The sequence below is a fragment of the Carassius auratus genome, linkage group LG44F (genome assembly GCF_003368295.1).
Source record: "Carassius auratus strain Wakin linkage group LG44F, ASM336829v1, whole genome shotgun sequence".
NCBI lineage: Eukaryota > Metazoa > Chordata > Actinopteri > Cypriniformes > Cyprinidae > Carassius > Carassius auratus.
Window position 1 is genome coordinate 1,309,068 of NC_039298.1, and position 72,089 is coordinate 1,381,156.

Here is a 72,089-nt window from a genome sequence, read left to right on the forward strand (position 1 = left end):
ACTTTCTTCCAAATAACCCACATTTCATTCATAATGTTATAATACAGGCCTATAGTTCCTGCAAATGAAACTAGGTAATACAAAACGATTATGCGGTCATCAAGGTGAATTGGTTTAGTCTTGACTTCTGGTCCTGAGTGACAGTTGGGGGGATGGGAAATCTGTTGATTGTCAAATAAACAGAGATGGAGAAGAAAAGGTCAAAGCCAGGTGCCCAATTTCGAAAAAAAAGAAAAGAAGAAGAGGAGAAACGAGCAAAAGATAAAGGTATGCAACTATTGTCTCTGTATCATTACAGTATCCATTTCATGAATGAAGGGCTAATGTTAATTGGTGGTGGGTATAACTCTTTGTTAACCTTTTTGCTATGATGCTATGCTTATACAAAAATAATTTGGTTTCAACTCAATCATGAGATCTAATTTATAATATTGTGCTTTGCAATAAAACTGTTAAAAGTTCAGTTATCATTTCCATCAGTTGGTTTAACATTAGGCCCTGTAAATAACCAATGGCATTTTATTTGCTACACAGTATGCTAAGTATAGTTTCCTAAGTATAGTTTTACAAGTCATAACTAAAAGTGTGTCATGCGTATAATTTGAGGCAGTAACCTAATGGCACCTCCATGAAAGTTAGATTGATATACAAATTTTGGTTGAAAAATATCCTGAAACCCAAAAAGTTTTTGTTTTTGCCTATACATATAATTTAAAGTCATTTTATTTTTTTAAACAACTGATGCAGTGACCATAGCATAACGTGAATAAAATATAATTTTTCAATGTATTTTTTTTACTATTTGTTTCTATGCTCTAAAAAATGTGATGACATGGGGAGGAAAATGAAATAAATGTTTTTATTTTCCGGGTCTAGGAGGATATAGCGTGTAATGACAGACATTTAGTGTGTAAGAGCATGTTTATGTAACCCTTCTATTATGTTTTGAGTCAGTTTGACCCCTAGGCTGTTTTAGCTTTATAAAACATTATCCTATGGTCTTTTGATTTCAAATGCAGTTAAATTGCAATTTCAGGGGCACTTCTAAAATATTTTGGAGCATCCTCTGCCACTGGTCAGGATGAGCCAACCACCTCCTCCGCTACACATATGTCTCCACAAATATCTGATATTGAGGATGAAGACCTCTTTGCCTCTACTTCTACCCAGCATGAGCTTTCAGGTGTGCATATTGTGTGTGTGTGTATGTGTGTGTGTGTGGGCTACAAGACAACTGCAATTTAATGTAATTTTAATATTTCTGATAATTTATGAGTAGGACTGTGTTTTTTCACTGCTATGTGTTTTGAGTAATATGCCAATATGCTGTCTGATATAAATGCCTGGAGCTGAACCCCCACTGAGCCCCACTGGCCCTCACATCTGACTGACAGGATTCGGACTGAGCTGGTTCACAGAGGACCAAGTAAAGTGCCACCTGGCTTTGTTTTCCGTAGGAATGAGAGTAATGGGAGAAGTTGCCACCACTAATATTTTAATAAGACATTAGTAAGTGGTGAAAAGATGGCAAGACGTTGGCTGATTTCTTCAATTAAGAACAACAGCCTCTTTTGCTTCTGCTGCAAATTGTTTTCCAAGAGGAACATCAATTTAACAAGTGCAGGAATGGCATATTGGAAACATGCATGCAATGATCTCACATCATATGAAAACAGTTGTTATAATAAAATATTGCTGTTTGTGCAGAACTTTGTTTGCTATTTTTTTGTGGGGGGGGGGGGGGGGGGGGGGGCGCTCGAAAGGGGTCTCGCCCAGGGTGTATTTCAATGTAGAACCGCCACTGCTCAAGTGAAACTACAAGTACTCAGTCAAAATTTTACTCAATTAAAAGTACAAGTATCTGGTCATAATCATAGTTGAGTAAAAGTAAAAAAAGTACAACTTTCAATTCTACTCAAGTATTCTGACAGACAATACAGAAGAATGGTCAAAGGGAGAGAATTTTAAAAAATGCAATGGCACAGGTCAAACATGTATATTTAGTTAAACAACAACAATTAAAATGAAACAGCGAAAAAATAAAAGGGATTTTAAAAACTCAATTTTCACCCTCATGCCATCCTATAGGACTTTCATTTATCAGATGAACACAAACTAAGAGTTTTAGAAAAAAAAAAATCATTTCTCTTTACATAATGCAAGTGTATGGGACATGCAAAAATGACACTTCAAAAACAATACACAAAGAGAATATGACAGTAACTCATGCCCTTAACCCCTCTTAATGAATCACAGTCTTCTTAAGTGAAATGAAAAATACAAATAACGATATTTTAAACTTGACCGTCATTTTATTTTGTGTGTTTTCTGAAGTGGTCCTGTCCCCTTGCATTATACAGACTAAAAATCTTTGCTTGTGTTCATGTGAAGAAAGAAATCATAAATCATAAACAGTCATAAACATCTGGGATGACAGAGGTTCTGTAAATGTCGGTCATCTTTATTTGACCCTATAACTTTAGCACTCAATATTCTAATTCAATTCTTAAAAAAAAAAAAAAAAAAATTTTTTTTTGTATTTTCTTTTCATTTATTATGCAATTGTGTGTGTGTGTGTATAAAGACCTCTATAACTAGCTTGCTCTATTCTTTTTTATTCTATGTTTTCTTTCTTTTTATTTATTATATTATTTAAAAGCCCATGCTACATTTTATAGAGACTTGTTATAGCACTTATATATCATTGCTCTTTTGTTGTTTTTGATATCTTCCACTGTCCTCATTTGTAAGTTGCATTGGATAAAAGTTTCTGCTAAATGACTAAATGTAAATACAAATGTAAATGGTGAGAGAATTTTCATTTTTGGGTGAACTATCCCTTTGAAGAGCAAGATGTGTTTGAGAGGCTAGAAATATTTTCCAGACAGAATACAAGAATGTGTTGAATTAATGACGAGAGTCATAGAATTAAAACATACAATGTTAAAGTTTTTAAAGGCCACTTTATTTGTGCTGTCTATTTAACGTCACTGTTTAAAAGGACAATTAATCTTTTAAATGTTTATTTGGGGCATTTAAGGGTTTTTTTCTTAGCAAATATTGATAAATAATTATTTGTAACTAATTAGATTCATTAATGAGAAAAGCAAGTAATTAAGATAAAAAAAATATTCACTGACAGTCCTAATTCCTACTTAATGATTCATATAATGACATATTGTAAATACAACTTATCCACCACCTGGTAAGAACATCACTAAACATGAATTACAATTAATTAAGCATATAATGTTTATTTAACCTGTTAAATGTCAACCCGTCCCGTATACGGGACACCTACGTTGACTATACTATATTACAATCAAATTTAATCTAATCTTGACAAACTATATATCGTTGGAAAGGTCTAAGACTCCCAGATATATATTTTACCAATATTTTTTGTAAAAAAATATGTAGGAAAAGTAATAGATGAATTTATGACAAGAGTGCACCCTCAGAAATCTACATTACAAAAGGAGCTTTGACCTTTGTTTAAAAAAAAGACTTCCTCGTTGCCTTTTTCTCTATCACATTTTAGAAATCATCAGAAGTTATATATCACTTGAAAGCATAAAATCTCAAAATTCATCCTTTAAAACCCATTTTAAAATCAGACATTGCATTACCATGTAAATGGCACATCAAAATCATGTTACAAAATGTTTTCAGTCATGAAATATAAAAATTTAGGTTTGTATCATGCACATTCAAGTCTATCTTCAAAAACGTGAGTGACAGTTATCAGGTTAAACACTTTTTTTTGGAGATTTGTAACATTTAATAAAAAACAATCCCACAAAAAAAAAAAATTGTATTTAAATCCTGATCACTGATTTTATTTGCACCCAATTTTGTGCATTCAGCTAATATGTTATATAGCTAATGGCTCTATGAAAACGCAACTTTGCTACCTCAATATGCTTCCTCAGATTTGGTGGTGAACTTTTGAAGCCAGACATTTACCTGATGAAAGTCATAACTGAAGTAGAAATGTGTGTGTTTGATGCATGAAAACAATGATCATTAGCTCTCACGTCAGGCACACACATTTGAGCTTCTGTTTACCATATTTAATGTGCATAAAGTAAAATAAAAATATAATGTACTTTTCAAGATGAAATAAAATTGTAATTGTAGAATTGCGGTTCATTTGCAATCTGTATTGTTAAAAGCACTATATAAATAAAGGTGACTTTATATGTATAAACACACACACACACAAACACACACACACACACACACACACTTTATTACGTGCACCTTGCTAGTACCAGGCTGGACCCACTTTTGCCTTCAGAACTGCATTACTTCTTCATGGCATACTGTAGATCTAACAAGGTGTTGGAAACATTCCTCAGAGATTTTGGTCCATACTGACATGAAAACGTCATGCAGTTACTGCAGATTTATCAGCTGCACATCCATGATGTAAATCTCTTGTTCCACCACATCCCAAAGCTGCTTTATTGGATTGAGATCTGGTGACTGTGGAGGTCATCTGAGTAAAGTGAACTCATTGTTATGTTCAACAAACCAGTCTGAGATGATTTGAGCTTTGTGACATGGTGCATTATCCTGCTGGAAGTAGCCATCAGAAGATCAGTACACTGTAGTCATAAAGGGATGGACATCGTCAGCAACAAACCACAGGTGGTTGTGGTGTTTAAACAATGCTCATTTGGTACTAAGGGCCCAAATATGCCAAAAAAACATCCCCCACACCATTACACCACCACCACAAGCCTGAACCATTGAGACAAGACAGGGTGGATCCATGCTTTCATGTTCTTTATGCCAAATTAGGTCCCTACCATCTAAACGTCTCAGCAGAAATTGAGATTCATCAGACCAGTCAACGTTTTTCCAATCTTCTAATGTCTGTCCAATTTTGGTGAGCCTGTGTGATTTGTAGCCTCTGTTTCCTGCTCTTATCTGACAGGAGCGGCACCTGATGTGGTCTTCTGCTGCTGTAGCCCATATGATTCAGGGTTTGATGTGTTGTGCATTCAGAGATGGCTTTCTGCATACCTTGTTGTAATGAGTCGTTATTTGTGTTACTGTTGCCTTTCTATTGCCCCGACAACCATTCCACATTCAAAGTCACTTAAATCCCCTTTCTTCCCATTCTGATGCTCGGTTTGAACTTCAGCAAGTCGTCTTCACCACATCTACAGTAGATGCCCAAATGCACCAAGTTGCTGCCATGTGATTGGCTGATTAGCTTTTTGTGTTACCAACCAATTGAACAGATGTACCTAATAAAGTGGCTTGTGAGTGTATGTATGTATGTATGTATGAATGAATGTATATATATATATATATATATATATATATATATATATATATATATATATATATATATATATATATATATATATATATAAACAATTATTATTTTATATAAGCAATAAATTATGGAATTCCAGACATGACAAAATGAGAAATAAATAGATACATACATATACAAATATTTTCTTTTTTTTCCACATTTATTTTTTCTTATATTTATTTGCACATGTATTTATTTACTTTTTTATCTAATTATTCCCGAATAATTTTTTTCTACATTGATATATTTCCACATATATGTATTTACGTATTTATTTCCACATTTATTTCTACACTTCCTTGTCAGTAATGGAGCCAGAGTAGAGTTGTGAGCTTTGAAGCCACAGTGACACCTTGCGTTGCCCAAACCAAATACAACTTTTTTTTTATTTGATAACATTGTTAATAATATACACTCAGCTAAAGGATTATTAGGAACACCTGTTAAATTTCTCATTAATGCAATTATCTAGTCAACCAATCACATGGCAGTGCATTCAGTGCATTTAGGAGTGTGGTCCTGGTCAAGACAATCTCCTGAACTCCAAACTGAATGTCAGAATGGGAAATAAAGGTGATTTAAAGCATTTTTGAGCGTGGCTTGGTTCTTGGTGCCAGACGGGCCGGTCTGAGTATTTCACAATCTGCTCAGTTACTGGGATTTTCACGCACAACCATTTCTAGGATTTACACAGAATGGTGTGAAAAGGGAAAAACATCCAGTATGCAGCAGTCCTGTGGGAGAAAATGCCTTGTTGTTGCTAGAGGTCAGAGGAGAATGGGCCGACTGATTCAAGCTGATAGAAGAGCAACTTTGACTGAAATAACCACTCGTTACAACCGAGGTATGCAGCAAAGCATTTGTGAAGCCACAACACGCACAACCTTGAGATGGATGGGCTAAAACAGCAGAAGACCCCACCGGGTACCACTCATCTCCACTACAAATAGGAAAAAGAGGCTACAATTTGCACAAGCTCCCCAAAATTGGACAGTTGAAGACTGGAAAAATGTTGCCTGGTCTAAGTCTCGATTTCTGTTGAGATGTTCATATGGTAGAATCAGAATTAGGCGTAAACAGAATGAGAACACGGATCCATCATGCCTTGTTACCACTGTTCAGGCTGCTGGTGGTGGTGTAATGGTGTGGGGGATGTTTTCTTGGCACACTTTAGGCCCCTTAGTGCCAATTGGGCATCGATTAAATGCCACGGCCTACCTGAGCATTGTTTCTGACCATGTCCATCCCTTTATGACCACCATGTACCCATCCTCTGATTGCTACTTCCAGCAGGATAATGCACCATGTCACAAAGCTCGAATCATTTCAAACTGGTTTCTTGAACATGAAAATGAGTTCACTGAACTAAAATGGTCTCCACAGTCACCAGATCTCAACACAATAGAGCATCTTTGGGATGTGGTGGAACGGGAGCTTCGTGCCCTGGATGTGCATCCCACAAATCTCCATCAACTGCAAGATGCTCTCCTATCAGTATGGGCCAACATTTCTAAAGAATGCTTTCAGCTCCTTGTTGAATCAATGCCACGTAGAATTAAGGCAGTTCTGAAGGTGAAAGGGGGCAAACAGCATTAGTATGGTGCTCCTAATAATCCTTTAGGTGACTATGTATGTATGTGTATGTGTGTGTATGTATGTATATATATATATATATATATATATTTATTTATTTATTTATTATTAACAATGTTATCAAATTAAAAAAAAGTTACAAACAGAATAAACAATTAGAACTAGTCAGTCACCGGTTCTCGATGCCCAATCCTAGTAACAATGTTGCTACCAAACATTTAAAAGCACTCTTTAGTTTCTACTATATTCCATTTCTTCTTGTCCAAGGAGCTGTTTTGTTTTATATGCTCCTAAGAGCTCCATCATTACTCAAATAAAAAAAAAAATATCGTACTTTATGATGTTGCTTTTAATAAATCGTATCAAACCATGAATTTTGTGAACCGTTGCACCCCTGGCTTTTCCATATTAATAATATTAAAGATATCAAACCTGTTAATATCAAGTGGCTCTACACTTCCACCTAATGTCAGATCTACCTGTTGCCTTCCCCCGTCTTTCCTGATCCACCGTCCTCACACCTGAATGAAATAAACCCACTGTTAAATATAGCAGCCTAAATTCAATTTTTAAATCAGCCTAATGATGGCATAATATAAGACAACTATTATGCAGTAAGGTTGTGCTGCTGTTGAAAAAAACATTAACATTTTGGATTATAAAAAGTACTGTGACGAGCACTCCCAGAGGAATCAGCGTCGCCCTGGAAACCAAAGCAAAACACCTGCACGTCCTCGTCACCGGCTGATCGGTCACAGCTGCTCCCCATCAGCCAGCACACTCAAAAGGAGCACATGCTGCACTCAGAAGATAGTCTCGAACTGAATGCAACGCTGGTTTAATCCCTCTCTTATTTCTTCGCAGAAAGCAGCGAGTGACCGGCAGCCCATACACTTTGGAGCATGTCAGGACACCCACTTTCACCTTGATTCGCACGGAGAGCACACGGGATGCACCAGCCACCAGAAAGCGGATCAGCACACTTGACCAGGCACCCTACACTTCTCAATAAATCCACCCTCCGGGGCCTTTAATTCACGCACCTCTTGTCAAGTGATTCTTCACCCCGTGACAGTACACACATGGCACACACACACATTCACATTCACACACAGACACACACACACGTATACAGGTGCTGGTCATATAATTAGAATATCATCAAAAAGTTGATTTATTTCAATAAATCCATTCAAAAAGCGAAACTTGTATATTATATTCATTCCTTACACACAGACTGATATATTTCAAATCTTTATTTCTTTTAATTGTGATGATTATAACTGACAACTAAGGAAAATCCCAAATTCAGTATCTCAGAAAATTTGTATATAATTTAAGACCAATACAAAGAAAGGATTTTTTGAAATCTTGACCAACTGAAAAGTATGAAAATGAAAAGTATGATCATGTACAGCATTCAATACTTAGTTGGGGCTCCTTTCGCCTGAATTACTGCAGCAATGCGGCGTGGCATGGAGTCGATCAGTCTGTGGCACTGCTCAGGTGTTATGAGAGTCTAGGTTGCTCTGATAGTGGCCTTCAGCTCTTCTGCATTCTTGGGTCTGGCATATCGCATCTTCCTCTTCACAAGAGGAAGAGCTGGTTAAGGTCAGGCAAGTTGACCTTGGACCTCAGTTAACACAGTGGACCAACACCAGCAGATGACATGGCACCCCAAACCATCACTGACTGTGGAAACTTTACTCTGGACCTCAAGCAACGTGGATTGTGTGCCTCTCCTCTCTTCCTCCAGACTCTGGGACCCTGATATCCAAAGGAAATGCTAAATTTACATTAATCAGAGAATATCACTTTGGACCATTCAGCAGCAGTCCAGTTCTTTTTGAGAGTGGCTTGACACAAGGAATGCGAAGCTGAAACCCATGTCTTGCATACGTCTGTGTGTAGTGGTTCTTGAAGCAATGACTCCAGCTGCAGTCCACTCTTTTATGAATATCCCCCACATTTTTGAACGGGGTTTGTTTCACAATCCTCTCCAGGGTGCAGTTATCACTATTGATTGGACACTTGTTTCTACCAGATCTTTTCCTTCCCTTCGCCTCTCTATTAATGTGCTTGGACACAGAGCTCTGTGAACAGAGCCTCTTTTGGAAAACCAACTAGCGTCAATTATAGACATTGGAAAACGAGAGAGAAACTGTAATGAATGCATACATAAAGGTTCGAAGTTATGTAACACCACCCACTGATACAAGGAGAAAAATGTATGCTTGCAATGCCGTGACAAAGGATATTGTAAAGATTGCTTATGAGAGGATCTCAGGTGTGATGGAGACTTTGACAGTGAGAGAGTAAGGGGGCGTCTTCATGAACTGCTTGATCGAGATTATTCTCGCTCCATCTATGGTTCTACGGTGTCACATATCAGCTCAAAGTCGAGTACGCCCATAAGTCAACCTTCAGTGAACTCCATCCTCATGGCTGGATGCTCAAAGGAGTGAGTTTGAAAGATTAAAATCAGTAAAAGAGGTAAGAGCTACTAAAGCAAGACTAGAAGTGTATGACAAGGAAGAAACCACTCACCCTAATAACAAAAAATGACAAGCTGCTACACCCTGTAAGCATTTTCAACACACAAATCTGTGTATTCATCCTCAGTTAAGCAAACACTCAATGAAAGGGTATCATCGCCAACCCCCAGTGTGGACATGTCTTACCTTACACAAGCTGTCCAAGACAGTATAATGTTAAACAGACTTCCTATGCCAGAGCCCACCATTTTTACTTGTGAGCCAATTTACTTCATAGAGTGGAAAACTTCATTCCAATCACTCATCGACAAAAGACATATTTCCTCAGCAGATAAGTTATACTATTTGAAGAAGTATGTTGCTGGGTCTTGTTGACTTATGTAATTGTATATGTTCTCTAATTGACTGTAATCATGAAGTGGGTGTAGTAATATACACAGGTGTGCAATCACTAATAAAATGGCCGCTGCCCTCTTGTGCGGGAGTGCAGGCTAAACACCAGATAATGTCTGAGTTGTAAGTCTTTTAATCCTTCGTCATGTATTACCGGTTACCTAGCTCTAATTGAGATGGCAGCGCCAACAGGTCTGCTCTGAAAACCCTAGAAAGCATCTTTTACAGAAACGATGACGAAATTTACAAGGATGCTGTAGCCGCACTGGGTTGTACATAAGTATTAACTCAAATGATATATAGGCAATTTGAATAATTAATCAGGAATATGATTAATACATATATCTCATATGACAGTTACATTAAAATTATTGAAGATGAAAAATAGCTCAATTGCATATATCAACTGTATAGGGCACTGTAATTTACTCATTAATATGTCAATATTCCATTCTTCATATCAATTATAGTGATATCTCTTCCTGTAAATTACTGCAAATCAAACAGTGGTTTGTCCAGCAAACAGCCGTAAGATTAACTTATCAATTTTCAATAAAGTTATCACTTCTTATAATTCAAGGAAAATATTCTCTGGCCATGAAAACATTATCCTATCATTGTGAAATTGTTTACTAAAAAAGAGCGTGTAGCTAAAGATCAGACATTTCATTGACTCGGAATGTGAGCGGATCGGAGGCAATCATGAATATATATTGGTCTTTAATAATTGAACTAATAATACATCAAACTAAAAATCACACAGAGTAAATACGCGTACGACAATACAGACAGTAAACTTTGTACAAGACATAATGGAATCCAAATAAGGGAGAGAGAGAGAATGAATGAGAGAAAGGACAAGAGAGAGGTGAGAGAGAGAGAGAGAGAGAGAGCGTGATCACAGACTAAGCTCAGTTATGCAAACTCACAGACAGTAAACCTTGAAAGACAACAGCGAATCAAATCATAGACAAACTTTAAGCAGCATTTAAATCTCCATAGAGAATGATACTTGCAGGTGTCTCTTGTGATGCTTTGTGCGCTGGTGCAGCATGGTCTTTGGGGACCAGCGTGCGTTTTGAACAGCATGAGGGTGGTTCTGTTCTGTCATGTCTTCCGGGGGTTGCTGCGGAATCGTGCGGTATTTGAAAGGTCCAACAAAGCAATGTTTCGGAATTCGTCTTCCTCGTGTGGAGAGGGGAATAAACTTAGTAAAGAAAAGAAACAAAAACAACGGAAATGAAAGCTCCCGAAGGAGCCATGAGAACGGCTGTCCTCTCAGCCGCCGTGCTGAGAGGGATGGAGATAGGAGAGCGGACCGAGGCCGCGAAGAAGGACGAGCAGGGTCAGAGCAAAACGGCAAGAGAGCGAGGAACTTCCTGGGTCACCTCTTATGGCTTGAAATGGTTCACGCCTCTGTTCCTGTGAACAACCAATGAACGTCCGCGATCTGAAGCAGGAAAAAGTTCCTTTGTCTCTGTGGAAACACCCACCCTAATAAATTAGGGCTTATCAGATTTCAGCCGTGATATTCTAGCAAGCTCGTAATTCCACATTAATACATTTTTCATTAATTTGCTTTATATAAGTGAGTCCGACAAAGCATGACGATTAAATAGATATGAAAAATAACATATAAATGATCAAAACATGAAGTTACATTCAAATGCAGGATTACACACATTTAAAGTTTGATTAACACACGATAAAACTGCAGATACTCCAATTTATATAAGAAACATCTAATGCACCAAAAAGCAATACTTAATACATTGAGACCACATTGAAAAAAGTAATAGTTTATGATACATGTCAGGGTTTGGTAAGGGAGGAACTCAAGTGCAGACAGGAATCAGGTTACACAGAGGGTTTATTTACACAAAGGGGAAAACAAAACCCACGAGGGGGAAAACACTGACTAAGGTAAAGACTAAATAACTAAACAGGACTGGGCTGACAAGATAAACAAGGACTCTAAATACTAACTATAAACAAACACTCACGGTAAGGTAAACACTCACATGTAGGAACAATCACAATCACAGTGTGGAACAATCTCAGTGGAACACATATGAGGTACAATGAACCGACGAAAGACAGAGCACACTAGGAGATCTAAATAGGGGAACTAATTAAGACACGATAGGTGGCACAGATAGGACAATCACGACAAGACTAGGATAACAAGGGGGGCGGGGCAAGGGAACGAGACAACACAAGCACATGGCCCAAAGACAAAGCCATGTGCTTGTACACAAAACACGGGTCTGTCATGATCCTGCCTCAAGACTAGGGAAAAATCAAGGACAAGAGGGCAGAATCATGACAGAACCCCTCCCTTAAGGAGTGGCTTCCAGACGCTCCTCAAGGGAACATCAAACACGGGACATGACTGACATGACAGACTGGGACACAGACACAAACCAACAAGACATGACAAATAATAACAAAGGCAAACATGAATACACAACGGCAGGCTTAGGGTGACAAATAAAAAAAAAAACAAACAAGGAAGGGGAGGAGGTGGGACCACAAAGTTCATGGGGGACAGACCAGGGTGGGTGGGTGGGTCAGGAGTCTTAGGAGGACGGGACAAAGGCTGACGACGAGGGGTCCGGGCAGGTCTGGGTGGTGAGAGGTCTCTGGACAACTGACAGAGGACATGACAGGAGCAGACACAGGACACGGGGCAACACTTACGGGACGCGGGGCGACTACATCAACTGGACTAGGGGCGACTACATCAACTGGACGAGGGGCGACTACATCAACTGGACGAGGGGCGACTACATCAACTGGACGAGGGGGGGGGTAGAGACAACAGCTGGACACGGGGAGACAACAGCTGGACACGGGGAGACATCAGGGGAGACAGGAACTGGCACAGGAACCGCGCTCACTGCGGCTGGTTCGGGATCTCTGGGGACAGGGTCCGGGGACAAGACAGGACTGGGGGGGGGGGACTTCTGAAATCTGAACAAGACGGGACAAATAATCAGACAAAGTCTTTGCAGCAATAATAACAGGCATCTCCTTACGAGATGAGACAGACTGTAGTAAAGTTTCTGCTGCAGAGTCGGCCGCGGCTCTCTCCTTCGCCCTCACGACTGCAGACTTGAAAACAGTTCTCTTATTCGCCGGTTCGGGTTCAAGAGTCACCGCTGCTGGCTCGGGGACGCCAGCGCTCACCGCCGCTGGCTCGGGCACGCCAGCGCTCTCCGCTGCTGGCTCGTGCACGCCAGCGCTCACCGCCGCTGGCTCGGGCACGCTCACCGCTGCAGGAGGAGACAAAGTCGCAGGACCGGAAGACCCCTTCTTCCTCCTCTTCCTCCTTGGCCGTGGTGCAGAGGCCACCGCTGGGTTAGAGACGGGTTGGGGGAGTTCGGTCTCTGGGAGGGCTGACTCCGACGCCGACGATTTCCGAGGCAGACTCCCACGAACACCGTCTCCCTCGCTTCCTGGGGAGACTGACGGGTGTGGGAGGCGCCTCAGGACTTGGTGAGGGATGTGCCTGATCCCCCAGAGTGGCCACGGCCGGGATATGACCCTCAGGGATCGCTGGCAGCTTGGCCGAAGGTGGGGACCTCGAGGGGGAAACCTGCGGCTCCTCCTGGGAGAACTTCTCCCACAGCCGGGCATAATTGCGGAGAATCCACTCACCCTCGGCCGAGTATGGGAGGGTGACCCCCTTCCTGTCGGTGGGGGATGACATCCAGCATTGCTGGCGGAACTCCAACAGGTGTTGTAGCTCGGCGGTCCTCCTGCCTGCTGAGTTCCTTTTGGGTCGGTTCATTTTGTCAGGGTTTGGTAAGGGAGGAACTCAAGTGCAGACAGGAATCAGGATACACAGAGGGTTTATTTACACAAAGGGGAAAACAAAACCCACGAGGGGGAAAACACTGACTAAGGTAAAGACTAAATAACTAAACAGGACTGGGCTGACAAGATAAACAAGGACTCTAAATACTAACTATAAACAAACACTCACGGTAAGGTAAACACTCACATGTAGGAACAATCACAATCACAATGTGGAACAATCTCAATGGAACACATATGAGGTACAATGAACCGACGAAAGACAGAGCACACTAGGAGATCTAAATAGGGGAGCTAATTAAGACACGATAGGTGGCACAGATAGGACAATCACAACAAGACTAGGATAACAAGGGGGGCGGGGCAAGGGAACGAGACAACACAAGCACATGGCCCAAAGACAAGGCCATGTGCTTGTACACAAAACACGCGTCTGTCATGATCCTGCCTCAAGACTAGGGAAAAATCAAGGACATGAGGGCAGAATCATGACAATACATTGATAAAAAGGTACCAGTGAACCGGCTTTTTCCTGTCCTGTTGCCCAGTGGGATCATAAAGTTTTATGAGCTGGTCAAGGGGTAGGGTTACAACCCATGGTTCTTTTTGAGAACATTCATGCCTAAAACATTTCCCATTTACAATTCAGAAACTTTAACCATTTACACAGGATTAACCATTTATATGCAATACACAAACCTATTCAAAATACATCTTATTAATAAAATGACGAAGGTAAAGAACGTTAAGAAAGGTTTGTTTGTGTGTGTGTGCTTATGCGTGTGTGTGTTGTGGAATGTGTTTCGTTTCTCCTTTAAGGCTCGCACGGGTATTGCAAATAATTTAAATACAGCCAGGCTGGCGCCAGGCCAGGCATTTAGTTTAGAAAGGTTTCTTTTTATATGCCTGAATTCAACCCACGAATCGATGACTTGCATATCTGTTACAATGCATTGGAAAATACTTCAAGATTGCTATGGACAGCCATTCACTATTCAAAGAGCATTCCGAGAGTAACTCACAAACTGGCCCAGAATCCAGCCAAAGGTCTTTGAAGGTCTCCAAAATGTATCAGATTTCCTGGCCAAATGTAATGACGCTATGCCTCATGTGAAGGGACTGGAAATACTGAATGACTGTGAAGAGAATAAGAAACTTGTGAGCAAACTTCCTGATTGGCCAGCTACCCGCTGGAACCAATAAGCCACACAAACACTGAGTGAGACACAAGATTTTCCATCTTTCCAAGATTTTGCACATTTCATGTACAATGCCTGCAACCCAGTCACTTCCTTTCATGTACTTCACGTTTCTAAAGCTAATTAGCAGAAACATAATCTCAAGGTTAGTAAGAACAAGGCCAGCGTCTTCCATACGAAGATAGTCACACAGCATGAGAATCCAAAGCTCACTAGCAGGGCTTGACACTAACACCCGCCAACCCGCCAAATGCGGGTGGATTTTGTTTGTGGCGGGTAAAACAGTGACTCCAACTAGCCACTTTGGCGGGTTGAATAATTGTAATGTTTTTAAAAGTCATCTGAAGTAAGACATATTGCAGTGTGACACTACAACACTACAACTCCCATGAGTATATGCACACAGTGTTGCCTTGCGCTATCCATTTCTTGTCAACCCAACCCTCTACATTGCGACTAAATCACTCACATATGCAACTAAATCTTCATTCTGGCGTCTAAATGATATCTAATATTAGCCAATGGCTAATAAATTCTCAGATTTTACTCGCCAGTGTGTGAGTTGGAGGCTAAATATAAGTTTAGCACAAATATATTTTCACTCTGACTGAGCGCTTCATAGTTTCACTCTCCGTCAAGCGATCTGTGATATTTCTCAGTTCATCTCAATGGATACGCAGCATACTAGTGTGAAGGCACACAAATCGGCATCACTTTTTCTCACACACATGCAGAGAGAAAGAGAGAGTGAGTGAGTGAGTGAGTGAGTGAGTGAATTGACTCGCTACATTTAAACAATATTCTTTGTTGTATTTTCTTGTCAAAATAATGGCATTCCTATTGAAGTCTTCAGCTTTTAAGAAAAGCTGGGTTTTCCGGTAGTGGGTGGAGTTAATGTGCAAACGGCAATCCCATTGGCTGGCGCTCACCTATTATCGCCCCTGTTTTGATTTCAGCTTTTGAGGTTTCCGAGACAAAATACTTTCCATTGCAACTTGTAACAGAGAAGTAATTCTGAGTCTGATTCTGATATTTAAACAGACAGTGTTTCTAATGCTAAAGGTTTTTTTAATCATCTACATCCATGCACAACATGTATTATGCAATGAGAAGCTACTTTTTTAAGTCTTTACTTCAAAACATGGTTTTATTTAAAAAATGAGCTTTACACACAAACTTATCAGAGCTAATGATAATGACCTGTGATGTTATGCTCCCTTACTGGCAAACATGGCTGGGATTTTGCAGCCACTTGCTCTGTCTGTGGCCAGGGCTTTTCTCATTTTTATAAGTTTCATCTCTGCTCCTCCTTTGCATTTACGCTCCATTTTTTGCGCGATTTTCTAAGATAAAGCCTGCCTATGGATATAGCCAATTAGGCAGAGCTTCGCTGATGTTTGGTCATGTGGTGGTGTCATTTTCACTCCGCGATCGCCTGATTCTTAGATTCATAAGACCGTCTATTAATTCGCAGTTGCATAACAGTCTATTGCACGTCAGCCTGATTGACTGCACAGCACTGGAAGACTGATCTTCTTAATTTGGAAAAGATTCAGTTGCCTCGTTGTATTGTGCCTGCTGGGTTTGGGACAATCATGATTCATCACTTCTCAGATGCCAGCATGAGAGGATCTGACCTTTGCTCATACCTTAGGCTCAAGAATGAGAAAGGTGACATCCATTGTTCTTTGCTCATGGCTAAATCTAGAGTAGCCCCGCTTAAGGTCATCACATCCCTCGGTTAGAGTTTACTGCTGTGGTTGTGTCAGTTGCAGTGAATGATATGTTAAAGGAAGAAATGAACCTTGGAGATGCATATTTCAGGACTGACTCTCAAGTAGTGTTAGGTCATCATTAAACAATGATGCTTGCCGCTTCGACACGTTTGTCGTGAATCGAGTTCAGAGAATTCATTGCACCACAACTCCTCAGCAGTGGTGATACATTCCATCGGATGAAAATCCAGCCGATTGTGCATCACAAGGTCTGAGTGTTAATGATCTGGTCACTTCCAGCAGGTTCAGAGGACTGGACATTTTGTGGGCACAGCAAATACCTTCCCCCGTGGATGTTAACAAATGACTTCCAATCGGCGACCCAGAGGTAAAAAAGGCTCATCAGGAATGTGAGACCTCCTGAGAAAACTAGGTTGCTGCTGGAAGAGGTGCTACAGAGGTCAGCAGGGAGTGCTCACCCTGAGGTCTGTGTGGGTCCTAGCGCCCCAGTGTAGTGATGGGGAAACTATACTGTCAACAAGCACCATCCTTCGGACGAGACATTAAACCGAGGTCCTGACTCTCTGTGGTCATTCATCGCTATTAGAGTAGCATCAAATAAGGTGTGACCAAGGCACTAATTTCATTAGAGCCAAGAATGGCCATGAAAGAGATTGACACCAACCGTCTAGTAACGTTCTTAGGAGAAAAACAATGTGACTTTGTCTTCAACGCACCCCATTCAAGTCACACTGGCAGAGTTTTGGAGAGACAGATTAGAACTGTGAGAAGTGTTCTTCATTCCACTCTGTCCCAGTCATCTGGAAGACTAGATTATTCTTCTCTGCAAACCTTTTTCTATGAGGCCATGGCCATTGTAAATAGCAGTTCACTAACTGTAGATAATTTAAGTGATCCCTGCAGTCCTGAGCCTCTAACCCCTAATCACCTCCTCACCCTGAAAACTACCCAAGCCTTACCACTCCCTGGCAGGTTTGTCAGTGTAGACATATATGCTTGCAAGAGATGGCGTCATGTCCAATACTTAGCGGAACAGTTTTGGGGACATTGGCACAAGGAGTATGTGTCTAACATTGCAACAAGACAATGCTGGCTTTCACCAAGAAGAAATATGCAAGCTGGAGATGTAGTCTTGGAGAAAGCAGACGATCTGCCCAGGAATGAGTGGCGCTTGGCAGAAGTTATTGAGACTGTCGTTGACTAAGATGGTTTGATGAGAAGAGTGAAGATAAGTTTTGGAGAAAGAAACCTGGGAAAGGATGGTAAACGTCTGAACAAACCATCATTTGTTGAACGCCCAGTGCAAAAGCTGGTCCTGGTGCTGGAGGCAAACTGAACTTCCTGACATATCCTTTGATTTAAGCAGTTAACAAGTTAACAAGTTTCAGTTTACTTTACATTTAGCCTTAAACATTGGTATTTTACTTCAGAAATCATTTGTGACTAAAATTTTAATTTATAGTCACTCATGATTGGCGGGAGTGTAAATAACCTTCAGTTATTTTAATTAGTTTCCGGGATTTATATATTATTCTTATATCACTTAATTATATCCTTTCTTAACATTAGTTACGTGTTTGTTATATTTGGTAATTTTATTTTACACTCTATAAGTTATTTAACCGATAGAGACCTTTATTTTGAAAGGTGGCTTGACCGAAGTGCTCAGAGCCTGCTCATGCACGGAGAGCCCGCAATATGGACAGAGAGAGTGCGCAACCTCGGTTTTGCATATTCCAAGCTAGCTATATATTCTGTCTGCTACATTCCCAGTGTTAGCAAATGATAGCTAGTCTGTAAAAGGGATAGTTCACCCAAAATGAAAATTATGTCATTAATGACTCACCCTCATGTCGTTCCAAACCCGTGAAACCTCCTTTTATTTTGGAACACAGTTTAAGATATTTTAGATTTAGTCCGAGAGCTTTCTGTCCCTCCATTGAAAGTGTGTGTACGGTCTACTCTCCATGTCCAGAAAGGTAATAAAACATCATCAAAGTAGTCTATGTGATATCAGAGGGTCAGTTAGAATCTGTTGAAGCATAGAAAATACATTTTGGTCCAAAAATAACAAAAACACGACTTTATTCTGCATTGTCTTCTCTTCCGTGTCTGTTGTTAGCGAGTTCACTGCAGAGTAGTGAGTAGTGAGTAGTGATCGGCTTGTAGGATCCCTCAGAACCCGGATGTTTGTGGCTGTTTCAGAAAATCATTTGGATAGGCTTCTGAGGCAGCGTAATGGTTTAATGATTTACAGCCAAATATAGAGAGCTTTGGTGATAACTAAGTGGATATTTTATTATTGCAATATTAATTTCTCGCTAGAAATGAAATAAAAAGTGGAAAACGTTGATCAGATCAACTTTCAGTTCAGCCATGTCACCATGGTTTCACGCATGCACAGTGAGGGAAATGTGGAAAGTCAGTTTGTAGCCCTCCTTCAATAGTGTGATACCTCACGAGAGGCGACCAAAATTTCTGACATGTCAGAAATCCATCCAATTGCGTTAAGCACTGGATCGTTAATAACATTCACGTTTACATTTAGCTGATGCTTTTATCCAAAGCGACTTACAATTGCTATATATGTCAGAGGTCGCATGCCTCTGGATCAACTAGGGGTTAAGTGTCTTGCTCAGGGACACATTGGTGTCTCACAGTGGATTCGAACCCGGGTCTCTCACACCAAAGGCATGTGTCTTATCCACTGCACTAACACCACCCATAATAATCTCCGATCCAGCGTTCTGGGCCACTATCTGAATGATTTCGATGTCATAGATCGGATCGGGACATCCCTGCTTAATAAGACTGCACTGGACTCAAGTTTTTCCTCTCACAAATGTATCCATGTGCTCTTCTGACAAGAAAAAACTATATTTTGAATTATGACCAAAAACCTTTATTTAGGTATGTAAAAAGACTTTATAAACCACACAAGCATCAAAAATCACCTCACTAAGGAAGCCTGCGTCACTTGCTTTGCATGCGCGCACTTTGAAATGTATCTAGTGTAACAAATTGCGCAGCAGAGAGACACAGGGAGAGAGCGAGGTCCAATAGCAGATGTTTATTAAAGGGGTAATCCAAATCGAAGGGTAAGGACTCCATACAAACAACAGGGAAAGACTGGTATTTATAAGGAGGCTAATAACAATAGATTGCCTGCACCTGGTGCAATTAACTGGAGTGCAATTACTGTGAAGACAGGACCAGACTAGAGGAATACTAGTGCCTATGGTGAAGTGCCTAAGGGGAAGTGAGCCCACTAGTGGACACCCAGGGAAACAGAGACTAGACAGCGTGACATTACCCCCTCCTCCACGGAGCAGCTGCCAGATGCTCCCCCCGAACCAAAGGGAAAACAAAACAGACAAAGAGACCAGGAGGGAGGTGGAGCGGCGGAGGACTAGGGGGAGGGATGGAGGGCCAGATAACATGGTGAAACAGAGACAAGAAGACCAGGTAGAATGGGGAAACAGAAACAAGGCAACCAGGTAAAATAGGGAAACAGAGACAAGACAACCAGGTAAAATGTAGAAACAGAGACGAGAGAAGTGCAACACAAAACAAGGAGTCCAGGAGGGTGGTGGACCAGTGGAGGATCAAGGGGAGGGATGGAGGGCCAGGTCCTAGAGGCAAACGGAACGTCTGACACAGACTAGAAACCCAGGAAGGAGGTGGACCAGCGGAGGATCAGGGAGAGGGATGGAGGGGCAGCTCCATAGGAGGAAACAGACAGAAAAAAAACAAAACAAGAAAAAAAACACAAAACATAAGTCCATGAAGGACATCACGTGTCGCCCACCAGGGCGGAGCAGAAGACCACCACAACCATGTGGTCAGGGCGGAAGCCCCCCAGGGCGGAGCAGAAAACCAACACAACCGTGTGGTCGGAACGGGTGCCCCCCAGGGCGGAGCAGAAGACCACCACGTCCGTGTGGTCAATGCAGAAAGCCCCCAGGGCAGAGCAGAAGACCACCACATCCGTGTGGCCGGGCCAACGGGAGGACGAGTCTGGTTGGGCAAGTCTGCAACATAAGACATGAACATGTTAAGGGTACCCTCCGTGGCCACAACAGGAACAGTCGGGTGTTCAAAGATTTTGACTGGGACACGATGAGTCTCTGGAAGTTCCACAGAGGCGAGAAGAGACTCTGGTAGTTCATCAGAACCATGGAGAGGCTCGAGTAGTTCCACCGAGAAGTGAGGAAACTCTGGTAATCCCATGGTGTTTATACTGGATTCCAGAAGATCGGTGCTGACTTGACTCTGCTCATGAAGATTTTTGGTGACTTGCATTTGTTCCTGAAGATCAATGGTGACTTGCCCTTGTTCATGAAGATCAGTGGTGACTTGCCTTTGTTCATGAAGATCACCAGTGACTTGACTCTGTCCTTGAAGATCACCAGTGACTTGAGTCTGTCCTTGAAGATCATCAGTGACTTGAGTCTGTCCTTGAAGATCACCAGTGACTTGAGTCTGTCCTTGAAGATCACCAGTGACTTGACTTGACTAAGGAAGGTCAAAAGTGACTAGCCTTGACTCTGGAAAGTCCATGGTAACTAGCCCTGACTCTGGAAGGTCAATGGTGACTAGTCCTGACTCTGGAAGGTCAACGGTGACTAGCCCTGACTCTGGAAGGTTGACAGTGACTAACCCTGACTCTGGAAGGTCAACGGTGACTAACCCTGACTCTGGTCCACGAGCACCTGACTCGCCTTTGGAGGGTCAACCGGAATCTGACTCAACTCTGGAAAGTCAATGGGCACCTGACTCGACTCTGGAAGGTCAACAGGAACTAGCCCTGACTCTGGAAGGTCAACGGTCACTAACCCTGACTCTGGAAGGTCTACAGTGACTAACCCTGACTCTGGTCCACGAGCACCTGACTCGCCTTTGGAGGGTCAACCGGAATCTGACTCAACTCTGGAAAGTCAATGGGCACCTGACTCGACTCTGGAAGGTCAACAGGAATCTGACTTGATTCAGGAGGATCAACTGGAATGTGACTCGACTCTGGATGGTCAACAGGAACCTGACTTGATTCAGGAGGATCAACTGGAACGTGACTCGACTCTGGATGGTCAACAGGAACCTGACTCAACTCTGGATAGTCAGCTGAAATTTGACTCAACTCTGGAAGGTCAACAGGAACTAGCCCTGACTCTGGAAGGTCAACAGTGACTAACCCTGACTCTGGAAGGTCAATAGTGACTGACCCTGACTCTGGAGGGTCCACGAGCACCTGACTCAACTCTGGAGGGTCAACCGGAATCTGACTCAACTCTGGAAAGTCAACAGGCACCTGACTCAACTCTGGAAGGTCAATCAGAACCTGACTCAACTCTGGAGGGTCAACGGGAACCTGACTCAACTCAGGAAAGCCCACTGTAGCTGCCATCCTCATCAGGAATCTGACTTGATTCTGAAGAATCAACTGGAACTTGACTCAACTTTGGAGGGTCAACTGGAACCTGACTCAACTCTGGAAGGTCAACGGGAACCTGACTCAACTCTGGAGGGTCAATGGGAACCTGACTCAACTCAGGAAAGCCCACTGTAACTGCCATCCTCTGCAGTGGTTCCGGGCTGGCGGCCATCTTGTGCAGTGGCGCTGGGTTGGTGGCCCTCTTGTACTGTGGTGCTGGCTCAGCAGACGTGACGTGAACATTCCTGGATCAACAGACGTGACGTGAACATTCCTGGGAATCTCTAGGATCTTTGACAGCATGGAGAAGTAATCCAAAAATGTCTCAGCGGCCATCTTGGGCGTTGTCGCTGAGCTGGCGGCCATCTTGCACCGTGGCACTGGGCTGATGACCACTTTGTGCTGGGGCGCTGTGATGGCGTACCCTCTTGCCTTGTGGCGCAGGGTTGATTGCCATCTTGTGCAGTGTCGCTGGACCTGTGGCCATCCTGGGCAGTGGTGCCGGGCCGGCGGCCATCTTGTGCTGTGACGCTGGGCTGGCGGCCATCTTGTGCTGTGGTGTGGGGCTGGCTTCCATCTTGCCTCGTGGTGCTGGGTTGGCAGCCATGCTGTGCAGCGACGCTGGGTTGGCGGTCATTTTGTGCAACGGCACTGGACAGTGGGCCATCTTGCGCAGCGGCACTGGCTCAGCCGATTTGTGCCTCCTCTCCCCTCTCTCTCCACAATGGGGAGACGGCAGCTCCCATCCGAACCCCGGGTCGACGGGAGGCCACAGTGGAGATCGTTGCCATACCTCCTCTCGACCACTCACTCCTGAGCGACCTCCCCTGGTCCCACGGAACACAAACAGGCAAGTACCCTCAAAGCCATTCCTCTCCCGCTTGGTGGCTGGGGTGGAAATTGGAATAGACATACCGCTGGATCTCTGTTGATGGAGTCCTCTGTAACGAACCACGCAGCAGAGAGACACAGGGAGAGAGCGAGGTCCAGTAGCAGATGTTTATTAAAGAGGTAATCCAAATCGTTGTCAAATATAAGCAGAGGTCAAAGCCAAACAGAAGTCCAAAAAATAAACAAAACAAATAAACAAAGGAGGGAACATAAACGGGAACTCGGAAGACGAGAGGTAAGGTCAATCTCGGGAGACGAGAAGATGAAGGGGAAACTCGGAATACGAGAAGGTTGCATACATGAAGGGTAAGGACTCCATACAAACAACAGGGAAAGACTGGTATTTATAAGGAGGCTAATGACAATAGATTATTGCACCTGGTGCAATTAACTGGAGTGCAATTACTGTGAAGACAGGACCAGACTACAGGAATTCCACTAGTGGACACCCAGGGAAACAGAGACTAGACAGCGTGACATCTAGGCCCTGAGACGTCGATTCTTTTCCGAGAATCGCTTTGTTTGAGAATTACTGAACCCGTTTATTTGAACCGGATCGTCGGTTCTTTTACACCTGTGGTCTATATTGTACATAATTTGTATGATTTACATGTCGATATGGACAACTGCAGGCGTCTACATTAGTGCAGAAAGTCATATTTACTTATTTGAACTAATTTGACTCTAAACTATTTGAACTAATTTGACTTAAATGTTAAATTCTTCAGAAACTACTCTTTGCTTTATTTTCACAGATATTCACATATTTCAGCCTTCCGTCACTGTCTAAAACTTAACAAAACTGTATTAATCTGTCGTCTCAGATATCTTAACACGATTATGCGAGTACATGTAGAATGGTCGTTTGAGGTAAACTGTTCATCATTTAACATAACTAATGTTTCACACTATTGTGGCCGCAAAAAAAGTTATAATTCTGCCATTTAAAATAATTATTAATGAAAAAATGTAATAAACTTACCTTAAAACAGTTGAAAGCCGTGGCCTTGGCCTGTCGTTCTTTCAAAATGACAGTTACCTTTTTTATGATATTTGTTTGTTTTTAGTATGTTTACGTTATAGATCAAAAAAGTTAAGATGGTGGTGGTGGTGGGGGGGGGGGTTCCTACATATCAAAATTGATTTGTATATCAGGGTTTCAATAAAGATGTTCAACCAGCTCTTAGTTAAAACTTGAACTGTCAGTTGACTTGCTCTGTAATGGTTTTCGGGTTCAGAACAGCTGAACTGGGTTAAGTTTAGTCAACTCTGAGTAGGTTGACTCTGAGTTCACCACGTGTAATACGACTAAAAAAAGCTGCGACCAATGGAGCTACGAAATTATGTTTCACCATCCATGGCAACAACGTCCGCCAAAAAAAACACCTGCATACTTCAGGGTAAATACTTCACTTTAATTCTTTATCACTGTTATAATATCAACATTGAAAACCCTAATAAGTTGACTGAACTAAATTTATTGAGTAAACTTGTTGCCTCAATTTAATTGAGTAATGGAGTCTCCCAAAACTTACATATTTAAGTTTATTTAACTTGACAGTTTTGTAGACTACCTAAATCCCTCAGAGGTTTAAATGTTGATACATGATTCATTTGAAGTCACCATTGTGGTGGAAAGTGTTTGGTTTAGTTGAGATCTTGGTCCAGTTGCTTCTTGTGTTAATTTGTCTCTTGCTGCTGTATTGGTGTATTTTAAAATGCTGTTTTTGTGGTGAAAAAAGGCAAATTTAAATTAGCTCAGGTGTTATTTGATGTTTTTTGTTGGTGAGAAAGTCATCACATAATACGTATTTGAGATCATAAAATAAGTTTTGTTTGATATTTTTAACAGGCACCAGGAGTAAAATACTTATTTTAAAGATGGATGAAATGAATGTGTTTGAAATAATTTGAGGTAAAAGAATCAATCAAGTACTCACACACACAGACTTCTAGATGTAGCATATGCATCACAATAATGGTGACAAACAAAAGAGCTCCATAGCACAAGCTCCTCCTTATTTTCCAGCCTTTTTTGTTCTGATTGTCACCATTGATGTGATGCATATCCAAAATCTTGATGTCTGTTTGTGACGACATGATCGGTTTTCTAAAAGTAAGTACATTGTTTTATCTACAAAGTTTATATCCATAAAAGTATATCCGTAGTTGCAGCAATACATTTTATTTTACTATAATTAATCACCATTACAAGCAAGATGTGTATATTAGATCTCAACTCTCTTTGCCACAGTAACAGTGTTTTACAACACACAAGTTACAGCAGCAAGAGACAAGTGAACACCAACAAAGAGCTGATAACACCTGAGCTCTTTTAAACTTCATCTTTCTTCGCCACAAAAACAGCATTTTTAAATATACTGTTATAGCAGCAAGAGACAAGCGAACATAAGAAGTATCTGGACCAAGATCCCAACTAAACCAAACATTTTCCACCACAATGGTGACTTCAAATGAATCAAGTATGCACATTTAAACCTCTGTTAAATCTCAATAAGAGCTTCTCTAGATTTCTGACAGAAATAAAGTCACAGAACCTTGTAAGGAGGATATGTGAACATCTATATCGGATGTACAGAAGACATAAAAAACATAAAAAAAAAAACGTCATCAAAACATTCTCTCCTCAGTGGATGTCTTTTCAATGTCTGCAAAGACATAAAAATAATTTTTTTTTTTCTTTTTTTTTTTTTTTTTACAGTGCAGTATAGGGTTTACTGTATTTTCATAAATATTGTGACAGTTTGTCAAAAGGTCAAAGTTTAAATATGCTGTTATTTGTTTTACTTCAGTGTGCAGTCAAAAATAAGAACATCATTTTCAGTTAAATTTACATGTTGAGTTAACTTAAATATATAAGTACACTTGAAATTAGTACCAAGTTAAGTGAACATAATTGTTTAAGTACATTAAATAAGCATCAAGTTTGGTGAACTGAGTGATTTAAGTACAATCTACAAAACCGTCAAGTTAAATAAACTTAAATATGTAAGTTTTGGGAGACTCCATTACTCAATTAAATTGAGGCAACGAGTTTACTCAATCAATTTAGTTCAGTCAACTTATTAGGGTTTTCAGTGTACAGTCTACAAAACCGTCAAGTTTAATAAACTTAAATATGTAAGTTTTGGGGGACTCCATTACTCAATTAAATTGAGGCAATGAGTTTACTCAATCAATTTAGTTCATTCAACTTATTAGGGTTTTCGATCTAACGAGTTAAGCAGTAACTTTAGCTGCCATGTTCTTTCTCTCAAAGGAAAACGATTGGGCCACTTCATCAAATACTTAAGATGTCGTTTCAATAATCATCTCAAAATCACATACCACAAGGATTTAAATTAACATATTTCACCAGTAGAAATCATGCAAAACAACCTTATATCTACATAATTTTAGTCACCGAACATAGTACACAAAGAAAAACTTCCTCTTGAATTGTAGTTCAGCAACCAAACGAATTTTGTAACCCACCAATCAGTGCTTTTGTTCTCTTGTTGCTAGGCAGAGTTTCTCCCATGGCCAATCACATTAAAGGAAGAACAGAGTGACGTTGAGTTTTTCGAAAGGATTACTCATGATTTTGAGCTCACAACACTTGAAATCTTAAGTTTATGCATTTTTAAGGTAAATTAGTTAAATTAAATCATATTTTAAGTGACAGGGCCAAAATGCAAAATTTTAAGTAATGTTTAGTCAACATTACTTGATTTTTTAAGTCAAGGCAACATTAGGGTTTACAGTGAAAGGTAAAAACTGGCAGAACGATAAAATTATTTAAGTAATTTAGTAATTTTGGTAACACTTTAGAATAAGGTTCCATTAGTTAATGTTAGTTAATGTATTAATTAACATGAACAAACAATGAATAATACATTTATTACTGTATTTATTCATATTCGTTAATGTTAGTTAATGAAAATACAGTTATTCATTGTTAGTTCATGGTAATTCACAGTGCATTAACTAATGTTAACAAGCACGACTTTTGATTTAAATAATGCATTAGTAAATGTTGAAATTAACATGAACTAAGACTTATAAATGCTGTAGAAGGATTGTTTTTGCTTAGTTCATGTTAACGAAAGAAGTTAACTAACATTAACTAATGGAACCTTATTCTAAAGTGTTACCTTAATTTTCATGGTATCCTACAGGCAAAAAAATAAATAATGAAAAGCAGCTAAATATTAGTAATGAAAATAACATTTGACATATTCTCAGCCAGCAGCAAGAAGGCTTGCAACGCATGAAGATGAAGATGAAGAGGAGATGGCATCAATACCAAGTATTGGAAGAATGTTAAAATCCAACAGGAGAAAGAATAGGCTAACTGTTGTTTTTATTTAACAAAGATGATAAATAAATTTAACAGCTGCGGTGTTGGTTACAGCATAGCCTCGAAATCTGGCATCCTTCCATTCCATACAATAATCAGCTTAATTCCCCATGGGTTTGTGATCAAGAAACTACACAAATATTATAAGAAAGAGCATGAGAGTGAGACACACTTACCTCGTCTCCACTGTACTCTGCATCCCTGATGTTATAGAAAACTACTATATTAAAAATACAGCTCAAATAAATATGCATGCGGATATGGAAAAAAATCTAAATATTCCTCGCCCAATGTAAATGTAAATCCCTATGAATTAATCCTCATCATCTACATGATTCAGTACATGCATTTTTTATATAAGAAAAATGGTAAGAAAGACAATATTGTTTCCTTGTTTTAAGTAAAATGCACTTAGTTTAGATTCCAAAATAGCCTTCTCACTATGAAAAGCATGTTTGCAGCCTGAATGAATGAATGAGACCAAAATAAACTCTGGGTTTAACGAAGAAAACTTGATCCTGACCAGGGGCTCATTTCAATAAGGAGGTTCAACCAATTCTGAGTTTAAACTTGAACTCTGAGTTGACTTACCCTGAGATGGGATACTCTGAGTTTTTGGTTACAGAACAGCTGAAATTAGTTGGTTTAACCAACTCTAAATTGACTAACTCTGAGTTAAGCGTGTGCACCACTTGTCACAGTGTCTGTGTTGTGTTCCCTGGGTTTCCACTAGATGTCCTCCTTTCCCACAGTGTCTGTCACTTCATTAACCACATTCCTCATGTCCCTGCCTAAGTCATTGCACCCAGCTGTCATTGGTTATCTATCATTACACTCTGTCAATTTCCCATTAACGTTTGTCTCTCCCTGAGTATTTAACCCGGTCTGTCTTAGTATGTGTCACGGAGTTTTTGTAAATTCATATCCGTCATTCAGTCATGCCCTTGCCTTGTGTTCGTGTTTTGTTTTTATGTTGGATTGTTATTCTGGTTTTGACCCATGCCTGGACTGTTTACTCTTTGGATTGCCCTTAAATAAAAACGTACTCGCATTTGGATCTCTCACGGTGTCTCCTTGTATCACCAGTCGTGACACCACTACTATAAAAAGCCATTATCAATTATCAATTAGGATTCGCCATGGCAACAGTTCCCAGCAAAAAGCCATCTGCATACTTCAGACTCAATACAAATGTAATTATTATCACTGTTATAATATCACATGTGACAACTGGCAGAACATTATATTAATGAACTAATAACTAATCATTTTATGGTATCTCATGGGCAAAAAATATATATAAAATAATAATATTAATAATAATATTTTAAGTGCATTTTTCTTATTTTACAAATGATCTGCCAATAGAGTAAGAAAAATACCACAGTTGCTATTTACACTAAGTGGAATTAACAAACTTTCTTAGCGATAGACCCTACAGTAGGCTAAGTGCAAGTAGCTCTAGATGCTATTTACAGGACAATATGATATAAAATGTGATATATTTTATTTACCATGTAAAAGTAGCAGTTCTTTGCAACAGGCTGAGTGTAAATAATAATTAGATGCTAGTTAAACTTTATACTTTCATATGGCAGATACATACTAGGTCCATTTGCACCTCAATATTGTTATTAACAGGATGCAATATTAACATATTGTAAATTATTATATATATTATAATTATAAATAGTGTATCATTATTAAACACTCGTTAGACACTTTACTTCCACTTTTAGAACATTTAGTTTATTTTTTATTGAAAATGAATTCTAATGTGATTTGTGAAGGGAAAGTGAGAAGAACGAGCTTGGCAAAAGCCGGACTCTAACCCAATCAAACGCGTAACAAGCTAGTTTTCCGTGCACAAAACATTACTGCCTACACCACTGAAGCAGATATTCACATGTGTCGTATTTAACCTTATGTGTCGATGGAGTGTGGAGCTACAGTAGATTTACACTTAGTAATAGACGCAGAATAATCTTGTTTTCCATTTGCATTAAGATAATTTGGTCCCACTTTATATTAGGTGGCCTTAACTACTATGTACTTACATAAAATAATAAGTACAATGTACTTACTGTGTTCATATTGTATTTTAAAACACTTTTGCTGCTATCGAGGTGGGATAGGGGTAAGGTTAGGGAGAGGGTTGGAGGTATGGGTAAGTTTAATGGTGGGTTAAGGTGTAAAGTATGGGTCAACAGTGTAATTATAAATGTACTTACAGAAATGAAATATTGATGTAATTACATGTTGTTGTTTTTCAAATATAAGTACAATGTAAAAACATGTATGTACACAATTAGTACATTGTACTAAATTATTAATTAAAATGTAAGTACATAGTAGTTAAGGCCACTTAATATAAAGTGGGTCCGATAATTTTTATTACCACACTGGCATATAATTTTACTTAAGTAAAATGCACTTAATTTAGATCCCCCCAGGAAACAAGACTAAGTGTCTTATATAATTTTCTTATATAGAAAATCAATCTTTATTTTATAATTTTTTTTATATTTGTACTTGGGGAAAAAAAAGAAGAAGAAAAAAACCACTTAGTAAGAAGAGCATTTTTCCAGCATCCATCAATGAAGTGTTTAAAAACTGGGAGGAGACTGAAAGAAACTCTGGGTTTATCGAACTTGGGAAAACTTTATTTCTAATGTTTGTCAAACCTCTCAAGTCCTAGTCGTGATATTTCTAAAAATAAAGGAGGTACTCACTTTGACTAGTTAAGCTTCTCTTAAACTGTTCCTAAACTGTACTTATTATAGTATCTTCGACTAGCAGTTGTGGGGTTGGTGGTGAAGTGGTTATGAAAAATCTTTTTCTCTTACTTGCTTGTAGATCAACCTTCTGCATTGAGGACACATTTATGTCTGTCTGCAGCTAAAAATCAGTAGATCAACATAAACTTAATGCTTAATTTTCACCCGATTACCTCACATACCTTAAAGAATAGCAACAAGTGACAGTAATCAGTTACAAAGTGTATTTTTCATTTTTTATTTTAAAAACTTCAAAGTAAATATACCAAGCTAAAAGCATATAAAAAAAAAAACGAAGAAGAAGAAGAAAAGAAACCTCAGCAAATGTGAGCAGCATGTTACTTAACACAGTGCACTGAATTGCAGGATGTGGTTTCTTACTTTCAGTGATGCCAAGACGTCTGAGAAACAAATGCAAACAAAAGCAAAACTTTGTGGTGCAGCTGGATGAGAATGTGCTACAAATATTGTTGTTTTCCCTTTTGGTACCATGTTAAACATGAGGTTTGTGAACATTCAGTGATGCTTTGCGAGACCTCTGTTCAAAGCTTCTGTATTTACAGCTGTTCAGAAGACGCACTGCGTTCCTCCTCCATTAATGCAGATCCTTCAGGAGGGGGAGCAGACCTTTGACCAGGATCCTCCATTTCCACTTGTTCAGCTTCAGGTTCTTTGGTTCCAGCAGTTTGATGGCAACACCTTATACATCCAAATATATATAGTGCCACAGAGATCACAAGCAGGAAGCCCAGTCCCACAAACTGAAGTGAAAAAGTGTTTTATATCATTTAAAGCATATGACAAAATCTTTGGTACTTTTAATTTGATGAATCTCATCTTCATCCACATCAAACATGATGAAAATTGTCCCATTGAGTCACTCACCTGAGAAGTATTTCGAAAGCCAAAAAAATCCATTTGCTTTTCAGTGATGTTGTTAGAATCGATCAAAGGCTGACACCATGTTGTTGAAGCAGATATATCCGTCTTAACCGTCAGTCCTACCCAGGAGGTTTTGGCACAGGCGTAGTACTGTCCATCAAAGAACAGCAGCATGACCCAAACACCAGCTGGAATGATGCAGGTTAAAGTGGAGAGCAGAGACTGTGTTTTGCATTGTGGGCTATGAATATAAAACATGAGTGCGCTGGAGAACAGAGCAGGAACTAAAAAATATGCGATGGAAAACACCAAGTTCATCACAGGTTTACAAGGACATGCAAAGTCCATCTCCACGAGCTTCTCAAGTCCCACCATTAAAAAGCCAAAAATTGCATTTGAATAAAAAGGACTTTTCTTCAGCTGATTTTTCAAGCGTGCTGCCCATTCCTTTCTCATTGTCGGTGTTAAGGTCGAGAGGTGTGCAGACTAAAATGAAAGTGATTGCTGACTGAGTTTTGTGTCAGCATTCACATCTTTTACAACTTCATCTCTGAGACTCTTCTTGACAAGCTTCCTGTTATGGAGAGACTTTCTGAAAGTGTTTAAAGGCTGTGCACTATTCAATTTAATGGCAATATATAAATGAGAGGCATAATATTACAATTTGAGTGACTAGAGACTGTCATGGAAATTGTAACATGCTAAATGTTACACATAAGGCGCTGTTAAAATCAATATCAAATACTTCTATTGATTGTTGATTAAAATACATTTAAACATAAGATTTAAGTTTTTCAACTGATTTTGAATTATGAATAGTTGGAGAGATTATGAAAATGAAAATTATGTTGTCATTTACTCACCGTAATGTCATCCTAAACCTGCATGACTTTCTCTTCTAGTGAACACAAAAGAAGATATTTTGAGGAAAAACTGGTATGTTTTTTCACTGGACAATATATTTTATGTGTGTGTTCTGCAGAAGAAAGAAAGAAATGTAGCTTTGTAACAGCACAAGGTTGAGTAAATTATCACAGTATGTTTGGGGCTATATCCCTTTAAAATCATCATAACAATGCAGTTTTACTCACTGATAATCCAGAACAGATTTTTGGGTTTCATCAGAAACTGTGGTCTGTGGAAGGAGTCTCTGCATCTACTATATGCTTTTTTTTTACATGTTCTACCTTTAAATAGCTTGTGTTTAATTTTCTCCAAAACAGTTAAACATTACTGTGACAGTGTTTTATAAGGTTGGTTTTTTTTTTTTGGACGTATCATGGCAGTTCAAAAATGAATTGATTGATGCTAAAAATTTAATGTTTTGTAATCAGAATTTGTGTGAACAAAAGTTGTTGGTGTTTTACTTCCTCATTTCACTGCACTTATCCTGAAAGAACAACACTGACAAAATGTATTCACACAAATTATAATTACAGGGGTAGATTTTCAATGAATAATCAGTGTCTTACTGCAGTTTGCAGGTGTTAATTTCTCCTGCAGTGAAATGTATGTATAAATTTTTTTGCAGTTTTTCAGAAATGCAGACAAAGCCATGTATTTCCAAGTTTGTGTTAATGTTTTCCTCTTTTTGCTTCATGGAGCTTATAATATGACAAATTTTAATTTGAATTGCATCCATTTGAATTATTGACAAGTGTCATTTAACAAAACTGAATTTTATGTGACATTTAACATAGTTTTGAATTTAATTCTTTTAACTTGAATATTTAACATTTGAAATTTAACACAATTTATTATATACAATCTACAATCTACATATATCCCTCTATGGTACGCATTATGTTCTAACCATGAAATATTTTTTAAAATACGTTTTTATTACATGAAATAGCTTCAATTATACGAATCCAAAAAGATTTTGTGAAATTTTTCTTTGGTGGGGTATTTAGGAAAACATTGCCATATGGCAACAGTGTACCACAATGGAAAATGGCCAAAAAAGTAGTTTTTCTATTAAATTATGATTATCTTTCTATTTAAAATGACATTTATTTTAGATATTGATAAATTGTTATACTTGGAACTCAAAAAGTAAATAGGTTCCTATCATTTAACCTTAAAAATGGTACTTAAAAGTATTTTATAATGCTTGCAAAGGGACAAAATATTGCTTTTGTATCATATATGGATATCAAATTAATCAACTTTTTATTGTTTTACATCCACAAAGTTTCCAACAACAAAAACAAATATTTCATCGCCTCTTAGAACTCCGGCAAGGATCTTCATCTGTAACCGAATACTCCATCGAGTTCCGTACCCTGGCGGCCGCGTGCCAATGGAACGAGGCGGCGCAGTGTGATAGATTCCTGCATGGGTTATCCGACCGTGTTCAGCAGGAGATCTACCTCCTCGAGCTGCCCCCTACTCTCAACGAAATCATTGATCTGGCGTTGCGAGTTGAGGCCAGGTTTAATCACCTGGGCCGCCAACACAGTCCTTCCAGGCCTCACTACTCTACTGGCAGGGGGTGCTTGAGTCGAGAGAACACGTCGGTTCTGTCAACGATCACGAGCCCATGCAGGTGGGTAGAGCTCGGCTGTCCCGGAGGGAGAGGGAACGGCGGAGGTCCCAAGGACTGTGCTTGTACTGTGGATGCATCAATCATAACATCAACTCATGCCCGGTTAAAAGACCCAGCCCGGTAGTAAACTTGAGGCTGCTATCGGGTGGGATCTCCGCTGAGAAGTCCTCACCTACATCATCGACCCTCCTTCCGGTGAAACTGCGGTGGAGGATTCAACATCACGAGTGTCACGCCCTTCTGGACTCCGGAGCCGAGGGTAACTTCATGGATTCTTCACTGGCACATCACTTGAACATTCCTGTCCTTCCTGTGTCTCACGTCACGCACCATACAGAACCCATCACTCTGGTTACTTCTGGCAACCATCAAGAAACCATATCCTTTTTTCTCAAATGAGTCCACCCCCCAAGATTACTGTTATAAACACGAGCCGCGTCTAAAAGGCAAAGGGGGAGGAGTTGCTTCAATTTATAACAACGTTTTCAGGATTTCTCAGAGGGCAGGCTTCAAGTATAACTCGTTTAAAGTAATGGTGCTTCATATAACATTATCCAGAGAAACCAATGTTAATGATAAATCCCCTGTTATGTTTGTACTCTCTACTGTTTACAGGCAACCAGGGCACCATACAGACTTTATTAAAGAGTTTGGTGATTTTACATCCGAGTTAGCTCTGGCTGCAGATAAAGTTTTAATAGTTGGTGATTTTAATATCCATGTCGATAATGAAAAAGATGCATTGGGATCAGCATTTATAGACATTCTGAACTCTATTGGTGTTAGACAACATGTTTCAGGGCCTACTCATTGTCGAAATCATACTCTAGATTTAATACTGTCACATGGAATTGATGTTGATAGTGTTGAAATTATTCAGCCAAGTGATGATATCTCAGATCATTATTTAGTTCTGTGTAAACTTCATATAGCCAAGATTGTAAATTCTACTTCTTGTTACAAGTATCGAAGAACCATCACTTCTACCACAAAAGACTGCTTTTTAAGTTATCTTCCTGATGTATCCGAATTCCTTAGCATATCCAAAACCTCAGAACAACTTGATGATGTAACAGAAACTATGGACTCTCTCTTTACTAGCACTTTAAATACAGTTGCTCCTTTATGCTTAAGGAAGGTTAAGGAAAACAGTTTGACACCATGGTATAATGAGCATACTCGCACCCTAAAGAGAGCAGCCCGAAAAATGGAGCGCAGCTGGAGGAAAACAAAACTAGAGGTATTTCGTATTGCTTGGCGGGAAAGTAGCATATCCTATAGAAAAGCATTAAAAACTGCTAGATCTGATTACTTTTCTTCTCTTTTAGAAGAAAACAAACATAACCCCAGGTATTTATTCAATACAGTGGCTAAATTAACGAAAAATAAAGCCTCAACAAGTGTTGACATTTCCCAACACCACAACAGTAATGACTTTATGAACTACTTTACTTCTAAAATCGATACTATTAGAGATAAAATTGCAACCATTCAGCCGTCAGCTACAGTATCACATCAGACAGTGCACTATAGACCCCCTGAGGAACAGTTCCACTCATTCTCTACTATAGGAGAGGAAGAATTGTATAAACTTGATAAATCATCTAAACCAACAACATGTATGTTAGACCCTATACCATCTAAGCTCTTAAAAGAGGTGCTTCCAGAAGTCATAGGTCTCTCCCTTTTCTGTCCAAGATAATAGAAAAAGTGGTATCCTCACAATTATATTCCTTCTTAGAGAAAAATGGTATATGTGAGGATTTCCAGTCAGGATTTAGACGGTATCATAGTACTGAAACTGCTCTCCTTAGAGTTACAAATGATCTGCTCTTATCATCTGATCGTGGGTCTATCTCTCTATTAGTTTTATTGGATCTTAGTGCTGCGTTTGACACAATTGGCCACAACATTCTTTTGCATGGACTTGAACACTTTGTTGGCATCAGTGGAAGTGCATTAGCATGGTTTAATCGTACTTATATGACCTCCATCAGTTCGTAGCAGTGAATGAAGATGTATCATATCGATCACAAGTGCAGTATGGAGTACCTCAAGGCTGAGCACTAGGGCTGCTACTCTTCACGCTTTATATGTTATCCTTGGGAGATATCATCAGGAAACATGGTGTTAGCTTTCACTGTTATGCTGATGATACGCAGCTCTATATATCCTCGCAGCCCGGTGAAACTCACCAATTTGAAAAACGAATGGAATGCATAGTCGATATAAAAAATTGGATGACAAGTAATTTCTTACTGCTAAATTCAGAAAAAACAGAGGTGTTAATCATAGGGCCTAAAAACTCTGCTTGTAATAACCTAGAACACTGTCTAAGACTTGATGGTTGCTCTGTCAATTCTTCGTCATCAGTTAGGAACCTAGGTGTGCTACTTGATCGCAATCTTTCCTTAGAAAGCCACGTTTCTAGCATTTGTAAAACTGCATTTTTCCATCTCAAAAATATATCTAAATTACGGCCTATGCTCTCAATGTCAAATGCAGAAATGTTAATCCATGCATTTATGACTTCAAGGTTAGACTATTGTAATGCTTTATTGGGTGGTTGTTCTGCACGCTTGGTAAACAAACTACAGCTAGTCCAAAATGCAGCAGCAAGAGTTCTTACTAGAACCAGGAAATATGACCATATTAGCCTGGTCCTGTCCACACTGCACTGGCTCCCTATCAAACATCGTATAGATTTTAAAATATTGCTTATTACTTATAAAGCCCTGAATGGTTTAGCACCTCAGTATTTGAATGAGCTCCTTTTACATTATACTCCTCTACGTCCGCTACATTCTCAAAACTCAGGCAATTTGATAATACCTAGAATATCAAAATCAACTGCGGGCAGCAGATCCTTTTCCTATTTGGCGCCTAAACTCTGGAATAACCTACCTAACATTGTTCGGGAGGCAGACACACTCTTGCAGTTTAAACCTAGATTAAAGACCCATCTCTTTAACCAGGCATACACATAAAATACTAATATGCTTTTAATATCCATATCCGTTAAAGGATTTTTAGGCTGCATTAATTAGGTAAACCGGAACCGGAAACACTTCACATAACACCGTACTTTCTACATCATTAGAAGAATGGCATCTACGCTAATATTTGTCTGTTTCTCTCTTGTTCCGAGGTCACCGTGGCAACCAGATCCAGTCTGTGTCCAGATCAGAGGGTCACTGCAGTCACCCGGATCCAGTACGTATCCAGACCAGATGGTGGATCAGCACCTAGAAAGGACCTCTACTGCCCTGAAAGACAGCGGAGACCAGGACAACTAGAGCCCCAGATACAGATCCCCTGTAAAGACCTTGTCTCAGAGGACCACCAGGACAAGACCACAGGAAACAGATGATTCTTCTGCACAATCTGACTTTGCTGCAGTCTGGAATTGAACTACTGGTTTCGTCTGGTCAGAGGAGAACTGGCCCCCCAACTGAGCCTGGTTTCTCCCAAGGTTTTTTTCTCCATTCTGTCCCCGATGGAGTTTCGGTTCCTTGCCGCTGTCGCCTCTGGCTTGCTTAGTTGGGGTCACTTCATCTAAAGCGATATATCATTGACTTGATTGCAAATAAAAACAGACACTATTTAAACTGAACAGAGATGACATAACTGAATTCAATGATGAACTGCCTTTAACTATCATTTTGCATTATTGAGACACTGTTTTCCAAATGAATGTTGTTCAGTTCTTTGACGCAATGTATTTTGTTTAAAGCACTATATAAATAAAGGTGATTGATTGATTGATTGACGAGTGGAATGGGGTTCTAACACTGTCACATTGTGGAGTGAAAGATGTCATGAGTCTTGTCTGGTTTCTGCTTTTCTTGTTGTCCCGGTTTCTGTCTTTCAGAAGGAGACCATGATTTTGCCAAACATGCCCGTTGAGTATCTGGACCTGAAGGAAGTGTTCAGTAAGTCCCGTGCTGCTTCTCTCCCTCCGCATCGTCCCTATGACTGTGCCATAGACTTAGTGTCAGGCAAGTCTCCACCTAAGGGCAAGTTATACTCTCTTTCTATTCCTGAGAGGGAGGCCATGGAGAAATACATTTCTTATTCCTTAGCCTCTGGGTTCATCCGTCCTTCCTCTTCTCCAGTGGGGGCGCGGTTCTTTTTTGTGGGTAAGAAGGATGGTTCTCTGCGACCTTGCATTGATTACCGAGAGCTGAACAACATTACTATTAAGAATACTTATCCTTTACCACTCATGTCTTCAGCTTTCGAGAGGTTGCAGGGAGCATCCATATTCAGAAAAATTAGATTTACGTAACACTTATCATTTGGTCCGCATCAGGAAGGGGGATGAATGGAAAACCGCCTTCAATACCCCTAGAGGGCACTTTGAGTACTTAGTGATGCCGTTCAGGCTCTCCAACTCGCCCGGGGTTTTCCAAGCACTCGTGAATGACGCGTTGAGAGATATGGTAGATCAGTTTATATATGTTTACCTGGATGACATACTGATTTTTTCTTCATCTCTCCAGGAACACGTTCAACACGTCAGATGAGTGCTCCAGGGGTTACTTGAGAATGAGCTTTTTGTCAAGGCGGAGAAATGCATATTCCATGCACAGTCTGTTCCCTTCCCAGGGTATATCGTTTCGTCCGAGGGAATACGTATGGACCCTGACAAAGTTAAAGCTGTGATAGATTGGCCATCTCCAGATTCCCTTAAGGCCCTACAGCGGTTTCTGGGGTTTGCCAATTTCTATCGACCTTTCATTCGTAATTTCAGCCAACTAGCCTCACCTCTGACAGCCTTGACCTCCCCTAGTACTCTGTTCAGGTGGTCGGACGCAGCTGAGGCTGCGTTCACTAACCTCAAGAACCGCTTTTTTTTCCGGCTCCCATCCTTGTGGCCCCTGATCCCACACGGCAGTTCATGGTGGAGGTCGACGCATCAGAGGTGGGGGTAGGAGCAGTGTTGTCCCAACGTGCTGCTTCGGACGATAAGGTACACCCTTGCGTGTTCTTTTCACATCGATTATATCCTGCCAAACGTAATTATGACATTGGCAATAGAGAGTTGTTGGCGGTCAAATTAGCGTTGGAGGAGTGCCGCCACTGGTTAGAGGGTTCAGGGGTTCCCTTTATTGTTTGGATTGATCACAAGAATTTAGAATACACCAGAACTGCCAAAAGACTCAATTCCAGGCAGGCTCGGTGGGCACTTTTTTTCGGTCGTTTTGAATTTACCCTATCGTACCGCCCGGGTTCCAAAAATGTCAAACCCGATTCTTTGTCACGTCTTTTTGATCCCTCCGCCCGTCTCCGCCCGTCCCGTTACTCCCGAGTGTATTTTACCTGAGAGATTAGTGGTCTCAGCACTCGTATGGGAGGTCGAGTCGAACGTCAAGACGGCCTTAGAAGGGGTAATGCCTCCGTCCGGTTGCCCACCGAACCTTTTATTTGTGCCGGAGGAGTTAAGGTCCAAAGTGGTCCACTGGGGTAATTGTTCTAACATGGCTTGTCACCCAGGGATAAGTAGAACTAATGGTTTGGTTAGACAACGATTCTGGTGGCCACGTATGGCTCGCGATGTCCACGATTTTGTTTTGGCTTGCTCAGTTTGTGCCAGTGGTAAGTCATCTAACCGACCTCCTGATGGGCTCCTTCAACCGCTGTCTGTCCATTCGAGACCCTGGTCCCATATTGCTCTAGATTTTGTTACCGTCCTCCCGCCCTCTAATGGCATGATGGTCGTTTTGACCGTAGTGGACCGGTTCTCGAAGGCGGCACATTTCATTCCCTTGCCCAAATTACTGACAGCCAAGGAGACAGCGGTTACTGTTTTAGATCACGTCTTTCGGCTTCATGGCCTCCCGGTAGACGTGGTTTCAGACAGGGGATCTCAGTTTATATCCAAATTTTGGAAGGAGTTTTGCAAATTGTTAGGGGCGTCAGTTAGCTTGTTGTCGGGTTATCATCCCCAAAGCAACGGACAATCGGAGCGTGCCAACCAAGATTTAGAGAGGACGTTGAGATGTTTGGTCTCCAAGAATCCTTCTTCCTGGAGTCAGCAACTCTCTATGGTGGAGTACGCCCACAATTTCGTTGCCAGTGTCAGCTACGGGCCTCTCTACATTTCAGTGTAGTGTAGGGTACCAGCCACCAGCGTTTCCCAGTCTGGAATCTGAAGTCGCGGTCCCCTCCGCTCACGCGTTTGTCCAGAGGTGTCACCGCACCTGGACCAGAGCCCGTGAGACTCTGCTCCGAGTGAGGGAGCGCACTAAGGCCAAGGCCGATCGCCACCGGTCAAAACCTCCCGTGTACATCGTGGGTCAAAAAGTGTGGCTTTCTACCAGTAAAATTCCATTGCGATCCGTTTCTATTAAATTAGCTCCCAAATTTATCGGCCCGTTCACTATCACCAAAATCATTAGTCCGGTGACAGTCCGCCTCAAACTACCTCCTGCATACAAGAGGATACACCCAGCCTTTCATGTGTTCAAAATTAAACCCGTGTTTTATTCACGTATTAATCTGCCTACTCCGGTTCCCCCGCCGCCGCGTCTCGTAGATGGGGAACCAACATATTCGGTTAATCGTATTCTGGACTCGAGACGGAGGGGACGAGTATTCCAGTATCTGGTGGACTGGGAAGGTTACGGTCCGTAGGAGAGGAGTTGGGTACCTGCTAGGGACATATTGGATCACTCCCTTTTTGATGATTACAATCAGCAGGTAGGCCCTTCTGGGAACTCCAGGAGGAGTTCTTGGGGGGGGGGGGGGGTACTGTCACGGTTGGTAAACCGTGATCTCGGGTTGTTTACAATTTGTGGTAAATTCTGTGTGTTCCGCGTCTGTACTGATTAGTTGTGGACGTCTCCGTTAATTGTATCAGCAACAGCTGCCACTCATTACTCATCCACGATATAATGGCTTGTCTCACATCCTGTGTTTGTGAGATCATTGTTCTATGTTTGCTGTGTTAACCCCCCTTCTGGCTTCAGTGTTGTTTTGCGTTTGGATGTCTGTGTTTCCCGAGAACCTCATCCACTCTTTGCACATTCACTCAGCCACGGACACTTACCTTCGGCTCTATTCCCTGCAGTTCCTGTGCCACTCTCTCCTGCTGCCTCACCCCGTCTACATCCGGATTCCTCACCTTCTCTCCACCACCGTCTGGACTTCTCACCGCTACACCATCCCCTCGGAGTATCGCTGTCTCATCGTCATTGTTTGTTTATGTACCATCGCCATATCTTCTCATTAAAACTTTAAACTCGCTATTGTTTCCAGACTGTCCTTTCACCAGCCGTCACAGATATATCGTCATTTTTTCAGAATAACAAGGAAATGAGTATAAATTAATTGTTGCCATATGGCAACTCCGTACCATATAGACATGTATTTTCAAAAAGCAGACTTTTTGTTCTGAATTGTTGGTCTGCAAATTTCCAGTTTTTAAAAATACAGCTTCAAGCTTTCAATATGAAAGAGAAATTCGGATCATCATTATTTTTGCTTTCATTCAATCCCTTTACATAACGTTCTGAGTAGTTTGTTGACATGCCAATAAATCTTTGATTATGCTACGACTTACAGGAATTTTTACTGGAAGTGCAGATTATGGTTGCATTTATTTCAGCTAATCAATAGACCATTGTATGCCTATAGGATATAAATCTGTGTAGTTTCATTTTGTAAATGAAAACAATTTATCATCACATAGGTCTACCAGTGTAAATACAAGTCAAAACTTTATTGGCGTAGGCTAATTGTCGGGCGTGAACTGTATTTTGCTAAATATAATACTAGGATAATTATACAGACCTTTGATTAAGCACTCCATAATTGGAAAGGGAATAATCATATATAACAATAAATATAAAAATATAGCCCTAATGAGTTATGAGGAGTTTAATAAACAAATATTTTCCTAACATTGACATTATCTGAGATGATTTAATGTTCAAAAAAAAAAACATCATTCATTCATTGCATGGTCGGGGAACGTGCTGTTAATGTTGAGTGTAAGAATTACTTATAACAATCGTCTCGACTGTATTATCCAGTGATGCAAACTATTCGGCTTTCTTTTCTTTTCTATTCCCCCATTTTGAATTGAATGTTGGGCTATTGGGAGATATTAGGAATACTTCTAAAAATGAATGGGTGCATATTTTAAAATGGCAAAAAATATTAGTTGCTGATCAATTTACGGAAAAATCGTAAGTTTTTTGTTATGGTGAAAGTGCATGAATGTGACGATCGTGTACCAGAGTATGGAAGCATATGGGTAGCATTATTCAATTTGGGATGTAATATGCAAAATGACAATGTAATATGTAAAATGGCAATGCATTTCTGTATTTACATTTACATTTTTCAATACGTCTGTGCAACGTTTGGTGCAAAATGAAAATGAAAATTAAATTACATAATTTTCATTTGCCATTTACTACACCAGTTTTAATATGTAAAATGAATATTAATTTTAACGCTTTATAAGTTGCAAAATTAAAATGAAAATGTATTACAGAAACGATTAGATATGTCTAACATGTTAAAGCAAAAACTGTGGCAAAATGATCATTTAAATGCTATTTTTCTTAATTGCATTAACACTCACAGTCAAGACACTTACGATTGCATTTTCATTCGGTGTCCCGCAATGAATGTAGCAAAACTCAATGTGCACATTGAAAATGCATTCCGAGCCGATCACGTGTCCCCGCCCTCGCGCCACGTCAATCATTGTGTGAACAAGGCGGGGCTTACAGAAGGTCAGAGACTCAAGTCTCAAGAAGAGGATTCAATCAAGTGAGACAACATGGACAAGACAGTTGGTCCGTGTATGTTTTGATCATTTCGGTTTATGGCTTCAATATTTCATTCGGACTTGTGGGCGGAGCTGAAACGCTGCTTTCATCTGATTGGTCGAATCGGATCGGTTTTCATCTGACAGTCTTCAGCTGAAATGTCTGAAACTACACTCACTGTTAATTAGCATAATATTTGAATCAGATGTAGCTGGGCACATAATTCGTGCTGCTGAGACCTGCAAATTATTTCTAGGTTGTAGTATTGTATGAATATTGTCCCACTGATAAAAACAGTGCAAATAGTTCTGTCCCTTTGGATAACAGTAAAGTGGAAATAAATATAGTTAAATTTATGAAATAAAATTAAATAGGATTTTTTGGGAAGGTAAATCTGGCCAGTTATACAAGCAACATGAGTCAGATGAGTCTGAAGATCTGAGCTGAATTGGGTGAAACATTTAAGTTCTAGTCTGTGTCAATTACTCTCATAATAAATAATAATAATAATGTTAACTGTATTTTTCGGTATAAGTTGCATCAGTCCAAAAATACGTCATGACGAGGAAAAAAACATATATAAGTCGCACTGGACTATATGTCACATTTATTCAAGACCAAGAGAAAACATTACCGTCTACAGCCGCGAGAGGGCGCTCTGGGGTAGGCTACAGGAGCACTGAGCAGCATAGAGCTAATTTTACTATTTTTATTTAGAAATGTAACTATATTCATTTTTACAATTATTTATTAATGTCACACACACACATACCTAGTGCCTTATGACTTAAAAGATGAGAGTGGTAAATGTTACAGACATGGAACTGTTCAGTCTATTATTGATTTTAATTTCCACTTCACTGTTATCCAAAGGGACAGAACTATTTGCACTGTATTTATCAGTGGGACAATATTCATACAATACTACAACCTAGAAATAATTTGCAGGTCTCAGCAGCACGAATTTGCCCAGCTACATCTGATTCAAATATTATGCTAATTAACAGTGAGCGTAGTTTCAGACATTTCAGTGCTTCACTCGCACTGACTCTTATTCTGCCTGAAAGAATGACAAGACCGAGCTGAAGGCTGTCAGATGAAAACCGATCCGATTCGACCAATCAGATGAAAGCAGCGTTTCAGCTCCGCCCACAAGTCCGAATGAAATATTGAAGCCATAAACCGAAATGATCAAAACATACACGGACCAACTGTCTTGTCCATGTTGTCTAACTTGATTGAATCCTCTTCTTGAGACTTGAGTCTCTGACCTTCTGTAAGCCCCGCCTTGTTCACACAATGATTAAGGTGGCGCGAGGGCGGGGACACGTGATCGGCTCGGAATGCATTTTCAATGTGCACATTGAGTTTTGCTACATTCATTGCGGGACACCGAATGAAAATGCAATCGTAAGTGTCTTGACTGTGAGTGTTAATGCAATTAAGAAAAATAGCATTTAAATGATCATTTTGCCACAGTTTTTGCTTTAACATGTTAGACATATCTAATCATTTCTGTAATACATTTTCATTTTAATTTTGCAACTTATAAAGCTTTAAAATTAATATTCATTTTACATTTTAAAACTGGTGTAGTAAATGGCAAATGAAAATTATGTAATTTAATTTTCATTTTCATTTTGCACCAAACGTTGCACAAATGTATTGGAAAATGTAAATGTAAATACAGAAATGCATTGCCATTTTACATATTGCATTGTCATTTTGCATATTACATCCCAAATTGAATAATGCTACCCATATGCTTCCATACCAGAGAGACACAGGGAGAGATAGAGATCCAGTTGCAGATGTCTTTATTAAGTATAACCCAAATCGAACAAGCCAAGGTCAAAACCAAATAAGCAGTCCAAACAAACAAACAAATAAACAAAAAAACGGAACAGGAAGCGTAAGGAACGGGAACTCGGAGGACGAGAAAGCAAGGATAATCTCGGAAGACGAGAATGCTGGCAACACGAAGGGTAAGGACTCCATACAAACAACAGGAAAAGACTGGTATTTAAAAGGAGGCTAATGACAATAAAGTGACTGCACCTGGTGCAATTAACAGGAGTGCAATTACTGTGAAGACAGGACAAGACTAGAAGAATTCTAGTGCCTACGGTGAAGTGCCTAAGGGGAAGTGAGCCCACTAGTGGACACCCAGGGAAAGGGAGATTAGACAGCGTGACAATAATAATCTAGGCAACCCATGAAAGCTTTTTATTCTCCCATATAACAGCCTAGTTAAAATAGCAATATCTCAAAAAAAAAAAAAAAAAAAGCTGGGTTATTTCAAACCAATTTTGGATAAAATTTTGACTAACCCAACTTTTGGGTTAAAAATTGAATGTATAAAATGTAACCCAACTGTTGGGTTAGTCCATATTTGACCCAAGGTTGGGTTGAAACAACACAGCATTTTTAGATGAAAATGATTTTGTGGTGAAGTAAACACTAGGATACATCAAAACAAATGTATGTAGCCGTTAGCGAAGGCATGCTCTCACATGGGATGACTCTGGGAGTGGAAGAAAGAGGGGGAAAGAGAGAGGAATGGCAGGTATCGGGGCCTGCGCCAAGAGTGTTCGGAGGGATGGGTAGCGTGTAAGTAGTTTAAGTCCTTGGTTCTTTAAATTGTGATGATTTTGGCTCACATTTAACAAAAACCCACCAAAGTTATAGGATAGCCTTTCTGTCCTGTGTCCCGCAGCCCTGCAAAACGACGATATTAATTATCAATCGTCTGGGGAAATGACTTTATGGAGCCAAAAGAGTCTCTATAAAGATTAATGCACACACTACATTCACATATGCACACACAGGATTCATACATGCACACACATGATTCATAAATACACACACAGGATACACATATGCGCACAAAATTCACAAATGCACACACAAAATTTAAAAAGCACAGAAAATTCATAAATGCATACAAAATTCAGAAATGCACACAAAATTCAGAAATACACACACAATTCAGAAATGCAAACAACATTTACAAATGCACTCGAGATTCACAAATGCACAGGACAAGATTCAGAAATGTATTTCTGATGCACACACACACATATATCTTGATTTACAAAAGGTCTGTGAACTTCAGTGCATTTGCATTTTTTAAACGGAATGATCTGCAACCAATCAGATATCTCCCTTGTTTTAGCCAATCACAAGAATGCACCCCACGTGGGGGATTGTTTACTTATTAGCTAATCAGCGAACGACTCACTTTCCTCACACAGCGATCGACTCACTTTCCTTAGCGAACGATTCACTTTCCTCACGCAGCGAATGACTCACTTACCTCACGCAGCCGGAGACCCAAGGTGCGTTCTATTCGACAGGGTCCCTAAGCAGTGTTCACTGCTCCCTATTCCCTGAGCACGGTATATCATTTGAAGTGGACTTCCTTGACAATAACCGCTCATTTGGAACGCCCTGCAAATGTCATCAAAGAAAGTCAACGATGGGGTCGCGCAGATTATGATATAACATAAATATATAGGACTACATTCATATTTAAATTTTTATTTACAATCACATTTAAAATATGTACACTATACAATAAAAAAGAGAAAACATTGAGTACTATATGATGAAAAATGTATGTTTATTATACACTTTAATTGCCTATTGCTGCTATTATTTGACTATTAACAGAATTTAAGTCGTGCTGCAACTGTCATACAAATATGAAAATAAACTTTTATTTGGTTAACTGTGTATATATGTGTTTTTAATAAATAGTCATATAATTGCATAGCGGTCTCGTGCGCCTTCTTCCCGCGAGAAAGAAGGCGCGACTTCCTGTGGGGAAGTCGTGGCCTAATAGTTAGAGGGTTGGACTTCCAATCAAAGGGTTGTGAGTTCTAGTCTCGGGCCGGAAGGAATTGTAGGTGGGGGTAGTTCATGAACAGCTTTCTCTCCACCTTCAATACCACGACTTAGGTGCCCTTGAGCAAGGCATCGAACCCCCAACTGCTCCCCGGGCGCCGCAGCATAAATGGCTGCCCACTGCTCCGGGTGTATGCTCACAGTGTGTGTGTGTGTGTGTGTTCACTGCTCTGTGTGTGTGCATTTCGGATGGGTTAAATGCAGAGCACAAATTCTGAGTATGGGTCACCATACTTGGCTGAATGTCACTTCACTTTTTCACAGCCGTATAGTAAAATATACTATGAAGTAAATGAAGTAAAATAAAGAAAAATGGCAGAGCCTCATCTGCTTCTAGTCGCTTTTACATTATCATACTTTTTTACAATCCATAATAAATATGAACGAAGACAGCATTCTGACTGGTGATGACGTGCTGCGCGCAATGACAGTTGGGGGATAATCGCGCTCCACTTCCTGTGAAGTGATGTATCGATGTTCCCTTATTCCCTGTGCCGTGCACACTGTAGCCAAAGAACCGCTTCTCAATAACATTAACTCGTCGTTATCTTTAGGTCACTTCCCAAAACCATTCAAGCTGGCGGTTATCAAGCCTCTTATTAAGCAACCAAGTGTACTGGCAAATTATTTCAAATCTTCCATTTATGTCTAAAATTTTAGAAAAAGTTGTGTCTGCTCAATTGAGCACCTTTCTGCATAAAAATGATCTGTATGAAGAATTTCAGTCAGGTTTTAGGACCCACCATAGCACAGAAACTGCACTTTTTAAAATTACAAATGACCTGCTCCTTGTGTCAGATCAAGGCTGCATCTCATTTCTAGTCTTACTTGATCTTAGTGCTGCGTTCGACACCATAGATCATGACTTACTCATAGATCGATTACAAAACTATACAGGTATTCAAGGGGCAGGCTCTAAGATTAGATTAAGTTTAGATCATACCTGTCCGATCGCTACCATTTTGTTTACTTAAATGGGGTGTCTTCTCATTTATCATCAGTAAAATATGGAGTGCCACAAGGATCCGTCCTAGGTCCCCTTCTATTTTCAATATACATGTTGCCCGTTGGTAATATTATTAGAAAATACGGAATTAGCTTCCACTGTTATGCTGATGATACTCAGCTATATATCTCAACGAGACCAGATGAAACTTCCCAATTATCTAAGCTAACAGAGTGTGTTAAAAATGTAAAAGATTGGATGACAAATAATTTTCCAATTAAATTTGAATAAGATAGAGATATTAATTTTTGGACAAAAAAACACTACACAGAAACCTTGTAGATTACAATCTGCAACTAGACGGATGTACTGTTACTTCCTCTACAGTCAGAAATCTGGGTGTTATATTAGACAGCAATTTGTCTTTTGAAAATCATATTTCCAATGTTGCAAAAACTGCATTCTTCCATCTTAGAAACATTGCCAAGCTACGAAACATGTTATCTGTTTCTGATGCAGAAAAGCTAGTTCATGCATTTATGACCTCTAGACTGGACTATTGTAATGCACTTCTAGGTGGTTGTCCTGCTTTGTCAATAAACAAGCTACAGTTAGTCCAAAATACAGCAGCTAGAGTCCTTACGAGGTCAAGAAAATATGATCATATTACCCCAATTTTACAGTCTCTGCACTGGCTACCTATTAAGTTCCGTATCAGTTACAAATTATCATTACTTACCTATAAGGCCCTAAATGGTTTAGCTCCTGCGTACCTAACTAGCCTTCTACCACGTTACAATCCATCACGCTCCCTAAGGTCACAAAACGCTGGACTTTTGGTAGTTCCTAGGATAGCAAAGTCCTCTTAAGGAGGTAGAGCTTTCTCACATTTGGCTCCCAAACTCTGGAATAGCCTTCCTGATAATGTTCGGGGTTCAGACACACTCTCTCTGTTTAAATCTAGATTAAACCGCATCTCTTTCGCCAAGCATACGAATAATGTATCTTTTAAATTGTGAGTGTAGTTGCATCTGATCAAATGTGCATTTTTATTCATTAGCTTGGGTTAAACTAATTTTACTTTGTTGGATCAGCAGCTATGCTAATGATGTCTGTATTTTGTTTCTATGTTTCGCCGTGGTAACTAGGATTTACACAAGCTCCAGTCTGGATCCAGAACACCTGAGAAGAGATGATGCTGACCCTCAGAGGACCCCAGATGATGCTAACCCTGAATCAGCAAACAGAACTAACAAATATTGCTACATGTGTGACTGCATCATATAATAACTATTAATTAATAATATTGATAGTTCATCGTCTAGCTGACTACGTCTTGTATTATTATTATTATTTTTTATTTTTTTCTAAAATCCTGTCAAATGTGCACAAACTACTAGCTACTACTAAATATTGTAGAAACATAATTTTCTGTAAAGTTGCTTTGTAACGATTTGTATTGTAAAAAGCGTTATACAAATAAACTTGAATTGAATTGAATTGAATTGAATCATGATGGAAAATGCAAGTTCTTCACTGAAAGAGACAACGTCTGGATGGGAGCATATGTTGTTCCAAAACTTGGATATACCTTTCAGCATTGATGGTGCCTCTTCAGATGTGTAAGCTGCACATGCCACACGCATTGTCATCACAGAACAGTTTTCCACTCTGCCACAGTCCATTTTAAATGAGCATTGGCTCAGAGAAAACGCCTGCGCTTCTGGATTATGTTGGGATATAGCTTCTTTTTTGACCTATAGAGTTTTAGCCGGCGTCGGCGAATGCTACGGTGGATTGTGTTTACCGACAATGTTTTCTGGAAGTATTCCTGAGCCCATGTTGTGATTTCCATTACAGTACCATTCCTGAATGTGATGCAGTGCCATCTGGGAATTCCCAAGTAAACTTAACTTAAAAAATGCCTAATCAAACCTACTAATAATTTTGTTTAGGCTTTTCCTTGGCGAATGTTGGTAAATTTACTAGCTAGTGAAAAAAAAACTTTCCAAACTTTTTTCAAGTAAATTGAAATTGAATTTAAAGAAATATTTTTCCAGTGCAAAAAAAAAATCTAGATTGTGCCATTAATTGCTTATCCTCATGTCATGTCAGCTGATGTCCTTACTATGTTTCTGTGTCTGATGGGAACATTTCAGTTGCATTGCTGTCTATGGAAGGTCAGAAAGCTCTTAATTTATGTTCTGAAGATGAAGAAATGTCTTACATGTTTGGAACAACATAAAGGGTGAGTAATTAATGACAATTTTAATTTCTGGGTGAACTAACCCTTTAAGATGCATGGTTAACCTTCACAGTGAACTGTAACAAGCTAATACTCTATTAGAACTTTTTCACTTTGTGCCATGTTTGAATTACTTAAGTGTTTTCTTTTTTTCAGAATGCACTGTTTGTTCTAACAGTTTACTATTTTGTTCATACGCTTTTAAATCTACTGTGATAGTTTATATTAGATCAAATGACAACAGTTAATAGTACCTTTATTAATGTCTTGCTGACATTTATTAATGTCAAACAAAAACACTTGCACAACTCTGTAAACATGCTCTGTAAAAATAAACTCCATCCACTGGTCCCTTAATGCTGTTTTTTTTTTTGGTAATCTGTGCAGGGTTGTCTTGCCCTGGTAACCCAAAACACACTTCTTTTGTGACTTTTCGCGACGCTCTCGCTCTGATCAGTGAATCGCTCTGATCAGTGAAATGTCTGTGCTCTCAGTGCTCTGCTATACGGGAGCGCGCGCTCTTCCGGCAGAAGTGTCTCAGGACCCAAATAAGGAAATTCCGCTCCATCTAACGTCACAAAGAGCCGTACTCGAAAAAAACTTTCCGAAACTTGTGACAAACCGGAAGGAGTATTTATGGAACAGCAATACTCCTTCAAACGTACAACTTAATTTTTGAAACTTTGTCCATGTTTAGCATGGGAATCCAACTCTTTAACAGTGTAAAAAACTCAGTATGCATGAAATAGCATTTCACCCCCCCCCTTTAAGTAATTTTGTTTGAATATGCTATTGGTTTATTAGTGTTTTTTATTCCATGTAATCAATTTATGTAAACTGTGCTCATGAATTTGTAAAGTTAATAACTCAATACAAAAGTACCAACTCTTTCTTTTTGCCTTTATTGTCAATGCCAGATGCAGTTTTAGAACTTTGCTTTTGTATTCACACATTTGAACATGTCTACAGTACATACATGTAGAATTTAATAAAGCAAGTTAGGTTTACCCAACTCTGATGCCAGAGACATAATGAAATTGCTTTAGAGTTGCGTAATATTTTTGATTAAAACTAGCATTAAGAAATCAATGAAATCACTTTAACACTACACAATGCATTTGTGTAATGACATTCAGGAACTACAAATAATGTCTTGAATCAACATGATTATTTTAAGGAGTATTGATTGTGAATATGTTGGTTTGGCAGGCAGTAAGTCTTTGAGAAAAATAGGAAAATCTTTTTTTTTTTCAGTGTAGCTAGATTAAGTTAGCTTAAAACAGTTTAAATGTAAAATTAGATGTGTAGGTACTCTCCTGGGATTACGGTTGGCATATAAATAGCATTAACATGCTATTAAAATGAAACAGGAGAGGTTTCTGTGAGGGTCTCAAGAGTCTCTTCCGAGATACAACACAACACCAACTGAGCTTCACCGGAGGTTTACGAGCTGGTTTATCTTAATGTGGACATTCTAATGAACACTCCTGGCATTTAATCAATCACTACAAATCCTTCAGTTTGACTCACTGTGGTCTTTTCTCATCACCACAGAACCCCTTGCTCTTTCTGCTCTTGGATGACTCACTCTAACTAAATGCTCATCAAAAATGACTTTACTTACATAAATCCTACCAGCATATATTTTCTCAAAATGAATCCGAACACACAGGGTAATAAAGCCAGTTTTTGCTAATTTGCAACATTCATACAGTATATACATCCATCCATCCAATCCTAACCCGCCTGTGTTATGAAGGGTTGCAGGGTTATTGGCACTGATCCCAGCGTCTTAGGCCCAAGGCAGAGAAATACCTGGATAGTTGACCAGTCCATCGCAAAGCCTAATTTGACAATAATTATATGTAAAATTTAATAATACAAACACTTTTTATGGATTTATTCTTATTTTGGTGATTTACTGATATTTTGTGGCTTGCATATACATGATTACATTACACCATGCAAGTGATTTTAATTTAGTTAAACATCACTTCAGTGTTTTATTCAAGCTTCAAACCCAAAAGATCAGCCAGTCAGGGCCAAGTTTTACTAGAAGGCAATATAAAATACAACAAGCTATTTTCGTATTTATCAGACTGTGTTTGTTCAGTGTGTTTGGTTCTGTTCTCTCTGTGCTTGTTATTTGATTAATTTTCTCAGTGTGTCTGATTATTGTTTCCATTCACCTGTCCTGTTAATTATCTCATTGGTTCCTGTGTATGTATTCTCCCTGTTTGGTTCTGTTCTTGGTCTGGTGTCATATGTACTTTGTGAATGTTACTGTCACACACCTGGACTCATTTAGTGTGTTTTTGCCCGTGACCCAGTTTGTGTCTTCGGTGTTTAGTTTGATTAGTTCCCAGGTGTGTCTATTATCTCCCTCATGTGTTCCATGTCCCTGTTAATTTAGTTATTCCATCCACCTGTGTTTCCCCATTATCCTTTGTACTTAAGCCTCGTCCTTTCAGTTCTGTTTTGTCGGGTCTTCACTTGCTACTTACGTGTGTCTACCTCTGTGCTCCATGTTGGATATCCCCTGTGTTGTATATATTAAAAACCTTATTCCGTTTATCCTCGACTCCGTATTCCTTCAGGCAGCGTAAAACCGAGACAGAAGACCCGACCTAAAGAAGAAAATAGAAAACTGCGTGTTTTTTTTTCCTCCGTTTTGTTTTTGTGTTTTCAAAGTCTTTTTGTTTCGTAGTGTTCTATGGATCCCCTCTATCGTCCCGAATTCCTCATCCTCCTGCTGAAGCAGGAAGGACGTTCTCTCGAGGACCATACCAGACAGTTTATTCTATTAGCTAATGCCACCAGCTACCCGGACGACGCGTTCTGCACCTTCTACAACACCAGCCTGAACTCCAAATGCAGAGCGTTGTCGCCCGAAGATGGTCCTCGAGAGGATTTCGCCGCATACGTGGAGTGGACTCTGGCGAGAAATGGCTCATCTTTCACCGTCAGCCCCATAGAGGATCTCGCCAGTCCCACTCCCTACCCAGAGACCAGCCAGCCACCAACTCGCTACACGGAGCCAGAGCCCACCGCAGCCGCAGAGCCCGAGCAATCCATTGACAGGGAACAGGATCTCGAGAGCGCGACTGACCAGGTGTGTGAGCCGGCAACACCGTGCATTGTGGGAGTCCTCGTGGAGATCGAGGGCGTGGAGGAAAGCCCTGCCCACACTCCTGCGACTGAGGGTGAGCTATATGCAGTCTCTGAAGATCGTATGGAGCAAGTTCTGGATCTGATGGACTGGTCTATGGAGGTAATCCCCAATTTTCCTGTTTCCCCGCTGGTTCCGTCCAGCCCTGATTCCCCTGTATACCCTCTCAGTCTCCCACTCCTACCTCCTCCAGTCATTTCCTCTGCTCCATTTCCGCTGGTTCCGGCCCAGCCCTGAGTTTTCTGTTTCTCCGCTGGTTACGCCCAGCCCTGAGTTTTCTGTTTCTCCGCTGGTTCCGCCCAGCCCTGAGTTTTCTGTTTCTCCGCTGGTTACGCCCAGCCCTGAGTTTTCTGTTTCTCCGCTGGTTACGCCCAGCCCTGAGTTTCCTGTATCTCCGCTGGTTCCGCCCAGCCCTGAATTTTCTGTTTCTCCGCTGGTTCCGCCCAGCCCTGAGTTTCCTGTGTCTCCGCTGGTTCCGCCCAGCTCTGAATCTCCTGTGTCTCCGCCCAGCTCTGAATCTCCTGTGTCTCCGCTGGTTCCGCCCAGCTCTGAATCTTCTGTGTCTCCGCTGGTTCCGCCCAGCTCTGAATCTTCTGTGTCTCCGCTGGTTCCGCCCAGCTCTGAATCTTCTGTGTCTCCGCTGGTTCCGCCCAGGTCTGAATTTTCTGTTTCACCACTGGTTCCGCCCAGCCATGATTTTTCTGTTTCACCACTGGTTCCGCCCAGCCCTGAATCTTCTGTGTCTCCTGTATTCCCTCCCAGCCTCCCTCTCCCGCCTCCTCCCAAACCTGCTGGTCCCTCTACTCTTTCGCTGGTTCCGTCCAGTCCTGATCCTCCTGTCCTTCCTCCCATCCTTCTCCTCTCTCCTCCTCCTAGACCAGCCAGTTCCTCGCCATCCCTGCTGGTGCCAGTCAGTCCCGCAGCTCACCCTCAGTCTGCGCCATCGGGGCGCGGTGGTTCGCCGCTGGACTGCCAGTCTCCAGCTCCGCCTTGGCGTGTTAAGGCCCTGTCTCCGCCTCCAGCCTCCGAGCCCTGGACTCCTCCTCGGTCCTTCGACCCAGCGGCTCCGCCTTGGCTCTTAGCTCCCTCGTCTCCACCGTGGCCTGTCATCCCACCTGCTCCACCGGGCTCCCTCGTCCCTCCGGCTCCACCTTGGTCAGTCGTCGACCATCCGCCGCCTCGGGACTCCACTCCTCTGGTTCCACCTCGTCACTCCATCCCTCCGGCTCTGTCAGGCTCCTCCTTCCCTCCGGTTCCACCTCCATCCTCGGTCACTCCGGCTCCACAGCGGTCTGCCGGGACCCCGCCTCCACCTTGGTCGCCTGAGCCTTCAGCTCCACCTAGGCCCTCCGGATCCTCGTCGTCACCCTGGCTCTGCGGCTGTGCTGCTCCATCTTGGGCTCCTCACCCACCGGTGCAGTCTCCGCCTGTCGGCCCCCTGGTGTCGTCGACCCTTCCTTCACCATGGCTCCTCCCGCCGTCGACTCCACCTTGGATCTCAGTCCTGGCTGGTCTCTGGTGGACCATCTGGCTCCTCCTGCTCCTGTCTCCTCCCTGGCTCCTTCCTCCGTCTCCTCCCTGGCTCCTCCTTCTGTGGTCCCTGTCTGCTGGCCCCCTCCTGGGAGTCCGTCCTCCACCGGAACCTCCTCCCAAGTTCCCACCCACGCCTCCCCCTGTTGTTTCTACGGTGCGAGGACGCACCTACCGGGAGGGGGGAGTACTGTCACACACCTGGACTCATTTAGTGTGTTTTTGCCCGTGACCCAGTTTGTGTCTTCGGTGTTTAGTTTGATTAGTTCCCAGGTGTGTCTATTATCTCCCTCATGTGTTCCATGTCCCTGTTAATTTAGTTATTCCATCCACCTGTGTTTCCCCATTATCCTTTGTACTTAAGCCTCGTCCTTTCAGTTCTGTTTTGTTGGGTCTTCACTTGCTACTTACGTGTGTCTACCTCTGTGCTCCATGTTGGATATCCCCTGTGTTGTATATATTAAAAACCTTATTCCGTTTATCCTCGACTCCGTATTCCTTCAGGCAGCGTAAAGCCGTGACAGTTACCCCTGTTGTTCAGATTATCTTTATTAGATTATCTTGTTAAAGCCTGTTTCTCTGAATTCATTGGGTTCATGCAGTTATTATAGCACCTATTTGTGACAAGACTTGGATTAAATTTTTTTTTTAAAGTTCATGTAATGTAAGCTGATCTGGCTTTCAACCGCATTCATTTTGCACTTTCTTCAAAAGTAAAATTTGGTGCTGACAATAGGGTTCACCAGTGTAAAACTGCATATGGTGCCTGTGTTTGTTTTCCTTTCAGCCCAACACTCTTTCCTTCGGTCATATTCTGGGGTGATTTTAGTGCCTCTCACTGTGGAAACCAACAGAAATATTATGTGTAAATTAACTAAACATAATAAATGTAACTACAATCAGAGGCGCTGCACAAGATCCCGGGCCCTATGCATAGGCAGTCCTAATGCCCCAATCACCCCCCCCCCACCCCTGAAAATATATATTCCAGACTTTTCAAGGGTCCTCTCTTCCTTTGGGGCCCTGGTAATCAGTACTGGTTTTACCCCCAGTCCGACGTCCCTGACAACAATTATTAAAGCACTGTATTTTATGTCACTTTTCATGGTGCATCAATTTATCTGAAGAGAAAATTATTCTCATCCGACATATTTTTTCTCTTAAAATCTTCTTGTTGCCGAGTCTGACTCTCTCTAAGCTGCGATAAATTCAATAAAAATGTTAAAGCATTGAATTGTTACATAATATTTCATAGTATGTTAATTAATTTTCCAGAGTACATAATCCCTTTACATACCTTTTCTCTAGCGGCCTCCAAATTTCTCAGAAACCTTGGTTTCAGGATCTCTCTCTCTCCTGCTTCAATTATATAAATGACTATATTATAAAATGATATGCAGTTTTATATAAACACACAGTAGCACAGCATAGTGAATTTATAGTAATTCCATGATGAGTTATTAAACATTATAAAGCACATTAAACATAAACTTCATAAAAACAGAAAAAAATGTTTTTTAAAATAAATACATTAAGAAGTGTTGCTTAAAAAAAATAGCAAAAATGAGTGCACCTTATATTACATAAAACAAATGTGTAATATGCCAGTTCTTAAAGAACAAGAAATAAACTAGGAGTGTGTATTTTGAATTGCAATCCTGCATTTTCTGTCTCAGGCCTCTCTATTTTTATAACTGGATCACGGAATCGAGTTATAAAAATGTTATTGACTGTTTAACGCGGAACTTTGTCAAAGTTTGGGTGAATTCATCAAGGTCATTACACTTATATCAAATCATAATACGGACTAGTATCTGTAAATATTAAGCAACAAAAAATACTATTTAAATATGAATCCTGCATGTTCTGCATGCCTTTAAACACTGTGTTAACGGTCTAAGAGCATGGTCTAAAGCCCACACTGCAACTGCGTTTAGAGCATGTCAGAATCCACTTTTGCTAGTTTTTTTGCTGCTTAAAGGGTTAGTTCACCCAAATATTTAAATTATTTAATTAATGACTCACCCTCATGTCGTTCCAAACCCGTGAGACCTCCGTTCATCTTCGGAACACAGTTTAAGATATTTTAGATTTAGTCCGAGAGCTCTCAGTTCCTCCATTGAAGCAGTGTGTACGGTATACTGTCCATGTCCAGAAAGGTAAGAAAAACATCATCAAAGTAGTCCATGTGACATCAGAGGGTCAGTTAGAATATTTTGAATTATCGAAAAACATTTTGGTCCAAAAATAACAAAAACGATGACTTTATTCAGCATTGTCTTCTCTTCCGTGTCTGTTGTGAGAGAGTTCAAATCAAAGCAGTTTGTGATATCTGGTTCGCCAACGAATCACTTGATGTAACCGGATCTTCTTGAACCAGTTCACCAAATCGAACTGAATCATTTGAAACGGTTCACGTCTCCAATACGCATTAATTCACAAATGACTTAAGCTGTTAACTTATTTAATGTGTCTGACACTCCCTGAGTTAAAACAAACCAATATCCCGGAGCAATTCATTTACTCAAACAGTAACACTGACTGAACTGCTGTGAAGAGAGAACTGAAGATGAACACCGAGCCGAGCCAGATAATGAACGAACAATTGACTCGTTCTTGAGTCAAGAACTGTTTCTGTAAGACACGTCCGATTCATGAACCGAGGAGCTGATGATACTGCGCATGTGTGATTCAGCGTGAAGCAGACCGACACGCAGGGCGTCTGAACTGAACTGATTCTTTTGGTGATTGATTCTGAACTGATTCTGTGCTAGTGTTATGAGCGTGGGTAAATCGAAGGATTGAATCAAGGGCAATCATCGCCAATGACGTCATTACGTCGAGCGCAAAAGAACCGGTGAACCGTTTAACCGATTAATGCTTATTGGAGAAGTGAACCATTTCAAACAATTCAGTTTGATTTGGTGAACTGTTTTTCTTACCTTTCTGGACATGGACAGTAGACCGTACACACAGCTTCAGTGGAGGGACTGAGATCTCTTGGGCTAAATCTAAAATATCTTAAACTGCTCTGAAGATAAACGGAGGTCTTACGGGTTTGGAACAACATGAGGCATCCTCATGTCACTTATTAATGACAATTTTTATATTTGGGTGACTAAACCCCTTAAGGACGGAAAAAAATAGTCGGTCCCCACTGCATGGTCTAAAAGTGTTTTCCCTATTCTCTTAATGAGTAGTGTTTTTATGGAAGCATATGGGTAGCAATATTCAATTTGTAATGTAATAGGCAAAATGACAATGCAATATGTAAAAAGGCAATGCATTTCTGTATTTACATTTACATTTTCCAATACATTTGTGCAATGTTTGGTGGAAAGTAAAAATTAAATTACATAACTGTCATTTGTAGGGGTGCTCCGATCAGGGTTCTAAATTAACTTTTTTGATCACCAGCCAATGTGGCTAGTAACTTTCTAAAGTTACCAGCCAATCAGAATTTCCACTAGCCATTTTTTTTTTCCCGGTAAAAATAACAAATTATGAGTGCCACTAAATGCATTTGATCATTTTATTAACATTGTTGGCATGAAAAACATCAGTTTATAAACCATACTCACGAATTCATAAACTGTTACCTTGGTTTAACAAATTGTGCCCACGAATTTCCAATCCGTGCACTCAGTTTTTGTAAACCGTACCCTCGGTTTTTGAATCCGTACCCACAAATTCATAATCCGTGCGCACACTTTCACAATACGTTCCCACGGATCTGTAAACCGTACTCACGGATTCATGCAGCAAGTTCCTGTTAACATACAGTTTTATTGACTATTATTATGTGGAATAGGTTTAATAATAATAAAGGAATAATCTTATAATAGCAACTGATTATTATTGTAAAATAAACCTGGCATTGTGACTAACTCTGGAGTAAATTTTTCCTGTTTTTTCCTGTTCCTGTTGTAAATTGTTTTGGATAAAATATTCTTATGCATAACCTGTATAATAATATATAATAATGATAAAAATAAAAATAAAGTTATTTTTATCATTTTAATTTGTAGGCTAAATAAATGATTACAAGAAAATAATTCATGAATTGCTTTATTTTTAAATAAACTTTGACAGTTTTGTAAATGCTTGTCTACAGTTCTTTCTTAACATGCATGAAGACTTATTTTTCTGATTTTATTATATTAAGCTCATCCACCCCACCTGCCGGAGTTAGATGCATGTTTCACTGTTAATGTTATTAATAAATAATGAGGCCGAAAATAACATTACATTCAGTTAGAGAGAAAAGGAATGAAAACATAACCGGCATATTATTTGTTTTGTATTGCTTTTTACCCTTATTTTCTTTTTCTTTTTAGCATTTTTTTTTTTTTTGGTCATAAAACACAGGCGGCTGTGTCTTATCCTATTGGTGATTAATGTAATAATCGCTATTAAAATAAACGCTAAAAAGAAGACTATTTGTGAATGCTGATCGTGGACTCATTGGATACTATGAAAAATAATGTTTAATAAACAGAAATGAATCTGCCGGTGGGGGCGGAGCTACAAATGCGTGTCAGTTTACAAAATACAAATCCGGGGGAACGGATTGTGAAAGTGTGCGCACGGATTATGAATTTGTGGGTACAGATTTAAAAAACCGAGGGTACTGTTTACAAAATCTGAGCGCACGGATTGGGAATTCGTGGGCACGGTTTGTTAATCCGTGGGTACAATTTGTTAAACCGAGGGAACAGTTTATGAATTTGTGAGTACGGTTTATAAACTGAGGGGACGAATTGCAAAACCGTCGTCACGGATTGATTTTTTTTCTCCTACAGGTGACGTGCGGGGCTCTCCGTGATATCCTCATCCCCTGCCTCGTTCCTCTTTTCGCCCCCAGAAATCTGTCCCAACCACCGCCACATTTTCCATGTTTTTTCGCGCTGGTTTCACTGCAAACTGCGTGCAGCCAATGAGCATATGAAACGTCATCACGTAGCATTACAGCACAGTGTTCGTGGGAAATGTAGGAAGTGCTGCCAGGGGGATAAATGACCGAGAACAGAGCCTCATGTCATGCATCACCAGCCAAACTGGCTAGTAAGTTTTAATTAACACCCGCCAAAATGAATTTTAACCCGCATTTGGCGGGTTGGCGGGTGTTAATTTAGAACCCTGGCTCCGATCATGATCCGCCGATCGTTATGCACATCTCGTCAGCAGTGTTGTGGGTAACGCGTTACAAAGTAACGCGTTAGAGTACTCTAATTACTTTTTTCCTGAAATTTGTAACTTAACGCGTTAGTTTCGTGCATAAGTAATCAGTAACTTCGTTATTTTTTTAAAAAAGTAATCCGTTATTTTAAGGAAAGGAAAATCCCGACTGCAGCCTGCTTTTTGTCAGACAGTAGTCCTAGGTCTACTGTGCCACCTGCGGATGTATCAGCGGAGCCGAAGCTCTGTGATCGTAAAGTCAATGGCTGTGATGCGTCTGTGCCCTGCGCCTGACCCTGTGTGTGTGTGTGTGTTTTTTTTTATTTCGAACTCCCGGCAAGATAGCAGAGAGGACAGCGTTTGGTTTATGGAAGTACGCACATTATTTTCAATTTGTCAACGAAAAAGAAAAGAACATAACGGTAAAATGCACACTCTGCTTTGGTGAAAAGCTTCCGTCGACCGCCAAAAATTCTACCTCAAATTTAACGCTACGTTTTAATCACTACTTTGAAGAGTAAATGTAAGAGGTAGAGTTGGGGTACTCGAACTTGGACTCGGACTCGAGTCCGGACTCGAGTCCAATTTTGAATGAACTCGGACTTGTCACGCACTCGGGTAAATTTGTACTCGGACTTGACACGGACTTGAACATTTTGGACTCGGAAAATATTCCGAGTACAGTCGAGTCCGCATCACGTGTAACAATAAAACCAGCATAAAATTGAAATGATAAATTAATGAATGTCTCCCCTTCTGTCATTTCACTGCACCACACCGGCAGGCAGAAGTCTCCTGCTTGCAGACGAAACACACGCACCACTCACTGGATATCAATCTTTCGGACGGTTTGATTCAATAAACCGGTTGAAAAAAAAAAAAAAACAGTTCACCGGATACATAATCCATTGCGATTTATTTGTTATTAAATGAACTTACGTTTCGTCAGAGTGCCGTTCATTCAAGCCCTCGGTTTACCCGCACTCATTACATTAGCACAAAATCAGTTCAGAATCAATCACCAAAAGAATCAGTTCGGTTCAGACGCGCTGTGAGTCAGTCGGCTTCATGCTGAATCACGAATGCGCAGTATCATCAGCTCCTCGGTTCTCGAATCGGACGCGTCCGAAAGAAACGGTTTTCGGTTCAGTTTACTGATGATCTGAAAACTGATACAACCGGTTCTTGACTCGAGAACGCGAATCGCTCAAAACCCGGGTAGGAAAATCTGACAGGGTAGGATAAAATGTCAGGACACCGGCACCTGCAGTTCAGTATCATCAGCTGCTCTACTCGTGTTCATGTTCTGTTTACTACAAACTCAGTTTGTGAATCTGTCATAATTAACTATAAATACAGTACAGATATTTCATAAATCATCCCTTATTCATATTAAACATGTCTTTAGAGTCTTAATTATTGTCTAACTTCCCTGAAAACCCCTTTGGCCCATACATAATCTACAATATACAGATTAGAAACAGTAGCCCCTATCTTAAAAAAACAAAAACGTATATATATATATATATATATATATATTCTTTTTTTTTAATAGTTTTATCACACTTTCCGATGTTTAACAAAATACTTGAAAAATTACACGCATGCGCAGTATCATCAGTTCATCGGTTCTCAAATCGGACGCCTCCGAAAGAAACGGTTTTCGGTTCAGTGTACTGGTGATCCGAAAACCGATGCAACCGAGTACCAAAGACAGCAGCAGCAACCAACAGATGCTGCACATCTCAGCATTGCAGGATTTGCAAGACCAGAACTGACCAAACAAGCAATGCAACTTTATCATGCAAGTTCTCCAAGACAACAAGAAATTCATAATGCCATCATTAAGGATCTCCTCATTGGCTGCACTTTACCTCTGTCAAATGTGGGGGAGAGGCATTAAATAACTGAAATGTCATCTTTAACTGGAGGACAATATAGTGTGATACAATAATAAAATAGGTTCATTTGTATTTTCATGCACTTGTAATACAATAAAACCTTTGAAAACTTTTTTGATAGGAAACTAGTTCGGTTGACATAAAATAAAAATGTTCAATGGCAATGACTAGATGTAACAGTGGTATTTTTTTTATTACATTTTTATATTGCCATTGGTTTAATGGGTTGAAAGGTTAAAATATTAATAGAATGTAAAAATGTACAATACCAATTTATACTCTTTTTTTAATTTAATTACTTTCTGGACTCGGGCGGACTCGACTCGGACTCGGCCTTTAAGAACTCGGACTTGAGTCCAACTCGGCCCCTTTTGGACTCGGACTCGGACTTGGACTCGATGTTTGTGGACTTGGTCTTGACTCGTACTCGACAAAGGTGGACTCGGACCCAACTCTAGTAAGAGGACTGTGTTAAAGCGAATTTAGGCTTGTGACTGTGAGTGACACTTTAATAATAATTAGTTCGGCTATTAAGCGATTTGTCATTTGCCTGTGTGGCAGTGAAGGATTTAATTCGGTTTGTTATCATTTTTGTTTGACAGGCAGCTGTTAATTTCTGTTAGATCATTGGCTGGCTGGCTGGTTGTTCATCATTTCTAAATTGATTTAAATCTGCAAGCCTGTTTAAGGTTGTGTTTACAAGTAAGCATACTTGTACTTTGATAACTGCATTATTTAAAGTTAAAGAAAAATCAGGAGTTATCTTGTGGTGCTCATAATATACAGTAGCCTAGGCTACCCGGGCTGGGTAGGTGCGAATTTTGATTAATAATATGTTCTGTGATAATAAATAAATAAAACGCTATGTGGAATAGCCGATTGGTGACTGTCTTTCCTGTTATTGTTATCCTGCAGTGTTAATTTAGTCGGATGACTGACGTTATTCATTGTCGGGAGTCACGACTTCTAGGTGCATTTAAAGGGGCCGGGGGCTGTGTCTGTCATGTGTGAGTCGCTGCGAACTGCTTTTAATTTTTGGTAACGCATGAGTACTCTAACGCGTTACTTTTATGAATAGATAACGCTGTATCATAACTGATTACTTTTAATTGATAGTAACGTTGTAACCTAACTAACTACTTTCCAAAGTAACTATACCCAACACTGCTCGTCAGTAAAGCCGGTTCTCTAATTCCATCAGGTGCGTGATTTCACATTGTTATTGCAGTTGTTATTTCACAGAGCCGTTGTTAACTGAGAAGCTGTGCAAATCCAAGTTCATTTTCAGCGTTTATTTGAGCATCTTCTCAGTTAACAACGGCTCTGTGTAGTAACAGCTGCTTTGTGTGAAATCACGCACCTGATGGAATTAGAGAACCGGCTTTACTGACTAGATGCGCATTAACAATCGGAGCACCCCTAGTCATTTGTTATTTCATACACTAGTTTTTATATCTAAAATTAATACTAATTTGATTAAAGAAATTATTAAATTATGTGTAACATGTTCAAGCAATTATCATTCAAATTTTATTTTTCTTAATTGCATTTACACTCACAGTCAACACACTTATGATTGCATTTTCATTCAATGTCCCGCAATAAATGTAGCAAAATTCAATGTGCACTTTGAAAATGCTTTCCGAGCCGATCACGTCTCTGCCTGTATGGCATTATATGTGTGCCTCAATCCTGAACGAGTAATTGTAAGTTTTGAGCACAGGGAACTATATTGTGCAAGCACATTACATTATATTTTGAACAGAAATTAACAATCGAAAGAAATTTTTTTTTGCTTGAGCAAAGAAAAAATTATTCTGTGCTCAATTAATGTATTTGCTTGTTTGCTATTATCCATATTAACGTAAAGTAAGAACTCGCTCAAGTCTTGACACAGGCTCGCTCAACTTACAACAGCTTACAAGTGTGCCACAAAATCAACCAATTGGAAAATAAAATAAAAGCCAGAATGGGAAGTTTTAAGTAGTTGTACAGCTTGAAGTGTGAAGTTTATTCTTGTACACAGATATGGCATATTCATGGCAGTACACATGAAATTCATGTATATATATTTGTCACTTAAACTATTGTAAGCATAAGTCCTGTCGCCCCCTCTAGTGGACATTAAGCGTTATGGCCTACATTGCTCAGATAACAAAAGTCACTAGGATTTTTGGGGAAGTTAAGTCTGACCAGTTATACAGAAAACAGTTCTTAAATACCATCACATTCAGTTGAAGAGTCAAGAAGGATGTGTTAATTTATTCAATCTTTCATTAGTTGGTGACCCGGTGTGATTATAATAGCATAAATAAAAAAAACAGGTAATAGGCTATGTATGCCAATAGACAAAATACATCTGCTTTTCCTCTAGATCACTTTACAGTGTGATGGAAATAAACTTTTCTTAAAGCGTGTTGTATATCACCACAGCTTTATTGGCACCCTGTGTTGTATACTGTAATAGACAATTGTCCTGCAAAATGATTTTGGTTAAAAAAATAAAATAAAAAATTCATTGCGAGCAAATGTCGAATTGTGTTTTGAAATTTAAATAAACAACGTAAGAGGCTTCAGGCTGTCTGATGAACTCTGTATGGACAAACACCCAGCTTTGCAGTATAGGTAGCACAGAAACAGCATCTGACCTGGCTTTAGATGTACTTTACACACTGTCTATTGCAGCTCAAAGGAGGCACTGTGCATTTACATTGCAATTTCATTCTAAGAGGCTATTAAATGTGAAGTGACAACATGAAACACTACTTTTAATATATAAATAAAAAACACCAGCAGTTGGTGGCAAGTAACCCTGATAATGTTTAAATACCAATTTACTCATTTAGGCTCACAATAAGCAGATTACATAATTATACCATGAAAAAAATAAAAAAAAATATTTATGTTTGTGTGTGTGTGTGTGTGTGTGTGTGTGTGTGTGTGTGTGTGTGTGTGTGTGTGTAAAAGCAGGAAGTCCAGTCCTGGCTGTATAATCAAACAATAAAACGAGAAACAATGAATGCCATCAAGAACATTTTTTATTCCACAAGAACTTGATCCAGTTCACTTGTTAAAGGATACTCCACTTTAAAATAAATTCTGTCATCATATACTTCCTATGTTTTTTCAATCCTTTATGAATTTCTTTCTACTCTCAGTCCAGCCTCTCTCATTGTTAAACCATGGTTTATCACATGAATGACTACTGTAGCCCTAATCTCATTCGAGACCACTCTTCTTGTTCCTTGTCCTCCATTTCTGACTCGTCCTCTTCCTTCCCTTGCTCCCCTTCCAACTCCTCTTACTCTGTCTGCATTGTTTGCATCCATTATCCAAAACCTATTACTTGACCTTTGGCCTATTTATGGCCACTACTAAAGTTATGATTGGTTGTTGTTAAGTAAAGCAACAAGTGTCTGCACATGTGAGGAGTTAGTGTGAGGCAGTGATGAATTAGTGTGCCATTTTGATTGGTTGTGTTTATAAAAGGAAATCAAGAAACTTCCTGTCAGATTCTGGTGTGTTGTATAGAAAATTGTGTGTTGTGTTTTGCAAAAAGTGTTTAACGAAATTGAAAACTGAATAAAAGGCCAAACATTTGTGTATGGTTTTGCAGATTTAGTGTGTGGTTCTGGTGTCTGAGTGTCTTTAGAAATTGGTTTTAGAAATTGTGTGACAAGTAATAATTTTGTGTGTAAGCAGTTGAAAAAAAAAACTGTAATCATTTTAGAATATTCCCTTGCTTTGATAATAAATTCTTTGCTGAAATGTATTAGCTTGTGGCTGATCTGATTGATCATAAATGGGCAAGCAACCACAATTTTATCTTTTTTACAAGTGTCGTTTTCATTTAATGTTTGCATTAGGGTTATTTAAATTAGCATTTAGCTTATTTAGGTTAATTTTGTTTCTTAAATCTGAAACTTATTCTTTTTTTTTGCCATATTGCATGATATTTTAATATACATCACAAAAATTGAAACTTGTCATTAACAAAGACAATTTTTTAAAAACCTGTTCTTTATTGCAATACTATTAAAAAACTTGAACCTTAAGTAATTACTGTGATATGAAATGTTGATACTTGCACATGCCTATTACATAATTCACACTTAAACTTTGTTTTACCTGGAATCCAGTGAGCATACCAGGACTGCACCACACGGTCAAGACCAACTGTAGCATCCTGACAAGATAGTGCAGACACACAATAACGTTTCAGGTCATCTTCCATGTCCAGTTCCTCCTGGTTCACTAATTGCATCAGTTCCCCTTTCACTGGATAATTCACTCTGTTATTTATTTCAGGCCATATTCTTTCAATTGTGTGATTATGTTTGTTTAAAAGGAAAAAAAGGAAAACAATTAGACTAGCACAACAGCTACATACAGTTAAGGAAGTTAGTTTATTACATACAATCTTGGACCTCTAGAGTAGTGGATCTTAAATCTGGTTGCTTTAAGGAGATATTTCTACCTGATTCTACATAGAAATTCTAATGTCGTCGTTGTGACCTACTTCAATCAGTTCGTTGAAACATAAAACAGGGAAAAGCCGTTATAACCTAATTGAGTTACATTGACTTAACATACAATTTCCATTAATGCTTGCTCAGGATGGACACATTCGACACATGTGACTCATGAGTTGAATCAAAGTGATTCGCAATTGACAGCAATACTCTTCAGCACAATGGTAACCACAAAATTTTATGACAGAAAAAATTGACAGAGCATACCTGTCAAGTTTTGAATTTGAAAATAAGGGAAATTTTCCGGCGCCCACCGCGAGCAGTCCCACCACCCCAACAAAGCTCCAGTATCCCTTACATTTTAAGACAGGTGTTATAGCCCAAATGAAAACACAAAAGGGTATATATGAAGAGCATTTATTTAAAGGCTTATTTGCATATTTTCTGTTAATTTAACATTGCTTGTCTTTACATTTACATTTTATTTTCATTCCACACATTCTTTTCATTTCATATTGCTTTTCTTTTACAGTTTTTCTTTTTATTTCACATAACTTTCCTTTTACTCTTTTAGTGAGTTGTTGTACAAATTTGTTGCAGACTTTGCATTCTTTAAAAAAGTAAATTCGCTGTCCCATTTATCCTGGTATTTACACATGGGTTTTGGTTCTTTGGCAGGTGCGCCTTCACTCTTTATCGTAGCATCCATCATCCGTCTCGGTTTTTTCTTTTGTTGTTGTTGTTTTTCCCGCGTTATAACTCATGTCACCTGACCTCACACACCACTCGCGACAGGCTACTACAGGTGGCAGTTATCGCGAGACTAGTGACAGAGCTCAGATTGGGAATGTTTTTGTTATTATTATTTTATTAATAACGCAGGTTAAAATAAAAAAAATTAAATACGGGAGATTTACGGGAAAATACTAATACGGGAGGACGGCGGGAAAGAAGGGTAAAATACGTGACTTTCCCGGCCAAAACGGGATACTTGACAGGTATGGCACAGGCACACCCTGGCACACCCGTGGCTTTGCCACTGAATGGGAAAAAATTATTCAACAACGTCTGCAAGGTTCGGTGGGTGATTCAGATTTCTCTTGGCACAGTGATTAGAAGACTTACAGGTTGCTCACGTGACATCTACGTCATCAAGCTCAGTTTGAGTCTGCGCAGTACTCTCAACAGGCACGTGCACAGGTAGGGCTCAACCTGTGCAGAGCACATGCCCTTTTTGCCCTTACACTCCGAAGTGCCCTTTTTTTGGTGGTGTTTTTTTTTATTTTTTTTTTTTTTATCAATGCTATTGGTAACCCTTTACGTCTGTCTGTCTGTTTTACCAAATGAAAGTTCTTAAAACGAGCTTGTGTAAATCTTATTCGATCCTCAAGCTGTCAGTAAGCTGATAACTCCGCCCCCTCTATATTCATTGAATCAACTGAAGTTCCACAGCAGCCGCACAGTAGACACCAGCTGAGCTGAACAAAGTTTTGCGAAGGGTAAATATATATCTTGTTGTTTGAATAAGTACTACTAAACATTGTCTATAAAGGCTCATATTTTATTTATTTGATGTCTGACTGACTCACTGACTGAGACATGTGGGACGTCGCCTGAAAGAGAGGGCTAGCATTTGCCATCTAGTCATAGCCAATACATAGCCAACACAGCCTGTGCATACAGTTGCATTTCATCTTTTATAAAATGCTAATTTGGCCAAATGCATTTTACCACAGGAAAAACTGAGCGCTCCGTCTATATAGCTAAAAAAAACTAGTTTGTAACCTGTAGATGAAAATGTAATGTGATGCCCGCAGCGGCAGGCACCGTCGCCGTTTTAATGACGGACAGAAAAAAAAATCACATTTGCACACATTCGCTGGTCAAAAATGATATATTGATAAGTAATACAACAACATATAATTTGTTTTTACCATCGGGAAATCATAACAGGTGCGCCCCCGCGCTGTTTCGTACTGGAACTTACTCAAACCGACGAGTGATCCTCGTCACCTAGATAACATATTTCTAAGAAATTTCTTCTTTGATTTATGATTGCTGATAGACTTAATTTATTAACATTTAGGCTAATCATGTTATGGTATACTCTCTGTATACTCTCTGTATAAAATGTTGTAAAACATGGTTTTACTACAGTAATGTAGTAGTAACTAAAAAAAAAATTTGAGAAGATCACTGAAATCTTTATATTTTATCATACAGAATGTAATTCATGATTCATTCCAAGTCTTCATTTATTTGATCCAAAATACAGTAAAATCAGTAATATTGTGTAATATTTTTACAATTTTAAATAACTGTTTTCTATTTGAATATTTTAAAATGTAATTTATTTTTGTGATCAAAGCTGAATGTTCAGCATCATTACTCCAGTTCAGTACTCTTCAGTGTCACGTGGTCCTTCAGAAATGCTTTTCACTGCAACTGTACTTTTCACACTATTTTTATTTATTTTTTCATTGCTGGCTTATTTTAGGGAAAGTTTAGTGAATAAGAGACCTTCAAGAGACCAACATCCCTGGTCCACCACAGTATCAAATTTTTGCCAGATACATGGCTCACAGAAGGTTGCTGTTGTATTAGGTTTAAAGAAGCCCTTAAAACCCTGTTTATCTATATTATCTAATTATCTAATATTATTATTATGGTTGTTATTAATCGTGAATAAATCTAAAGCTTTTAAGACTATTATTTTGTGTTATTGAATTTGTCATGAAGATGTGACCATTTATTCCTTTTATGCAGGCTTAATAAATAATCTTGATATAAAAAAAAGGGGGGGGGGTGCCCTTTTTCAGTTTCAGCACATGCCCCTCAAAAGGTCTGTGCACGGCCCTGACTCTCAACCCCCAGGAAGTGTGTGCTTCTAATTGATTTCACTTGTCTCTGTTAAATCCAATGGGGTCGCTGTGACCATTTCTTTTACTGTCTATGGGTCACTGTGTCCATTTCTTTTAATGTCTATGGAACTAATAGGGCTTGGGCGCCTCGTTGCATTCTGGGACATGGCAGCCATGTTGATGGCCTCGCGAATGTAAACATACAACAAGTTGAACAAGAAGAAGCAGAGTTGGGAGAAAGAGAAAAGATGGTAAAATCGAGTATGTGAACAAAATCAGCACTATTAACGGTTTGGATCCATATGAAATTTCCAACAAAGTGTGGAGCACTGACGACGACTTAGTGCCGCACTTTTGCATTACAGATATCCTCAGCTACCTTGTTTGTTTTATGAGCGCCTACACTCCAGAACAGTTCCGAAGCTACAAGTCATAGGAGTCTCATGTGCAGTTCACAAATGGATGGGTTCAGGAGCTGCAGATCATAAAGCCGGCAAACAGTATACAGTAATACAGTAATCTGGACAAAGGTAAGCTGCGCTAAACCTAGCTGCTAGTTTAGTAACCATTAGTGCTAACAACCATTCACACATGTACTTTTAACTATGTGTTTCAAAAGTGTAGTTAGTAGCTGTCAACCCTCCAGTTATTTTTTCCGGGGTTCTCATGTATTTGAGCTCTTTTCCCGCTGTCTTCCTGTTTTAGTATTTTCCTGTAAAATATCCCGTTAGCCCTTCGATCGGACCTGTCAGTCTTTGTACTGTTGTCCTGTTGCTACCCCTTGCCCTTCCAGCGAAACATGTTTTCAAAGCATCGTTTTGCTTACTTGAAAGCAACCTTAGCGTGATGTTGGTCTTTTTAAGATAGTGTGGTTGTTGTGAGAGCACGATTTCATACCAATCTGTAAGCAAAGTCACATCAGAACTAGCTTCACAACTTGCTTAGTTAATGCAGCAGTTTTGTAGTAACATTACGAATTTTAGGAATAACAACAGAAAGATGAATGTTGAAATTTTCCCATATTTTAGATTAGTAAACCGGGAAATTTCCCGCTAATCAAATTAAGACACATGGCTGAGAGGGAGTACTTCTAAACACTGCGCAGTAGTCCGAGTAGCAGTAAAGGAGGCCATCAATATGGTGGCCAATATGTCGCTTAAATGCGGCACGCTGCGCTGCTCTTCCTTCTTCGCCATGGCATGAACTACCAACTCCAACGCTGGAGTTGAATTACGAATTAATGTAGCCTCATCATCTACATGATTCAGTATAACAGGACATGCCGTTTTTGTCAAGATTTTTTAATCAAGATGCATTTTCTACATAAGAAAAATGACAAGGTGTTTTGTCTTTTAAGTGTATTTTTTCTTATTTTGCAAACTATCTGCCAATGGTGTTAGAAAAACTGGGGCCTGTACCATGAAGCTAGATTGGTTTCAGGTTAGTTTGCACCAATCCTGGGTTTTAGGTACCACGTAAGTGTATTGGCTTTTGGTGGCATTCATTGACATAGTAACTTACACTCCATGGCTAACCTGCTCCAGATCAGATGTTCTGGGTTAGAGATCTCAAACTGATGTTGGACCAAACAGATGTGAGAGAAGTGAAACATGTCTGACACAAAGTCACTCCAGTTTATCTTGCTCAAAATGAAAGATCACTAATGTAAAAAAAAAAAAAAAATAGAAGTCTGGCTTTAATGATAATTACTGAGTCATTTTATGATTTAAATAATTATTGTGATTAACATTATTATTATTTATCTTTTACACACAATAAATTTTTGTTTAACAGTTATTATAAATCATTTATTTTAAATAAATATAAATGTATACAGATATACACATGTAATATAAATAAGCTGTAGTATCAAAAGATTGCACTATTTAAAAAAATAAGAAATCTGACCTTACATGTTCGAGTCTCTATCACTATATATTTTCAAATATATAAACTGTTAACAAATTTCACTTGTGATAGAGCAAGATCATTTTTTATTTGTCCTCCTTCATTTTTCATATGACGTTTAAATTTGACTTATTCTTCAAACTCTTAACCTTTAGCAAAACCTTGAACTTTTAGTTTTGAATCTCGCTGTGTCTCTCGCGAGAAGTAAATCAAACTTGCTTTGTGTTGCGAGGCTCGTGATTGGCTGTTCGCCAGTGATGTCACACATTCATGTGCACGCGCTCCACAAACTCAGGATCAAAGCCCGAGTTGACAAAGAAAGTTGATGAACAGCATCATGGTACCAACAAAGCCAGATTGGAGAGGTTTGGTTTTGTCAACTCAAAACTAATCCTGTAACTCTGAAGTTGTTCAGCCACCATCATGGTACAGGCCCCTGCCCCTGGTTGGGGTCACAGAGTAAGTTGCCATGGTAACTGACTCTGAGTATAAGTTACTTCTCTTTCAGGAACGGGCTTGACCTGCTTTCTCAGGTTTGACAAACCTCCCATTCTGAAACAGAAAACCCTGAAGTTTCCCTCATTTTAGGCCCCAGGAGTCCTTTTAGAGTCTCGTTGGAGATTTACTAAAGACATATTGTAAGAGAAAATGCAGTTTTGTCAGTATCATACATTGCTGGTGAAGTGGTTATGAAACATATTTTTTCTGTTACTTGCCTGTTGAGGACACATTTATGTCTGTCTGCAGATAAAATCAGTAGATTAACATACACTTATTGCTTCATTTTCACCCGATAACCTCACACACCTTAAAGTATAGCAACAAATGACAGTAATCAGTTACAAAGTGTATTTTTCATTTTTTATTTTAAAAACTTCAAAGTAAATATACCAAGCCAAAAGCGTAAAAAAAAAAACCTTCAGCAAATGTGGGCAGCATGTTACTTAACACAGTGCACTGAATTACAGGATGTGGTTTCTGTGACACCTAGATGTCTGAGAAACAGGATGAGAATGTGCTACAAACGTTGTTTTCCCTTTTTTTGTACCATGTTAAACATGAGGTTTGTGAACATTAAGTGATGCTTTGCGAGACCTCTGTTCAAAGCTTCTGTATTTACAGCTGTGCAGAAGACACACTGCGTTCCTCCTCCATTAATGCAGATCCTTCAGGAGGGCGAGCAGAACTTTGACCAGGATCCTCCATTTCCACTTGTTCAGCTTCAGGTTGTTTGGTTCCTGCAGTTTGATGGCAACACCTCTTACATCCAATTATAAATAGGATAACAGAGATCACAAGCAGGAAGCCCAGTCCCACAAACTGAAGCGAAAAAGTGTTTTATATCATTTAAAGCATATGTCAAAATCTTTGGTACTTTTAACTTGATGAATCTCATCTTCATCCACATCAAACTTCCCATTAAGTCACTCACCTGAGAAGTATTTCGAAAGCCAAAAAATTCCATTTGCTTTTCAGTGACATTGTTAGAATTGATCAAAGGCTGACACCATGTAGTTGAAGCAGATATATCCGTCTTAACCGTCAGTCCTACCCAGGAGGTTTTGGCACAGGCGTAGTACTGTCCATCAAAGAACAGCAGCATGACCCAAACACCAGCTGGAATGATGCAGGTTAAAGTGGAGAGCAGACACTGTGTTTTGCATTGTGGGCTATGAATATAAAACATGAGTGCGCTGGAGAACAGAGCAGGAACTAAAAAATACGCGATAGAAA

At 39.8% G+C, this 72,089-nt stretch overlaps 2 protein-coding genes across 2 annotated transcripts in view; both read right to left on the bottom strand.

The window, feature by feature from the left end:
• Positions 1 to 30,236: 30,236 nt before the first annotated feature.
• Positions 30,237 to 31,678, bottom strand: LOC113068218 (calcium homeostasis modulator protein 6-like). The gene is made up of 2 exons (XM_026240880.1): positions 30,912 to 31,678; positions 30,237 to 30,787 (listed from the first exon to the last, which is right to left on the bottom strand). The coding sequence occupies exons 1-2, from the start codon at positions 31,362 to 31,364 to the stop codon at positions 30,584 to 30,586; spliced, it is 657 nt and encodes a 218-aa protein (XP_026096665.1). The 5' UTR covers positions 31,365 to 31,678; the 3' UTR covers positions 30,237 to 30,583.
• Positions 31,679 to 71,195: 39,517 nt separating this feature from the next.
• LOC113068283 (calcium homeostasis modulator protein 6-like) overlaps positions 71,196 to 72,089 on the bottom strand; it is a 1,471-nt gene continuing 577 nt past the window's right edge. Inside the window, exons 1-2 of the mRNA XM_026240961.1 lie at positions 71,788 to 72,089; positions 71,196 to 71,675 (exon numbers count right to left, since the gene is read on the bottom strand). The exon at positions 71,788 to 72,089 is cut by the window's right edge and continues 577 nt beyond it. Coding sequence (XP_026096746.1) covers positions 71,472 to 71,675; positions 71,788 to 72,089 — 506 coding nt within the window. The 3' untranslated portion in view covers positions 71,196 to 71,471. The remainder of the gene's footprint in view (positions 71,676 to 71,787) is intronic.

Bases quoted from the DNA above. Each gene is read 5' to 3' on its own strand.
- LOC113068218 (XM_026240880.1), bottom strand. From the start codon at position 31,364: ATGAGAAAGGAATGGGCAGCACGCTTGAAAAATCAGCTGAAGAAAAGT. The intron at 30,788-30,911 runs GTGAGTGACTCA...TTTTCACTTCAG, and splicing joins GCTTTCGAAATACTTCTCAG to TTTGTGGGACTGGGCTTCCT.